General features: G+C 43.6%; 4 protein-coding genes across 4 annotated transcripts in view; 1 reads left to right on the top strand and 3 right to left on the bottom strand.

Moving 5' to 3' along the window:
• LOC311110309 (uncharacterized protein) overlaps window positions 1-9220 on the top strand; it is a 10632-nt gene extending 1412 nt beyond the window's left edge. The window contains exons 4-6 of the mRNA XM_084188845.1: window positions 1726-1890; window positions 4296-4407; window positions 6290-9220. Of these exons, the coding sequence (XP_084044971.1) occupies window positions 1726-1890; window positions 4296-4407; window positions 6290-7233 (1221 nt within the window). The 3' untranslated portion in view covers window positions 7234-9220. The remainder of the gene's footprint in view (window positions 1-1725; window positions 1891-4295; window positions 4408-6289) is intronic.
• A 4807-nt stretch (window positions 9221-14027) lies between these two features.
• Window positions 14028-44131, bottom strand: LOC311110308 (uncharacterized protein). Its single transcript, XM_084188844.1, has 7 exons — window positions 43626-44131; window positions 38820-38950; window positions 31766-31960; window positions 23007-23171; window positions 22463-22595; window positions 18769-18896; window positions 14028-16092 (listed from the first exon to the last, which is right to left on the bottom strand). Exons 1-7 carry the CDS (start codon window positions 43906-43908, stop codon window positions 15157-15159), a joined length of 1971 nt encoding a protein of 656 aa, XP_084044970.1. The 5' UTR covers window positions 43909-44131; the 3' UTR covers window positions 14028-15156.
• Window positions 44132-52567: 8436 nt separating this feature from the next.
• On the bottom strand, window positions 52568-57258 carry LOC311110272 (uncharacterized protein). The gene is made up of 3 exons (XM_084188810.1): window positions 56851-57258; window positions 55600-55730; window positions 52568-54371 (listed from the first exon to the last, which is right to left on the bottom strand). Exons 1-3 carry the CDS (start codon window positions 57113-57115, stop codon window positions 53061-53063), a joined length of 1707 nt encoding a protein of 568 aa, XP_084044936.1. The 5' UTR covers window positions 57116-57258; the 3' UTR covers window positions 52568-53060.
• A 2894-nt stretch (window positions 57259-60152) lies between these two features.
• LOC311110271 (uncharacterized protein) lies at window positions 60153-68840 on the bottom strand. The gene is made up of 6 exons (XM_084188809.1): window positions 68339-68840; window positions 67800-67930; window positions 67422-67601; window positions 63891-64043; window positions 63417-63528; window positions 60153-61573 (listed from the first exon to the last, which is right to left on the bottom strand). Exons 1-6 carry the CDS (start codon window positions 68619-68621, stop codon window positions 60615-60617), a joined length of 1818 nt encoding a protein of 605 aa, XP_084044935.1. The 5' UTR covers window positions 68622-68840; the 3' UTR covers window positions 60153-60614.
• Window positions 68841-72089: the final 3249 nt, after the last annotated feature.

The raw sequence follows: 72089 nt of genomic DNA, 5'->3' as shown, positions 1-72089 counted from the left end.
GGCTGTCTTCCTGCTCCTGGCTCAGAGTATTTACCCGTATTTCACCAGAGTCAAAGGACTGTTCAATCCCATGTAGATGGTGATGCGTTTTATACACTGGCGTTGATGATCTGTCTTGTTCTTAAGCTACAGAGATGGACCCAGGCAACATGCCCTTGGGTTTAGAGACACAGACTGATCTGTCTAGAGGGGACTGGAACCGGTACAGTAGTAGTGTATACTCTGAAGGGTGCGTAGATAAGAAAGGGGAGGGTCTGGTCGTAGATGTAGTAACTGTGAAAGTGGAGGGCGACATTCCTTCCACATGGAATACAGATAGTTACCTAGGAGACGGACTCTCACAGGACAGAGATTTCATGGAAAGCTTAGAGACAAATCCCAATGTCGAGACCCACTCCCCTTTACATGCGTTCAGGGATCGCGACCCAGTGTCCACTTCGATGGGGCCTTCCGATTCACACGGCCAGTGTCCACTTCGATGGGGCCTTCCGATTCACACGGCCTTTTCGATCAGGTATTGAACTCAAATGACAGGGCTAGAGCCCAGGTTCAGGGAGGGGGAGCCACAGCGGGCAATAGTAATAAAAAAAAAAAAGGTTCCTCTGCATATTTTGTAACAAAGGCTTCAGCTGCCTCCAGAAGGTGCTTCCACCAGTGGTTCCACACAGCGGTGAAACTATTCAGCTGTACACAGTGTCACATGCACTTTGCCCAGTCTGGCAACCTGAAGAGGCACCAGAGGGTCCACACAAGGGAGAAATCCTACAGTGGCCCCCAGTGTGAGAAGAGGTTCTCCAACCAGCACCATCTGAAGATGCACCTGAAGGTCCACAAGGGAGAGAGGCCGTTCGCCTGTACACACTGCGTCAAGAGGTTCCCAGAATGGAGCTACCTCAGGATACACCAGCAGAAAAAACCATTCCACTCGGTAGTTTCTGATGTTTAGATCAAACCATTAAAGACAAATAAACATTTTCATTGTTGTCAGCAGAAAAAATCCACAGATGCATTTGGAATAACGAGAGTAACAGATTTCAGTGTTGAATATTCCTGGGTAGAATATTGCATCCAGACATTGTGTGATATATAAGGCATATATAAGCCTAAAAAGTCTGTTACATATTGTGTTTGTACTGTGTAGGCTATATGATGTTCTCAAATGCATATTTCATTACTTCCATTCAACTACTTAATTTTATCCCCAAGACACTTTTTTAATGACAAAATGAATGCAGTTTATCAAGTTCATACAGATTTCTAGTTGAGACGTGTTTTCATATAGAGTATTTAAACTTGTTTATGTTTTAATAAACACAAAATGTTACTTTTCATTCCAAGACTTTCATTGAGATTCTCTTTAGTATACATCACATCTGATCTCACCCTATTCTGCATACACCCAACACCGCTTACTAAATATACCTACACATACCCACACACTAACAAACACCTATTGTACACGTCAAAATAGTTTAGTCAGGTTTGTCTGATGATTACTTTTGACTTATCATAGGTGACTCATATTTACCCACAACATCATATTTATGTCCACCATGATGAGTTTAACAACAATTACATAATTCTGTAACTACAGTATAGGACTCAAATGTAGTGGGGATGGGTAAACACTCCATGTTGAAAGTGTGTTTAGTGTCTGTGCGTGTGTGTGTGTATGTACCTGAGGGAGTGTATGTCTGTGTAATCTGTATCACCTGTCTCTTCCAGGAAAAGGAGGGTCCAGATGTGCTGCTGGTGAAGGTGGAGGGGTGTGAGGAGGGTCTGGAGAACCCTGAGGGGACCATGGTCATAGATGACAACCAGACTACACCTCCTCCTGAACACACAGAGGAACCAGCTGAGCAGCATAGGACCCCACACAGTCTCACTGAGGTGAGCCCACTGTGAACTACTGTCTGAATGGTATTAGGTCAGGGCCCGTATCCACAAAGCCTCTCAGAGTAGGAGTGCTGATCTAGGATCAGTTTTGCCTTTTAGATCATAATGGATAAGACTATACAGACACGTGGGGTTCCTAGATCAGTACTCTTACTCTGAGATGTCTTGTGAGTAGAAAATTGGTCGTAAGTGCTTAGACTACAGACATTTTACTCCTACTCTAATGGGTCAAAATAAAAGCTATGCATGAAGCCTCTTTAGTCATAAGAGTCCCACCTAGTCAACAGATACACTACATGACCAAAAGTATGTGGACATCTCATTCCAAAATCATGGGCATTAATATGGAGTTGGTCCCCCCTTTGCTGCTACAGTGCATTTGGAAAGTATTTTCCACATTTTGTTACATTACAGCCTTATTGTAAAATGGTTTAAATAAATACATTCCTCATCAATCTACACACAATACTCCATAATGACAAAGCGAAAACAGGTTTTTAGACATTTTAGCTAATTTATTAAAAATAAAAACCAGAAATTCAGACACTTTGCTATGAGACTCGAAATTGAGCTCAGGTGCATCCTGTTTCCATTGATCATCCTTGAGATGTTTCTACAACTTGCGGTCGCGGCCGGCTACGACAGAGCCTGGATTCGAACCAGAATCTCTAGTGGCACAGCTAGCACTGTGATGCAGTGCCTTAGACCACTGCGCCACTCGGGAGATGTTGTACTGAATCATACAGTATGGTTGTTAAGTCGAATTTTGATTACCGTCATATCAACACACTTGACACCTGTTCAACAACTAACTAAATCACTTTTGGCACAGTAGGCTAGGCATTAACTCACTTGCTGATTATGTTGCATAAAACATTTGAAAGGTCTATCATTAATCACCAAACGCGTAGGCCCTAGATGCTGTCAATTGCTTATAGATCAATTTCCCAACTCATAACATGATGTAGTTTAATGGAATAATCGAAAGAAAAATGTGATTATTTATTAGCCTAGAGGTTATAAGTATTTAGGCATATCATGTGACTTAGGCCTCATGTAAAGTCATTGTCAAAAGCGCAAAATATAGCCTACTGTTGCATGTAGATCTATAATGAACAATATAAAAGCAACATGTAAATTGTTTGTCCCATGTTTCATGAGCTGACTTAAAAGATCCCAGAAATGTTCTATACGCACAAAAAGCTTATTTCTCTCAAATGTTGTGCACAAATTAGTTTACATCCCTGTTAGTGAGCATTTCTCATTTGCCAAGATAATCCATCCACCTGACAGGTGTGGCATATCAAGAAGCTGATTAAACAGCATGATCATTACACAGGTGCACCTTGTGCTGGGGACAATAAAAGGCCACTCTAGAATGTGCAGCATTGTCAAACAACACAATGCCACAGATGTCTAAAGTTTTGAGGGAGTGTGTAGTTGGCATGCTGACTGCAGGAATGTCCACCAGAGCTGTTGCCAGAGAATGTAATGTTAATTTCTCCACCATAAGCCGCCTCCAACGTCATTTTAGAGAATTTGGCAGTATGTCCAACCGGCGTCACAACTGCAGACCATGTGTATGGCGTCATGTGGGCGAGCTGTTTGCTGATGTCATCATTGTGAACAGCGTGCCCCATGGTGGCGGTGGGGTTATAGTATGGGCAGGCCTAAGCTACGGACAACGAAGACAATTGCATTTTATCGATGGCAATTTGAATGCACAGAGATCCCGTGATGAGATCCTGAGGCCCATTGTGGTGCCATTCATCCGCCGCCATCACCTTATGTTTCAACATGATAATGCACAGCCACATGTCACAAGGATCTGTACACAATTCCTGGAAGCTGAAAATGTCCCAGTTCTTCCATGGACTGCATACTCACCAGACATGTCACCCATAGAGCATGTTTGGGATGCTCTCGATCGACGTATAAAACAGCGTGTTCCAGTTCCCGCCAATATCCAGCAACTTCGCACAGCCTTTAAAGAGGAGTGGGACAACATTCCACAGGCCACACTCAACAGCCTGATCAACTCTATGCAAAGGAGATGTGTCACGCTGCATGAGGCAAATGGTCACACCAGATACTGACTGGCTTTCTGATCTACGCCCCTACCATTTTTAAAAGGTATCTGTGACCAACAGATGCATATCTGTATTCCCAGTCATGTGAAATCCATAGATTAGGGCCTAATGAATTTATTTCAATTGACTGATTTCCTTTGAATTATCAAACCAATAAAGAGTGTCAAGTAATCAAATCAACTAGCACGTTTGCATAGTATCAAATCAACTCATAGCAATCAATCATTGTCCAATAAGAAGATGCCCCATAGCAGGATGCTCATATCAGATTTCTTGATCTAACATCCTCTCACTCTGTATCTCTTACAGTCAGTAGACATGGAGGATGAGAAGCCTGATCTGCTGCTGGTCAAAGAGGAGACAATAGAAGACGGACCAGAGAGCATTGATCTGCTGAGTGGACTAAAGACGGGGGAGCAAGGTAAGGGAGAAATACATACAGTGAGGGAAAAAAGTATTTGATCCCCTGCTGATTTTGTACGTTTGCCCACTGACAAAGAAATGATCAGTCTATAATTTTAAATGGTAGGTTTATTTGAACAGTGAGAGACAGAATAACAACAACAAAATCCAGAAAAACGCATGTCAAAAATGTTATAAATTGATTTGCATTTTAATGAGGGAAATAAGTATTTGACCCCTCTGCAAAACATGACTTAGTACTTGGTGGCAAAACCCTTGTTGGCAATCGCAGAGGTCAGAAGTTTCTTGTAGTTGGCCACCAGGTTTGCACACATCTCAGGAGGGATTTTGTCCCACTCCTCTTTGCAGATCTTCTCCAAGTCATTAAGGTTTCGATGCTGACGTTTGGGAACTCGAACCTTCAGCTCCCTACACAGATTTTCTATGGGATTAAGGTCTGGAGACTGGCTAGGCCATTCCAGGACCTTAATGTGGTCCTTCTTGAGCCACTCATTTGTTGTCTTGGCCGTGTGTTTTGGGTCATTGTCATGCTGGAATACCCATCCACGACCCATTTTCAATGCCCTGGCTGAGGAAGGAGGTTCTCACCCAAGATTTGACGGTACATGGCCCCGTCCATCGTCCCTTTGATGCGGTGAAGTTGTCCTGTCCCCTTAGCAGAAAAACATCCCCAAAGCACAGGGGGCCAGTATGAAAAATGTATGCACTCACTAACTGTAAGTCGCTCTGGATAAGAGCGTCTGCTAAATGACAAAAATGTAAATGTAAATGTGTTCTTGGGGTCATAGGCAGCATTCCTCCTCCTCCAAACACGGCGAGTTGAGTTGATGCCAAAGAGCTCCATTTTGGTCTCATCTGACCACAACACTTTCACCCAGTTCTCCTCTGAATCATTCAGATGTTCATTGGCAAACTTCAGACGGGCCTGTATATGTGCTTTCTTGAGCAGGGGGACCTTGCGGGCGCTGCAGGATTTCAGTCCTTCACGGCGTAGTGTGTTACTAATTGTTTTCTTGGTGACTATGGTCCCAGCTGCCTTGAGATCATTGACAAGATCCTCCCGTGTAGTTCTGGGCTGATTCCTCACCGTTCTCATGATCATTGCAACTCCACGAGGTGAGATCTTGCATGGAGCCCCAGGCCAAGGGAAATTGACAGTTCTTTTGTGTTTCTTCCATTTGCGAATAATCGCACCAACTGTTGTCACCTTCTCACCAAGCTGCTTGGCGATGGTCTTGTATCCCATTCCAGCCTTGTGTAGGTCTACAATCTTGTCCCTGACATCCTTGGAGAGCTCTTTGGTCTTGGCCATGGTGGAGAGTTTGGAATCTGATTGATTGCTTCTGTGGACAGGTGTCTTTTATACAGGTAACAAGTTGAGATTAGGAGCACTCCCTTTAAGAGTAATCTCAACTCGTTACCTGTAGAAAATACACCTGGGAGCCAGAAATCTTTCTGATTGAGAGGGGGTCAAATACTTATTTCCCTCATTAAAATGCAAATCAATTTATAACATTTTTGACATGCGTTTTTCTGGATTTCTTTGTTGTTATTCTGTCTCTCACTGCTCAAATAAACCTACCATTAATTAAATTAAAGACTGATCATTTCTTTGTCAGTGGGAAAACGTACAAAATCAGCAGGGGATCAAATACTTTTTTCCCTCACTGTAAAGCCTACATAGAGTAATAGGTCTTCAATGGGAATAGTGATGCGCCTGGCTATTATATTTTCTCCATTCATGAAATTAAATCAGTACAACTTATGTTTACAACCAAAACACACATTATAATGTATGAACTTGACTCAGTAATTGACTCAAACTTCATATGTAGAGTTTTCTCTGCCATGTTTTTAAGATCTATTTTTTCTTCTTGCAGGTGGTTGGCTGGAGGATGACAGAGGAGACTGGGCGGCCATCTTGGATTCACAGACCCAGACGGGTGCAGCCAATGACCCGGGGGATGACATCACTGAGCAGGCCAAGGACAGAGGTGACATAGTGGAGGTCAGTGGATGGGACAGCATCTTCAACTCTGGGCTGGAGAACAACACTGTTAACCACAACCAGAAACAGACTGTCGAACACAAAACAACAACCGAACTTAGTCTCCGTGACAACAGACTGGCTGAGACCAGGGCGAGGCGTAGATTTTGTCTGCGAGGACGGGTAGGTGTCGGTATGCGGCTGGAGAAAACAGACACCGACTCGGCTAGAGATGCTCCGTCCTGCTCCTATAGTTGTGATTCAGAGAGACTGATGGCGCCTCAGGTTAACCCCCTAACAGGTGCTGCCTTCAGCCTGCCTTCTATAGGATCTGTCAACTGGAACATGGACCCTGCGACAACACAGACACTCCCTGGCCTTCATCCTCCTCAGACTCTCCTAAGGTTAAACCAGACCTCAGACAATGTCAGTGCCTCAACATTAAATGGCTACACAAGCCCATTGACAAATGACAGTAGTAGAGACGGAATCAGTAAAGGTGGCGGCGCCAAAGAGAAACGCTTTCCGTGTTCATTCTGTGGGAAAACCTTCCGTTTGCCCAAACAGGTGGTGATCCATCAGAGGATGCACACAGGGGAGAAACCATTCGACTGCCACCTGTGCCAGGCCAGTTTTTCAGACTTGTCCAACCTGAAGAGGCACAAGATGGTCCACACAGGGGAGAAACCCTACAGCTGCCCCCAGTGTGAGAAGAGGTTCTCCCGCCAGCACCATATGAAGATGCACCTGAAAGTCCACACGGGAGAGAGGTTCAAACTGCGGGAAGAGGTTCTCAGAGAGGAGTTACCTCAGGATACACCAACAGAAAATGTGTAGTGACATGTAATATAGTACTAGTTAGTACTAATTCTGTTGGTTTTGGATGTAGTAGGGAACTGGATGAGGTGAACTGAAGAAAGAATGAGTATGATGAGACAGAGAAGATCAGGGGTCAGCAACAGGATTTGGGGGATTTTTGTTTTTGGTCAAAAAAAAGACTAAAATCACCAGGAATTCAGCTGAAAGTATTCCCACAAATGAATAAAAAGTGTCTCAATGTAATCAAGGTATGACATTCTCTTTCTTTTCAAATACAGTCTCTTTGCACTTAGTTTTGGTCAATTTGCAGTGTAGAAATTATAATTATTTTCCATCCCCTGACAAAAATCAGCCAACGGCTGATTCTAGTTGCCTACCCCTGTAGTAGATTATATGATGATGGTTGGTGTATGCAAATATGCTTCACTGATGAAAGGGACAACCGTGTCCTGTTTTTCTTTAGTACTTTTACCTCATTTTCTCCCCAATTGGTAGTTACAGTCTTGTCCCTTCGCTGCAACTCCCCTACGGACTCGGGAGAGGTGAAGGTCGAGAGCCATGCGTCCACCGAAACACGACCCTGCCAAGCCGTACTGCTTCTTGACACACTGCTCACTTAACACGGAAGCCAGCCGCACCAATGTGTCTGAGGAAACACTATCCAGCTGGTGAATGAGTCAGCTTGCAGGTGCCCGGCCTGCCACAAGGAGTCGCTAGAGCGCGATGGGACAAGGAAATCCAGGCCGGCCAAACCCTCCCCTAACCCGGACGACGCTGGGAAATTGTGCGCCGCCTCATGTCTCCCGGTCACGGCCGGCTGTGACACAGCCTGGGATCGAACCCGGGTCTGTAGTGGCGCCTCAAGCACTGCAGTGCCTTAGACTACTGCGCCACTCAGGAGAGTTCTTGTCCTGTTGTTTGATGCTGGCGTTTATAATGAGGAAATGATAATGCCTTAATTCATGTTTACTTATACTGATCATGACAATGGGGTGAAACTCCTGGACAACAGTTGTGATAGTCCATTACATAATGTCAATTTTACTTTGACCTGTCCTGTTTTTAGGATATGTTGCTTAGTTAACATGTTAGCTATTTTTTTTATTTTAATTGAGTGCCATTTAGGTTAGGCTAGTTGATCGGAGAAACCTGCATGATGTAAAAAGTGTCCGTCTCATTACATTGTCATACATTTTATCTCCAGCCTGTAGGCTTCAGAAAAGGCCACATACTTTTTCTACCATGTCCTATATCTGCTACATGATTTATGTTAGATCATTTATTTGACTGAACGTTGGTGGAGCGCTGCAGAGATACGTTTCTCCAACAGCAACTTGGAGAGGCGCACTGGGAATGGACAAGCAAAATATTTTGCACCCCTGCTGTTGACAAAAGCGGGCACTGCTTATCAAAGGGCGGAATCATTGCTCACCTAAAAAGCCCATATGCCACTGTTTGAGAGAAATTGTCATTGTTATGTGAGGTATGTGTTGTTTTCAGTGCAGTACATGTTGAGTGACCTTCTCGATAGTCATGCTGAAAGTCTGTTGTTAATGTGTTCATAGAGAAATAACATTGTACCTGGTCAAAAAAAAATGTATTCAAAATTTTGCTAAGAGCCAGCAGTAGACTGATTGGTCAGCTGTTAGAACCAGTAAAGAGTGCTTTACCATTCTTGGGTAGCTCAGATTGAAGATATGACAAATAGGAGCGGCAACATATTCCTCTACCATCCTCAGTAGCTTTCCATCTAAGTTGTCAATCCCAGTGGTTCCTCATTATTCATTGCCAGCAATAATTTGTACACGCTAACTTTACAACATTTACATTTACATTGCTTTTCTTTCATAATTAGGTTTCTTATGCATGTGATGGCTCACAGATGGTTGTTGGCATTTCATTTGTCCACTTTGCCAATTAAGTAGTCATTTAAGTAAATGGTCACATCAAAGAGTTTTGTGACGAATGAGCCATCTGATTCAATAAAGGACTGAGTTGAATTAGTATTTTGTCCATCATATTTTATATAATTTCTTAGTTTCATAAGTTTCTTCTTCTTTTTGTTCAGTTTAGTCACATCATTTCTCAATTTACAGTAAGTTTGCCAATCAGATGTGCAACCAGACTTATTAGCTACTCTTTTTGCTTCATCTCTAACAACCATACAGTTTTTCAGTTCCTTGTCAATCCATGACACTTTAGCAGTTCTAAAGGTCAGTTTCTTAATAGGTGCATGCTTATCAATAACTGGAAGAAGCAATTTCATAAATGCATGAAGTGCAGCATCTGGATGCTCCTCATTACACACATTACACAACAGACCAGCCAATCTTTAGATCTTCAACATAGGAATCACTACAAAATGTTTATACACTATTTTAGGCCCAGCTTTTGGAACTTTGGCTTTTCTGGATACAGCCACTGTATGTGGTCAGTACATCCAATGGGTGTGGATACACCTTTAGAACACAGTTCTGCAGTGTTAGTAAAAATATGATTAATACACGTGGATGATATAGTTCCTGTACTGTTTGTAAACACCCTGGTAGGTTGATTAATAACCTGAACCAGATTACAGGCACTGTTTACAGTGAGCAGTTTCTTCTTGAGCGGACTCGATGACCCAGGTCACCCAGAAAATAGACCTCTCTGTTAACATTACATACACTATCAAGCATTTCAAACACATTATCCAGATACAGACTGCTAGCACTTGGTGGTCGATAGCAGCACCCCAAAAGAATAGGCTTTAGATGTGGCAAGTGAACGTGCAACCACAACACCTCAACAACCTTTGACATGAGATCTGCTCTGAGCTTCACAGGAATTTGGCTCTGAACATATACATCGACACCTCCCCCATACACTGAGTGTACAAAACATTAAGAACACCTGCTCTTTCCATGACAGACTGACCAGGTGAATCCAGGTAAAAGCTATGATCCCTTATTGATGTCACTTGTTAAATCCACTTCAAGCATAGATGAAGGGAATGAAACAGGTTAAAGAAGGATTTTTAAGCCTTGAGACATGGATTGTGTATGTGTGCCATTCAGAGGGTGAACGGGCAAGACAAAATATTTAAGTGCATTTGAACGGGGTATGGTAGTAGGGGCCAGGCTCACTGGTTTGTGTCAAGAACTGCAAAGCTGCTGGGTTTTTCACGTTCAACAGTTTCCCGTGTGTATCAAGAATGGGGGGGGGTGCAACTCAGTATTAGGAAGAGCCCCACCTGTTTAGCAAAAACATTTGGGCATTAATACGTGTCACATATCAGTTTGCAAACAATGTAAAAATATATATATATTTAATAAAGCTGCATACTCTCTTTTTTGCTCTCTGTGGTGGTGGGGCAGCCAGCGGATAATATGAAGTGTAGGGGTTGGTAATGTTCTCTAGTTGTGCCATGATTGGCTCAGTGTTCTGTCACTCATGGGGACACTACGTAACCGCAAAATCTAAGGGTAGAGCGTGAAAATTCAAGCCCCTTGGGTGCCGTCATAGAGTTACATTAGAAGTGCCCATCCAAGAAGGCTCAAGGTCATTGGTCACAGATAAAATGACGTCAAATTACATTATATCTACAGTAGAGTGATTGGACTCATCATGTCAACATCATACTTTCAACATCATACTAGCAAGCTAGCAGTCATCATCATGAATCAAGTCGACAATCTGCTGGCAAATCCTTTTCAATCCTTGTCATATGAAGCAAAATAATTAAGATAAATTATAGGTAAAACGTATCAGTGCTCATCGGCCTCTGGACATAAACATTACACAACAAGTTGGAAATCGTAAATTCAACAATGAGTGGTTTGGAAGGAATCAGTGGCTAACTGCAAGCATTGCAAAGCAATCACTAGCCTGCTATTCAGTGGAGTGGGTGTGTGGTCCAAGTCTGGGTTTAAGGGTCTCTTTTCCAAGCTTAAAAGGATAAACATTCAACATTGGCCATGCCATCAATCCAGCATGACTTCTGCCACACTCAAAACAACTGGAAACTCTGAACTGGGAAATCTCAGACCTCAGTGAGTTCAAGATAACTGGGAATTCTGAAAAAAAAACGAGCTCCAACTGGGAAAATACATTTTGAACGGTCATCCAACTCAGAATTGCAAGTCGGGAACTCTGGGATCTTTCTAGAGCTACGACCTGAAGATCAGTGACGTCATCATGATTCAACCTTGTTTTTTTCAGAGTTCCCAGTTGTCTTGAAAGCACCATAAATCCAGAGAATGCCAGACTTTGATGAGAAAGTTTGATGACAAAATTTGCACCGCTACGCCACCTTCCTTTTCAAGTGAGCACAACAAGGTGAGTCCAAAAATGTCTTGTATGCTGCTGCATAAATTATGTAATATGCCAGGGAGATATGTATACTGTAGGTAAGAAAGTAATACTAAGTGTATGTTGTGTAGTAAGCTGTTAGTAGCCCATGTGCCTCACCCTAATAATTTGTCCCTTTTCCCATCATAATTTTAGAGAAATGTAATAATCGAATATTGTAAGAGCTTTCATTGTCTGCTTATATTCCCCCTTTATTTATCCTACAGTTCTGACTTGGTGTACAGGGAGAATATAGTAAGAACGGCCCATGTTCTGAATTCTATCGATGTACATTTCAAACGTGCTGAACAAATAGTTAAATTGACTACGTCCGTCCTAGCTCGCTCATTAATGTCTTAATCGAAATTACGGATTGCCTCTTATCCGCTTGTCGTCCCCTTATGCCATAGTTTGTACATCTCAATTGTCAATAGAAACCACATTTGTTTAAGCATGTTAGCCATATCAGCTATGTTTTTTTAAAGTCAGTAAATGAGGCTGAATGAACTGTTTCGCTGCCAGACAAGGCTCCGCTGATAGCCAGGTGTAGCAGTGGTAAGGTGTTGGGACTCTGCTGTTGGGACAGCTTTATGTAGGCCCTAAAAGTTTGTGTGCATCGTTTGTCACCGTTATAGTGCAATTAATTTATTGTTTAGTGTTGTGGTTTTGCAGGCATGCATGTAAAAATGGTAAATTTTTCCCCCCACCATTTTTGCTCAAAGCGCTGGTAGTGCGTTCAGATTTCTAGCACCTGAAGCATGCGCAAAACCATGTAAACACGTGCACGACCTCAGCAAGTATGCATGCCTCTCAACATGTATTTTCATCTTGTGTGCATGCTTCAGGTGATAGAAATCTGAACGCACGACCAGCACTTAATTTAGTAGGCCACCTACTGTGTGGGATAGAAACAGGATTCCAAAAAAACTGAACTGATGTGGGGGGGATATTCATACAAACAACCAAAAATATATAAAATAAATGAAATCAAACAAATGTATTTTTTAAACATACTTGTATTTTTTAATTCAATTATGTTTAAAAAAACAAACAAATTCAAATCCAAAACAGAATGTAAGTATCCAGTTTCAGTTGAGCAAAATCATATATATTGAACAAAAATATAAACGCAACATATAAAGTGTTTCATGAGCTGAAATAAAAGATCCCATAAATGTTCAATACGCATAAAAAGCTTATTTCTCTCAAATGTTGTGCCAAAATTTGTTTACATCCCTGTTAGTGATAATTTCTCATTTGCCAAGATAATCCACCCACCTACCAAGTGTGGCATATCAAGAAGCTGATTAAACAGCATGATTATTACACAGGTGCACCTTGTGCTTGGGACAATAAAAGGCCACTCTAAAATGTGCAGTTTTGTCAAACAACACAATAACGCAGATGTCTCAAGTTTTGAAGGAGCGTGTAATTGGCATGCTGACTGCAGGAATGTCCACCAGAGCTGTTGCCAGAGAATGTAATGTTCATTTCACTACCATAAGCCACCTCCAACGTTTTTGAGAATTTGGCAGTACATCTAACCGGCCTTACAAACGCAGACCACGTGTAACCACGCCAGCCCAGCACCTCCCCATCTGGCTTCTTCACATGCGGGATCGTCTGAGACCAGCCACCCAGACAGCTGATGAAACTGTGGGTTTGCACAACCAAATAATTTCTGCAAAAACTGACAGAAGCCGTCTCAGGGAAGCTCATCTGCGTGCTCGTCGTCCTCGCCAGGGTCTTGACCCGACTGCAGTTCGGCGTCGTAACCGACTTCAGTGGGCAAATCCTCACCTTTGATGGCCACTGGCACGCTGGAGAAGTGTGCTCTTCACAGATTAATCCCGGTTTCAACTGTACCATGCAGATGGCAGACAGCGTGTATGGCGTCATGTGGGCGAGCGGTTTGCTGATGTCAACGTTGTGAACTGAGTGCCCAGTGGTGGCGGTGGGGTTATGGTATGGCCAGGCATATGCTACGGGCAACAAACACAATTGCATTTTATCGAGATACCGTGATGAGATCCTGAGGCCCATTGTGGTGCCATTCATCCGCCGCCATCACCTTATGTTTCAGCATGATAATGCACAGCCCCATGTTGCAAGGATCTGTACACAATTCCAATTGTGCTATTTGGTGGTTTTTTCGCATTGTTTGTAACTTATTTTGTACATAATGTTGATGCTACCGACTCTTTATAGAAAAAATCTTCGTCCAGTTCGAGGAGAGAAATCGCTGTTCTGATATCCAGAAGCTCTTTTCTGTCACTGGGCACTCAGTTTTGTGCGTATGACCGAAAAGAGCTTCTGGATATCAGAACAGCGATTACTCTCCTCGAACTGGACGAAGATTTTTTCTATAAAGAGTCGGACGCGAAGGATATAATGTTGCTCCCAGTTTGCAAAGCTAATTTACACACAGCACTGACACACACTTACCCCACCAGACATACCAGCATTTTTTTTTTTTTCACAGTCCCCAGATCCAGAATAAATTCAAGGAAACGGCAGGTAGTTTAGTGGTTAAGAGCGTTGTGCCAGTAATCGAAAGGTCGCTGGTTCTAATCCCCGACCCGACTAGGTGAAAAATCTGTCGATGTGCCCTTGAGCAAGGCACTTAACCCTAATTGCTCCTGTAAGTCGCTCTGGATAAGAGCGTCTGCTAAATGACTAAAATGTAATGTAAAATGAAACGTACAGTATTATACAGAGTCATGATTGCATGGAACTCCCTTCAATCTCATATAGCACAAGTGAACAGCATACATGGTTTTCAAAAAACAAATAAAGCAACACCTCATGGCACAACGCCTCTCCCCCATGTGACCTACTTGTTGTGTGGATGTACTGCTGTGTGTGTAACTGATAGATGCGCACACACACTACATGTTAATGTTTTTAAATGTATGTAAATAGTCTCGTCTGTAATGTCAGACCCCAGTAAGACTAGCATTCGCCATTGGTGTCGGCTAATGGGGATCCTAATAAAAAATATTATAACTACAGTATCTTTCAAGCGCAGAGCAGATTTGTTTAGAAAGAACAGTGTGTTAGCAAGAATAGAGTAGAAAATAATAGAATGGCTTTATTCCATCACCTCAGTAAGGTAAATATTAAAACAGTCATTGTTCTAGCCTAGGTTTACTGTCTCTCTAAAAACAGGTATTTACACAAGCCTGTTTCAAATGACAAGTTAACAAAGGGTTAATGAGAGGTATGTGGTTAATTACCCTCCTAAACAGAAGTTAAAAGGATGTACACTCCCCAGTTTGTAGAGACCAGTCAGTCAGGAATATGAAGTACAGGTGCACATTCGTTTGATCATTAATATTTCACCCCAGTCACAAGACCAGGGCAATATTTGTTATGAATAGACCATAGGCAAAACCTAATTCAGAGGGGAAATATAGTGACAGTGTTTTGGCTATGCCAGCACACCAAACAACAAGTCTGTATCATGTGAGAATGTGAGCGTGCACAGATGCTCAACTGAGGGACTTAGTAATCCTCCCCCCCAAAACTCCAGGTTATTTCACATGATAACTATAATATTATAGCTAAATAATTGTTTCTAGATATCCCCTGTGTACATCTCAAGACACACTGCTATGATTTATCCTTGTTGTGGACACTCCTATGTCTGATAAGGTAACTCAGGAATGAGAAGCTCTTGTAACACAGTTTACACTTGAAGGGCCTCTCCTTGATGTGAATGGTCTGGTGCTTCTTCATATAGGTCGCCTTAGCAAAGCGCTTCCCACACGTGGGGCAGGCGTATGGCTTGTCTGCGTCCGTGCTAACGCTCGGTCTCCCATGTTGTGACCCAATGACACCAGAGTAGGAAGAAGCAGGAGCCACCACCCTCAGGTGGTTAGTATTTGAGCTCCCTCCTTGACCTCTAGCTATTGTTTGGGTGTTGTTGGGATTGTGTGCTGTGTTATAGGCTAGGTACCTCTGGTGGTGAACGCCCATCCTGACCCTGTCTGTATTGGTGGGGTAACTATGAGGTAGCTGAGGAAGGCTAGACCCAGCTCCAGGCTTTCTATGAACCCAATCACCAGGCATTAGACAAGACCCTGAAGGAGAAGACATACTTGCTGCTAGACTACCACCGGGGGGGTCTCCCACCACTCTCTGTGAAAGCTGAAGCCCAGGATGACCTGCTCCGTTCTTTATGGATACTGTGGTGTTTGTATCATAGGAACAGGAGGGTCTATCTCTATCAGCCCCAGGCCCTGCTTCATCCCTGCACTGTGAAGAGAAGGGTCTGGGCTGCTGACTGGATCCCTGACTGGAACCTCTGTCTTTCTGATGACCACCAGGACTGAGGTTGTTCAGTCTACCTGTCCACTGGTTGTGTTCTGTGTGTTGGTGGAGACTCGGTCCCTCGCGGTTCGGTCCCGGTTCCGACTCGGGAAGGAAGAGCGTCGGCTCCTGATTCAGGGTCCTGATCAGGAGCCAGGGTTTGTGACCAGCCCCCTCAGAGGTCCAGTCTCTCCCACCAGCAACACCAGATATCAGCAGGTCCTCATGGACTGCAGACTGTAAACACAAATTGTACAGAAGAGCATATAAAGGTTTATAAAATAAACTATTTGCTGTACACACAGAAACATGACATGATAATTATCAAACGTTAACCACAGTCAAGTCCGTCTCTAACACTGATTCAAGTACCTAACAATATGGAGCCATTGGAGTTCATTATAAAGTCTATATGCGTTGATTCAAGAATTAAGTATAATGTTTTGGTTCGTCCCTGCAATGATACAAAAATAACCAAGTCAGTCAGCACAGAGTCAATTTTGTATTTAATTTCAACAAAATGTTCATAAACGCACATAAAGTGAAGTAGAGTTTTTATTGCACAAAACAATACATTTGACAAGTAGAATAACTTTTCTCACTATGGTAACACCTTACCTTTTCTGTAAACTTGGTACCCACATTTTGATAAAATGAATTTTAGAATACTTTGGAAAAGGTTCAACATTACATTACACACATCTTCACTACTTTATGTCAAGTAAACATGAATTGAGGCACTATCCTTATCTCACTATAAAACACCAGTATCAAACAGGACAAAGTTGTCACTTTTCATCAGTGAAGCATTTTTACAGACACCATCACACCAACCATCACCATATCATCTACTCTGCCTCATCATACTCATTCTTTCCTCAGTTCACCTCATCCAGTTCCCTACTACATCCGAAACCAACAGAATTAACTACAAACTAACTAACTAGTACTACATTACATGTCACTATACATGGGCCGTGTGCATTTTCTGCTGGTGTATCCTGAGGTACACTACATTACAAAAAGTACGTGGACACCTGCTCATCGAACATCTCATTCCAAAATCATGGGCATTAATATGGAGTTTGTCCCCCCTTTGTTGCTAAAACAGCCTCCACTCTTCTGGGAAGGCTTTCCACTAGATGTTGGAACATTGCTGCAGGGACTTGCTTCCATTCATACATTTACATTTACATTTTAGTCATTTAGCAGACGCTCTTATCCAGAGCGACTTACAGTTAGTGAGTGCATACATTTTTTCATACTGGTCCCCCGTGGGAAACGAACCCACAACCCTGGCGTTGCAAGCGCCATGCTCTACCAACTGAGCTACACGGGACTATTCAGCCACAAGAGCATTAGTGAGGTCGGGCACTAATGTTGGGCGAGTAGGCCTGGCTCACAGTCGGCGTTCCAATTCATCCCAAAGATGTTAGATGGGGTTGAGGTCAGGGCTCTGTGCAGGCCAGTCAAATTCTTCCACACTGATCTCGACAAACCATTTCTGTATGGACCTCGCTTTGTGCACGGGGGTAATGTCATGCTGAAACAGGAAAGGGCCCCAAACTGTTGCCACAATGTCTAGAATGTAATTGTATGCTGTAGCGTTAAGATTTTCCTTCACTGGAACTAAGGGGCCTAGCCCGAACCATGAAAAACAGCCCCAGACCATTTTTCTTCCCTCACCAAACTTTACAGTTGGCACTATGCATTGGGGAAAGTAGCGTTCTCCTGGCATCTGCCAAACCCAGATTTGTCAGTTTGACTGCCAGATGGTAAAGTGTGATTCATCACTCCAGAGAACGCGTTTCCACTGCTCCATAGTCCAATGGCGGCGAGCTTTACACGACTCCAGCCGACACTTGGCATTGCGCATGGTTAACTTAGGCTTGTGTGCGGCTGCTCGGCCATGGAAACCCATTTCATGAAGCTCTCGATGGAACAGTTATTTTGCTGACGTTGCTTCCAGAGGCAGTTTTGGAACTCGGTAGTGAGTGTTGCAACTGAGGACAGACGATTTTTACACGCTACGCGCTTCAGCACTCGGCGGCCCCGTTCTGTGAGCTTGTGTGGCCTACCACTTCGCGGCTGAGCAGTTGTTGCTCCTAGATGTTTCCACATCACAATAACAGCAGTTACAGTTGACCGGGGCAGCTCTAGCAGGGCAGAAATTTGACGAACTGACTTGTTGGAAAGGTGGCATCCTATGACGGCGCCACGTTGAAAGTCACTGAGCTCTTCAGTAAGGCCATTCTACTGCCAATGTTTGTCTATGGAGATTGCATGGCTGTGTGCTCGATTTTATACACCTGTCAGCAACGGGTGTGGCTGAAATAGAAACCACTCATTTGATGGGATGTCCACATACTTTTGTATATATTGTGTAGCTCCTTTGAGAACCTCTTCCCGCCCACAAGCGAACAGCCTCTCTTCAGGTACATCTTCAGCTGATGGGAAAACCTTTCCTCACACTGGGGCAGCCTAAGGGTTTCTCCTGTGTGGACTCCCAGGTGCCTCTTCAGGTTGGGCGAGTGTGAAAAACTGGCCTGGCACAGTTGGCAGCCTAACCAGGGAGCGTCTGTGTTGTCGCAGGGTTCATGTTCCAGGTGATATATCCTATAGAAGGCAGGCTGAAGGCAGCACCTGTTCGGGGGTTAACCTGAGGCGCCATAAATCACAACTATAGGAGAAGGACGGAGAATCGCTAGCCGAGTCTGTGTCTGTTCTCTCCCGCCACATACCGACACCGCCCTGTCCCCGCAGACCAAATCTATGCCTCGCTTTGGTCTCAGCCAGTCTGTTGTCATGGAGACTAAATTCGGTTGGTGTTTTGTGTTCGACTGTCTGTTTCTGGTTGTGGTTAACAGTGTTGTTCCCCAGCCCAGAGTTGACGATGCTGTCCCATCCACTGACCTCCACTATGTCGCCTCTGGTCCTGGCCTGCTCAGTGATGATTTCCCCTGGGCCCTTGGCTGCACCAGTCTGGGTCTGGGAATCCAAGATGGCTGCCCAGTCTCCTCTGTTAGCCTCCAGCCAACCACCTAGAGGAAGAGGTTAGAAAATAGACTAAAAACATGGCAGATAACTCTACATAAATTGAGTTTTTTTTTGTCAATTACCTGGTCAAGTTCATACATTATAATGTGTGTTTTAGTATGTAAACATAAGTTGTATTGATTTCATTTTATGAATGAAGAAAAAACAATAGCCAGGTGCATCACTATTCCCATTGAAGATCTATTACTGTATGTAGGCTATATGTGTTTCTCCCTTACCTTGCTCCCCCATCTTTAGTCCACTCAGCCCTTGCTCCCCCATCTTTAGTCCGTTTTACAGCCCTCTAACCAATTGTACTATTATGTGTGTTTTTCCGCGTTATTTGTAATTTATTTTGTACATAATGTTTATGCCATCGTCTCTTATAACCAAAGAGAGCTTCTGGATATCAGGACAGCGATTACTCACCTCGCGTTGGACGAACACTTTTTTTTCAACGAGGCGTTCGCGAAGGATATTCTACAGACTCCAGACAAGGCCCAGATCCCCGTCATTCGCGTGAGGAAGAGACGGAGATACCGTGGACGTAGGTCGGGGTGCCTTGTAAAGATCCGACGGCGAACGAGTAAACTGCCTCTCCCATCAATCCTATTAGCCAACGTTCAAGCTTTGGATAATAAAATGGACGATTTAAGATTACGGTTATCCTACCAACGGGACATTAAAAACTGTAATATCTTATGTTTCACGGAGTCGTGGCTGAATGACAACAATGACAACATTCAGCTAGCAGGCTATACGCTACATCGGCAGGACAGAACGGCAGACTCGGGTAAGACGAGGGGTGGCGGTCTCTGTATTTTTGTAAACAACAGCTGGTGCACAAAATCAAATACTAAGGAAGTCTCAAGGTTTTGCTCGCCTGAGGTAGAGTATCTTATGATAAGCTGTAGACCACACTATTTACCAAGAGAGTTTTCATCTATACTTTTCATAGCTGTCTATTTACCACCACAAACCAATGCTGGCATTAAGATTGCACTGAATGAGTTGTACAAGGCCATTAATCAACAGGAAAACGCTCATCCAGATGCAGCGCTCCTAGTAGCAGGGGACTTTAATGCAGGGAAACTTAAATCCGTTCTACCTCATTTCTACCAGCATGTTAAATGTGCAACCAGAGGGGAAAAAACTCTAGACCACCTTTACTCCACACACAGAGACGCATACAAAGCTCTCCCTCGCCCTCCATTTGGCAAATCTGACCATAACTCTATCCTCCTGATTCCTGCTTATAAGCAAAAACTGAAGCAGGAAGCACCAGTGACTCGGCTAATAAAAAAGTGGTCAGATGACGCAGATGCTAAGCTACAGGACTGTTTTGCTAGCACAGACTGGAACATGTTCAGGGATTCTTCAGACAGCATTGAGGAGTACACCACATCAGTCACTGGCTTCATCAATAAGTGCATCGATGATGTCGTCCCCACAGTGACCGTACGTACATACCCCAACCAGAAGCCATGGATTACAGGAAACATCCGCACTGAGCTAAAGGGTAGAGCTGCCGCTTTCAAGGAACGGGACTCTAACCCGGACGCTTATAAGAAATCCCGCTATGACCTCCGACGAACCATCAAACAGGCAAAGAGTCAATACAGGTCTAAGATTGAATCATACTACACTGGCTCTGACGCTCGTCGGATGTGGCAGGGCTTGAAAACTATTACAGACTACAAAGGGAAGCACAGCCGCGAGCTGCCCAGTGACACAAGCCTACCAGACGAGCTAAACCACTTCTATGCTCGCTTCGAGGCAAGCAACACTGAAGCATGCATGAGAGCACCAGCTGTTCCGGACGACTATGTGATCACGCTCTCCGTAGCCGATGTGAGTAAGACTTTTAAGCAGGTCAACATTCACAAGGCCGCAGGGCCAGACGGATTACCAGGACGTGTACTCCGAGCATGTGCTGACCAACTGGCAAGTGTCTTCACTGACATTTTCAACATGTCCCTGACTGAGTCTGTAATACCAACATGTTTCAAGCAGACCACCATAGTCCCCGTGCCCAAGAACTCTAAGATAACCTGCCTAAATGACTACCGACCCGTGGCACTGACGTCTGTAGCCATGAAGTGCTTTGAAAGACTGGTCATGGCTCACATCAACAGCATAATCCCAGAAACCCTAGACCCACTCCAATTTGCATACCGCCCCAACAGATCCACAGATGATGCAATCTCTATCGCACTCCACACTGCCCTTTCCCACCTGGACAAGAGGAACACCTACGTGAGAATGCTATTCATTGACTACAGCTCAGCATTCAACACCATAGTGCCCTCAAAGCTCATCACTAAGCTAAGGATCCTGGGACTAAACACCTCCCTCTGCAACTGGATCCTGGACTTCCTGACGGGCCGCCCCCAGGTGGTAAGGGTAGGTAACAACACATCTGCCACACTGATCCTCAACACGGGGGCCCCTCAGGGGTGCGTGCTCAGTCCCCTCCTGTACTCTCTGTTCACCCATGACTGCATGGCCAGGCACGACTCCAACACCATCATTAAGTTTGCCGACGACACAACAGTGGTAGGCCTGATCACCGACAACGATGAGACAGCCTATAGGGAGGAGGTCAGAGATCTGGCCGTGTGGTGCCAGGACAACAACCTCTCCCTCAACGTGACCAAGACAAAGGAGATGATTGTGGACTACAGGAAAAAAAAGAGGACTGAGCACGCCCCCATTCTCATCGACGGGGCTGTAGTGGAACAGGTTGAGAGCTTCAAGTTCCTTGGTGTCCACATCACCAACGAACTATCATGGTCCAAACACACCAAGACAGTCGTGAAGAGGGCACGACAAAGCCTATTCCCCCTCAGGAGACTAAAAAGATTTGGCATGGGTCCTCAGATCCTCAAAAAATTCTACAGCTGCACCATCGAGAGCATCCTGACTGGTTGCATCACCGCCTGGTATGGCAACTGCTTGGCCTCTGACCGCAAGGCACTACAGAGGGTAGTGCGTACGGCCCAGTACATCACTGGGGCAAAGCTCCCTGCCATCCAGGACCTCTATACCAGGCGGTGTCAGAGGAAGGCCCTCAAAATTGTCAAAGACTCCAGTCACCCTAGTCATAGACTGTTCTCTCTGCTACCGCACGGCAAGCGGTACCGGAGTGCCAAGTCTAGGTCCAAAAGACTTCTCAACAGCTTCTACCCCCAAGCCATAAGACTCCTGAACAGCTAATCATGGCTACCCGGACTATTTGCACTGCCCCCCCACCCCATCCTTTTTACGCTGCTGCTACTCTGTTAAGTATTTATGCATAGTCACTTTAACTCTACCCACATGTACATATTACCTCAACTAGCCGGTGCCCCCGCACATTGACTATGCAACGGTACCCCCCTGTATATATAGCCTCCCTACTGTCACTTTATTCTATTGTATATATAGCCTCCCTACTGTCACTTTATTTTTTACTTCTGCTCTTTTTTTTCTCAACACTTTTTTGTTGTTGTTTTATTCTTACTTTTTTGTTTAAAATAAATGCACTGTTGGTTAAGGGCTGTAAGTAAGCATTTCACTGTAATGTCTGCACCTGTTGTATTCGGCGCATGTGACCAATAAAATTTGATTTGATTTGATTTGAGATCAATGCTCTCTGGTCCGTTTTCTATTGTCTCCACTTTGACCAGCAGCAGATCAGGCTTCCCATCCTCCATGTCTGCTGACTGTAAGAGGTACAGAGTTAGAGGATGTTCTGATATGAGCACCCTGCTATGGAGCATCTTCTGATTGGGCAATGAGGGATTGCTATGAGTACTATGCAAACTTGTTAGTTGATTTGATACTATGCAAACGTGCTAATTAATTTGATTACTTGACATTTTTTAATGGTTTGAGCATTCAAAGGCATGGTCCCACATTTAAGACAAAATGAATCAAGACCTGGGGCCGTATCCACAAAGCGCCTCATAGTAAGAGTGCTGGTCAAGGATCAGATCTCCACCTGTCTATATAGTTTTATTCATTATGATCTAAAAGGCAAAACTGATCCTAGATCAGCACTCCTACTCTGACAGGCTTTGTGGATACGGACCCTGACCTAATACCATTCAGACAGTAGTTCACAGTGGGCTCACCTCAGTGAGACTGTGTGTGGTCCTGTGCTGCTCAGCTGGTTCCTCTGTGGGTTCAGGAGGAGGTGTAGTCTGGTTGTCCTCCACGACTATGGTCCCCTCAGGGTTCCCCAGACCCTCCTCACACCCCTCCTCCTTCACCAGCAGCACCTCTGGACCCTCCTCCTCCTGGAAGAGAGAGGTGATATAGATTACACAGACATACACCCCCTCAGGTACGTACACACAGATAATAAACACACTTTCAACATGGAGTGTTTACCCTTCCCCACTATGTTTGAGTCCTATGCTGTAGTTACAGAATGACGTCATTGTTGTTAAACCCATCATGGTGGACATAAATATGATGTTGTGGGTAAAAATAAGTCAGCTATGATACGTCAAAAGTCATCATCAGACAAACCTGACTAAACTATTTTGGCCAGGAGTAGTAGGTGTTTGTTAGTGTGTGTGTATATTGGTTATAAAGTGCTGTCTGGTGTATGCAGAATAGGGTGAGATCAGATGTGGTGTATACAAAATAGTCAATGAAAGTCTTAGAATGAAAAGTCCCATTTTGTGTTTATTACACATAAACAAGTGTTAAATACACCATATGAAAACCACACATACAGTGAGGGAAAAAAGTATTTGATCCCCTGCTGATTTTGTACGTTTTCCCACTGACAAAGACATGATCAGTCTATAATTTTAATGGTAGGTTTATTTGAACAGTGAGAGACAGAATAACAACAAAAAAATCCAGAAAAACGCATGTCAAAAATGTTATAAATTGATTTGCTTTTTAAAGAGGGAAATAAGTATTTGACCCCTCTGCAAAACATATCTTAGTACTTGGTGGCAAAACCCTTGTTGGCAATCGCAGAGGTCAGACGTTTCTTGTAGTTGGCCACCAGGTTTGCACACATCTCAGGAGGGATTCTGTTCCACTCCTCTTTGCAGATCTTCTCCAAGTCATTAAGGTTTCGAGGCTGACGTATGGCAACTCGAATCTTCAGCTCCCTCCACAGATTTTCTATGGGATTAAGGTCTGGAGACTGGCTAGGCCACTCCAGGACCTTAATGTGCTTCTTCTTGAGCCACTCCTTTGTTGCCTTGGCCGTGTGTTTTGGGTCACTGTCATGCTGGAATACCCATCCACGACTCATTTTCAATGCCCTGGCTGAGGGAAGGAGGTTCTCACCCATGATTTGACGGTACATGGCCCCGTCCATCGTCCCTTTGATGCGGTGAAGTTGTCCTGTCCCCTTAGCAGAAAAACACCCCCAAAGCATAATGTTTCCACCTCCATGTTTGACAGTGGGGATGGTGTTCTTGGGGTCATAGGCAGCATTCCTCCTCCTCCAAATACGGCGAGTTGAGTTGATGCCAAAGAGCTCGATTTTGGTCTCATCTGACCACAGCACTTTCACCCAGTTCTCCTCTGAATCATTCAGATGTTCATTGGCAAACTTCAGACGGGCCTGTATATGTGCTTTCTTGAGCAGGGGGACCTTGCGGGCGCTGCAGGATTTCAGTCCTTCACGGCGTAGTGTGTTACCAATTGTTTTCTTGGTGACTATGGTCCCAGCTGCCTTGAGATCATTGACAAGATCCTCCCGTGTAGTTCTGGGCTGATTCCTCACCGTTCTCATGATCGTTGCAACTCCACGAGGTGAGATCTTGCATGGAGCCCCAGGCCGAGGGAGATTGACAGTTCTTTTGTGTTTCTTCCATTTGCGAATAATCGCACCAACTGTTGTCACCTTCTCACCAAGCTGCTTGGCGATGGTCTTGTAGCCCATTCCAGCCTTGTGTAGGTCTACAATCTTGTCCCTGACATCCTTGGAGAGCTCTTTGGTCTTGGCCATGGTGGAGAGTTTGGAATCTGATTGATTGATTGCTTCTGTGGACAGGTGTCTTTTATACAGGTAACAAACTGAGATTAGGAGCACTCCCTTTAAGAGTGTGCTCCTAATCTCAGCTCGTTACCTGTATAAAAGACACCTGGGAGCCAGAAATCTTTCTGATTGAGAGGGGGTCAAATACTTATTTCCCTCATTAAAATGCAAATCAATTTATAACATTTTTAACATGCGTTTTTCTGGATTTTTTTGTTGTTATTCTGTCTCTCACTGTTCAAATAAACCTACCATTAAAATTATAGACTGATAATTTCTTTGTCAGTGGGCAAACGTACAAAATCAGCAGGGGATCAAATACTTTTTTCCCTCACTGTACATATGTATCTCTGCGTGCCTGGCAGACATCTCAGCTTGGATGTTGGCCCACCACCTCAAGCTCAACCTCGACAAGACGAGCTGCTAATCCTCCCGGGGAAGGCCTGACCGCTCCAAGACCTCTCCATCACGGTTGACAACTCCACGGTGTCCCCCTCTCAGAGTGCAAAGAATATCAAAGCAATAACTCGCTCCTGCAGGTTCATGCTCTACAACATCTGTAGAGTATGACCCGTCCTTACACAGGAAACTGCGCAGGTCCTAATCCAGGCTGTTGTAATCTCACGTTTACACGACTGCAACTCTCTGTTGGCTGGGCTCCCTGCTTGTGCCATCAAAACCCTGCAACTAATCTAGAACGCCGCAGCCTGCCTGGTGTTCAAACTTCCCAAGTTCTCCCATGTCACCCCGCTCCTGGCTTCCAGTCGAAGCTCGCATCCACTACAAGACCATGGTACTTGCCTACAGAGCAGCAAGGGGAACTGCCCCTCCCTACCTTCAGGCTATGCTCAAACCCTACACCCCAAATCGAGTACTCCGCCACCTCTGGTCTCTTGGCCGTCCCACCCCTACGGGGGGTCAGCTCCCACTCAGCCCAGTCAAAACTCTTCTCTGTCCTGGCACCCCATTGGTGGAACCAGCTTCCCCCTGAAGCTAGGACAGCAGAGTCCATGCTCATCTTTCAAAAACGTCTAAAACCCTGCCTCTTCAAAGAATATCTTAAATGAATCCCACGGCCCAGATCCACATTGTTTTAGTCCTCCACCGTTAAAATAGAAATAAAAAAGAAAGTGAAAGAAAAAGGACTGAGCCCTCCACACGACCTCGTCAATCAGTCTTGCGAGAGAGATCAATCAGGCTTGCGAGAGAGAGAGCTTGGTGACTTCTTGGTATGTTCTGTCTCGTATGACTGCTGGGTGTATCACTAACCATGTCAAACAGATCAAGAGATACAGTGCCTTCAGAAAGTATTCATACCCCTTGACTTATTCCACATTTTGTTGTGTTACAGCCTGAATTCAAAATGGATTCAATAGATTTAGTCTCACACATCTACACACCATATGCCATTATGACAAAGTGAAAACATGTTCTTAGACATTTTTGCAAAATGTATTGAAAATGAAATACAGAAATATCTCATTTACAGAAGTATTCACACCCGAGTCAATACATGTTAGAATCACCTTTGGCAGCGACTATAGCTGAGTCTTTCTGGGTAAGTCTCTAAGAGCTTTCCACACCGGAATATTGCAACACTTGCCCATTATTCTTTTCAAAGTTCTTTAAGCTCTGTCAAATCGGTTGTTAATCTTTGCTAGACAACCATTTTCAGGTCTTGCCGTAGATTTTCAAATAGAGTTAAGTCAAAACTACAGTAACATTCACTGTCTTCTTGGTAAGCAACTCCAGTGTAGATTTGGCCTTGTGTTTTAGGTTATTGTCCTGCTGAAAGGTGAATTCATCTCCCAGTGGCTGGTGGAAAGCAGACTGAACCAGGTTTTCCTCTAGGATTTTGTCTGTGCTTAGCTCCATACCGTTTATTTTTTATCCTGAAAAACTCCCTAATCCTTAATGATTACAAGCATTCACATAACATGATGCAGCCACCACTATGCTTGAAAATATGGAGAGTGGTACTCAGTAATGTGTTGTATTGGATTTGCCTCAAACATAACACTGTATTCAGGACAAAAAAGTTAATTGCTTTGCCTTGTTGCAAACAGGCTTCCTTCTTTTCACTCTGTCAATTAGGTTAGTATTGTGGAGTAACTACAATGTTGTTAATCCATCCTCAGTTTTCTCCTATCACAGCCATTAAACTCTGTAACTGTTTTAAAGTCACCAGTGGCCTCTTGGTGAAATCCCTGAGCGGTTTCCTTCCACTCCGGCAACTGAGTTAGGAAGGACGCCTGTATCTTTGTAGTGACTGGGTGTATTGATACACCATCGAAAGTGTAATTAATAACTTCACCATGCTCAAAGGGATCTTCAATGTCTGCTTTATTTTTTATTTTTTTACCCATCTACCAATAGGAGCCCTTCTTTGCGAGGCATTGGAAAACCTCCCTGGTCTTTGTGGTTGAATCAGTGTTTGAAATTCACTGCTCAACTGAGGGACCTTACTAATGATTGTATGTGTGGGGTACAGAGATGAGGTATCATTTCAAAATCATGTTGAACTCTATTATTGCACATGCAACTTATGTGACTTTAGCAACATTTTTACTCCTATTTAGGCTTGGAGTTAAATACTTATTGGCTCAAGACATTCAGCTCTGATCCAATTCTGATCGGAGTAGTTGTTTGATATTGTGATGTGTGTGATTTTTTAAACTTTTTTATTTTTTATTTATTTAACCTTTATTTAACCAGGTAAGCCAGTTGAGAACAAGTTCTCATTTACAACTGCGACCTGGCCAAGATAAAGCAAAGCAGTGCGATAAAAACAACAACACAGAGTTACATATGGGGTAAACAAAACATAAAGTCAAAAATACAACAGAAAATATATATACAGTGTGTGCAAATGTAGCAAGTTATGGAGGTAAGGCAATAAATAGGCTATAGTGCAAAATAATTACAATTAGTATTAACACTGGAATGATAGATGTGCAAGAGATGATTTGCAAATAGAGATACTGGGGTGCAAATGAGCAAAATAAATAACAATATAGGGATGAGGTAGTTGGGTGGGCTAATTTCAGATGGGCTGTGTACAGGTGCAGTGATCGGTAAGGTGCTCTGACAACTGATGCTTAAAGTTAGTGAGGGAGATAAGAGTCTCCAGCTTCAGAGATTTTTGCAGTTCGTTCCAGTCCGTACAGTCAGTACTTGTCCATTTGGAGAACTTAAATCTATATTCTTCTTGTCCGACTATTTATTTTACTTGTCCCAGACGAAGACAAGCGTTAAAGAGCAACTGCCCCTAAAAAGCAACTAATCCCATTGAAAACGGCCTATGTGGTATCGATATGAGTCGGAAACATTAAATTGTAGAAATAGGCGGGGTTTCTGACTTTGTGGCTGTGGTAACTAGTGACGATTAGCTTGACCCGAGTTACTACCCTGGTGACACAGACGGCTTCATCAACAATGGTAATGAGTGTTATGTGAAAAGTTGTCCAAAAAAAATACCCAGTTTGATAAACTAGTAGGTTAATTACCCAGTCAAGCAGATACAAGTAGTAGATAATTTTGGTTGTGAAGTGCATTATCAAAAGCTTTCTCCTTTCTTTATAACAAAATGCAATTCTGTCTATTGTATCACCCTGTCACAGGCCCTCCCATTCAACACCACCTCATAAGATGAGGAAGTCCATTGTTTATAAGGATTGCCTGCTGCAGTTCGAGAAATGTCCAGTTTGCAGCCGAACATGCAACATAGAGAAGACCAGCAAGGGGACCCTCAGCATCACACAGACATGCCCTCGCTGTGAGAATTCCTATACATGGAACAGGGAGGACGCTTGAATCAGATTGGTCAAATTTGACCTGGTCAAAGGTCAAAACAGTTTAGAGATTTTTTTCCCCAATTCACCATCATAACCTGGCCTGGTGGAACCAGCCTGATCGCTGCGTTTACCATTCTATTTCACATATGTTATCTGAAGTTAAATAGAAAGGTGAAATCAGCGATCAGGTTGCTTCCACCATGCTAATCATAACCACCATTGATAATGTAATCAGTGCTCTGTGTGTGTTTGTATGTGACCGACCAATATCTTTGATGAGGGGCCAGGAGCTGATCTACGCTGGCAAAGACCTTACCTCCAGTCTCAACTCTTGCTTGCTCACCAACGATTGTCGATGGGTAGACCAGAATTAGGTAGGTTTAGTCTGACCTGTTCAAACTTCAACATAGTATATGTTTGTGTGTCAGATATCACCTATCCTAACTGCCATTGGTAATAGAACAGTGACTGTGTATGTGTTCACAGATGCAGCTATGGAGCCAGCACTTGGAGACTTGCAAGATGATGTGATGGAGTCCTGACCAACAGACAGGCTTGATACTGAATGGAGAGAGACCTGGCACTCGGCATAAAGATGTTACTAGACAACTTTTACTTGTATTGTCTTTTTTTATTGAATTAAATGGTATCAGTCAATATGGGGAGGGAGGAACCCTGTGTATTCTGCACCAGGATCAGGGAACTCCTGTTGTATGCAGGACACCACACAGGAAGGTATGACCACTGACATGTTTGCCAAGGTAGCCCCAATACCACCAGACAGAGTATCTGTATTGGCTGGGAATGACAATAAAATATGAAAGGTTCACATTGTTATATTAACAGAACACTGATTCTATGGTATTATGTAAAGGGTTGTTTATTCTACATGGACCTGTTACTACATTTGAAAGTTATACAAAATATTTAGTTTAGAATACTTACATAAATTTAGCAATCGCATTCTTGTCGTTTTTACACTGTAGGCTACTGACCTATTCAAAGCTTCCTCCGGCATCTCACCATACATCTGCCTGTAGTTATTGAACTCAACAAGCAGGAGGTTTGTTTGTTGTGATTGAGAGGAGGAAATAGCTGCAGGCAAGGTTCTGACAGATGGGTGTGTCTTGGTGGTGGCAAGGACACACCAAAGAAACAACCACATCAAACCACACCCCCAAGCCAACTCGCGTTTGGTTTCTGTCATGGCCGACAGCATTTCTTGAGGAGCGAGCCAAAAAAACGAGGCCAAATCAACGGCTGCAATTCCCCCTTAATGTCAAGCCCTGAATTGCTACAACTTTGATATGTGGTTCTCACCCAGCCATCTTAAGATGAATGCACTAATTTTAAGTCGTTCTGGATAAGAGCATCTGCTAAATGAATAAAATGTAAATGTAATGTCTCAACTAAAACTCTATAGGAACTTGATCAACTCCATTCATTTTCTCATTAAAAGTATCTTGGGGTAAAAACTTAAGTAGTTGAATGGTAGTAATGAAACAGGCATTTGTGAACATCATATAGCAGTGTACAAACACAATATGTAACAGTCTTTTTAGGCTTATACACTGAGTAAAAAACATTAGGAATACCCACTCTTTCCTTGACAGACTGACCAGGTGACTACAGGTGAAAGCTATGATCCTTTATTGATGTCACTTGTTAAATCCACTTCAATCAGTGTAGATGAAGGAGAGGAGACAGGTTAAAGAAGGATTTTTAAGCCTTGAGACAATTGAGACATGGATTGTTTATGTGTGCCATTCAGAGGGTCAATGGGCAAGACGAATTGAGGCTGTTCTGAGGGCAAAAGGGGGTGCAACTCAATATTAGGAAGTTGTTCCTAATGTTTTGTACACTCAGTGTATATGCCTTATATATCACACAATGAATGGATGCAATATTCTACACAGGAATATTCAACACTGAAATCTGTGACTCTCGTTATTCCAAATGCATCTGTGGATCTTTTTTGCTGACAATAAAAAATTATATTTTTCTTTATGCAGGGTTTGATCTAAACGTCAGAAGCTATCGAGTGGAATGGTTGTTTTCTATGTTATAGAGTAGAATGTTTTTTCTGCTGGTGTATTCTGAGGTAGCTCCTCTCTGAGAACCTTTTCCCACAGTGTGTACAAGCGAACGGTCTCTCTCCCTTGTGGACCTTCAGGTGCATCTTCAGGTTGCCAGCCAGGGAGAACCTCTTCTCACACTGGGGGCAGCTGAAGGGTTTCTCCCCTGTGTGGACCCTCTGGTGCCTCTTCAGGTCACCAGACTGGGAGAACCTCTTCTCACACTGGGGGCAGCCGAAGGGTTTCACCCCTGTGTGGACCCTCTGGTGGATCTCCACCTTCTGGGGGCAGCTGAAGCCTTTGTTGCAGAACATGCAGACGAACCGCTTCTCTTTACTATTGCCTGATGTTGGTCCCCCTCCCCATGCCTTGGCCCTTTGGTCCTTTGAGTTCAATACCTGATCGAAAAGGACACAGCCATGTGAATCGGAAGGTGCCATTGATGTGGGCACTGGGTCGCGATCCCTGAAAGCATGTAAAGGGGAATGGGTGGCGACAATATGATTTGTCTCTAAGATTCCCCTGTAATCTAAGAAATCTCTGCTTTGTGAGTGTCCTTCTCCTAAGTGAGTCTCGTCTACATTCCATGTCAGAGGAGCATCGCCCTCCACTTTCACCTCATCTACCACTATAACCTCCCCTTTCTTATCTAGGCACCCTTCAGAGTATACACTACTACTGTACTGGTTCCAGTCCGCCCTAGACAGATCAGTCTGTGCCTCTAAACCCAAGGGAATGTTGCCAGGGTCCATCTCTGTAGTGTAAGAACAAGACAGATCATTGCCAGTCTCTAACGTGCCACCTGAGTCCCGATGGGAATGAACCGTCCTCGGGTTACCGTAAAGTAAATACTCTGAGCCGGGAGCAGGAGGAGAGCCGAGTCGCCCCAGCCCCATCCCCAGTCTCTCTGGGTCTGATCTGTGGTCAGATGCTGTGGGTAATAGCCTGTGCGTTACAGTTAAAGTCTCGGTGTCGCTCTCTGACTTGACGACGGCATTCGGCGCTCCACTGACCTCCGTGATGCTGTGTCGGGTCCTGGGATGGGGCACGGCGGCGGTGGTGAGGTCCTCCGTAACTACAGGAGGTGCCACTGCAGCCGCTGCTCCAGTCTGGATGTCTCTGCTGTGCAGTGGGTCCTCCTCTCCTTCAGTCCTCTCCTGCTTGACCAGAGACGATCCTGCAGGACCTGCAGCCTCTGCATCTGCAGACTGACACAAGAAGAAAGGAGGTTATTATCAGTACATGAGTTGAATAGTATAACAATGTCATCATTTATCATCCAATATGATTACGTAGTGGCTACCTGTCTTGACTGCATCAAAACGGGAGAAGCTAGTTAAGCTAGCTAGCTAGGCTGCATGTGCTTTCTCATCCTACAGTTACAAACAAAAACAACTCCATTCAGAATATAAATTAGCAGTCTACCTGTTGGCTCTTGATCCTTGTAGCCTATCCTATTGATTAGATAACTCCTAACTTTTGCCCCACACAGAGAGACTATGACTGTAGCCTATTGGCGCTTTGATTACTTGTGTTTGGCCAACAACAAGTTACACGCGCCACTTTTGTGAAAAGCAAAGAGCAGATGCATACATTTCTCTCTCTCTCTCCCTCTACCGCAGCAGTCACGTTTGGATCGTTCCGGACAAGTCAGTTAAAATTACACATACCCGAGACCCATGACAATCATTTCAGATCCGACCCAGACCAGTGACATTATTTAGAATTCTGGATCCGGACCCGCTTGGGTATTCAGGTACAGGTGGATCCGTGAAGACCTCTACCTGGAACTGAACACCTTGCTCTGCAACTGGATCCTGGACTTCCTGACGGGCCAGCTAGGACAACAAACTCTCCCTCTGCGTCAGTAAAACCAAGGAGCTGATAGTGGACTACAGGAGAAAGAGGGTAGAGCACGCCCCCCACTCACATCAATGGGCTATAGTGGAGCGGGTTGAGAGATTCAAATTCCTTGGCGTCCACATCACTAAGGTTTAACATGGCCCATACACACCCACACAGATGTGAAGAGGGCACGACAGAGCATCTTCCCCCTCAGGAGGCAAAAAGGATTTGGCATGGGCCCTTGGATCCTCAAAAAGATACAGCTGCACCATCGAGAGCATCTTGACTGGCTGCATCACCGCTTGGTATGGCAAATGCACTGCCCTTGACCGCAAAGAGCTACAGAGGGTGGTGTGGACAGCCCAGTACATCACTGGGGCCGTGCTCCCTGCCATCCAGGACTTCTATATCAGGCGGTGTCAGAAGAAGGCCCAAAAAACGGTCTGTAAACTGTACCAGAGCATCGGCTCTCGGACCAACAGGCTCCGAGATACTGTAGCTTCTACCCCCAAGCCACAAGACTGCTAAATAGCCATAAGAGTGCTAAATAGTTAATTAACTTAATCAGACTATCTTGCACTGACTCTATGCACACTCAAAAGTATACAGTGGGGTCAGAAATTATTGGGCAATAATGACAGTTTAAAATAAATAATTCAAATACTGAGCTATATTGTATGCTAAAAAAAATTGGGAAATTATATTATTTTATACTAATACAATTGCTCAGAAAAAGACATTGTTTAACAAGTAATATTTTTTTTCTCTCAAAAAGGTAGGAGTCAAAATTGACACCCCTACAGATTCTTATCAATGAAGTAGTCAAAAGTTTAGTATTTAGTCCCATATTCCTAGCACACAATGACTACATCAAGCTTGTGACTCTACATACTTGTTGGAGGCATTTGCAGTTCGATTTGGTGGCATTCATTATAGCTCAGTATTATTTTATTTTTTTATACAGTCATTATTGCTCATCTTTATCAAGGGTGTCAATAATTTCAGACCCCACAGTATATACACACACTCAAACTAAACTGACACTCTCACACAAAACCCACACACATTCACTACATACGTGCGCACACACACAGTTACCGAGACACAACACAAACACACTTTTACACACACGCACGCAAATACAGAGTTACCGACACAACACAAACACACAACATTTTACACTTATCATATGCTGCTGCTACTCTGTTCTTTATTTTACTCCTATTATTATCATCTATCCTGATGCCTGGTCACTTTACCCTACCTTCATGTACAGTCCCAGTCAAAAGTTTGGACACACCTACTCATTCCAAGGTTTTTCATTATTTGTACTATTTTCTACATTATAGAATAATAGTGAAGACATCAAAACTGTGAAATAACACAAATGGAATCATGTAGTAACCAAAAAAGTGTTAAACAAATCAAAATATATTTTATATTTGAGATTCTTCAAATAGCCACCCTATGCCTTGATGACAGCTTTGAACACTCTTGGCATTCTCTCAACCAGCTTCACCTGGAATGCTTTTCCAACAGTCTTGAGGGAGTTCCCACATATGCTGATGTCGTGACGTGACTTTCATTATTGTGATTACTATTATTTATCGAATAATTAACTACTATGTTTAATTGTTACTAGATTAAATGAATCATGTAACAATTAACTCATTAGGAATTTGGGGCACCACGGGAAAAGTTGTTTAACAAGTTACCGTTTCCCAAATTAACAACAAAGATATCTAGATATCTCATCATTTAACAGTCATTTATTAATCATTTACCTCATATCAGTCTCATTCTGAAAGTCGTAGGCTCTTTAAGTCTGCACGAACCCGGGTCTTACTGATCATTCCTACTACACACATTTATTTAATTATTGATTTACTAACTAATTAAAAATGATAACACAAGATACAAACACGTACACGGTATAGGTAGGGATTAGAAACTTAATACAATGAAAACGGGTCCCTAGCGGACTCACACAATATGACACTTGTTACAAAAGATGGCGAGTTAAAAAGAGAGAGAGAGAGAAAACACTTGGATACACATGGACCTAAACTCACAGTAATCCTAATACTTTGCCCCGAACTGCCACCCGTTTGGGAAGAAAAGCAATACATGTATTCACGTGTTGGAGGTCTTCGTCGTGTATCTCTGTTGGACCCAGGCCTTCGTGGGAAGGGGTCGATTGGACTCAGATTGTCCACAAGAGGTCACAATGTCCTTCTTAGTTGTCTGTTTACTTTCACTCGTTCTGGAAGTGGTCTTCCGAGGACGGCTAATCAGCCGTGTCGATGATCCCCTGTGGGGTGATGAGAGCAGTGTAGTAGACAATGGTTTGAAGAGAGTAACAGGATGGTCCCACTAAAATTCAACTTCTTAGATACAGTACCTAGAACAGCTACTCAGTCGTAACATTGATTGTTAGTGGAGGGAACTTTGTCTTCACCTCGTGTTGATTTTCAGGGTCGGGACCAATATAGACAAAAGCTACAGCTTGAGTACTTCTGGTCTGATCTGATCATTCTTAACTCTATCTTTTATGCACTCTGGTAAAGAGGGGCGTTTCCGTCATACTGACACGTTCGCTGAGCTCCCTCGGGTGTGGCTAGTTACGAGACAAAAGTATTATCATCACTATGATCTTGTTAGAAAGCTAAAATCATATTCCTATCTTCACGAAAACATTGTCTTCCTCCTTGATATTTTCTACACAACGTAAAGGACGTCAACCTGATATACAGTGTAAAAGCTCTTCAAGTCACAATGTTTTTGTTATAACGCCTTTATACCATCACAAAATAGACATTAATTTTCCATATTCCATTTCTCATCATTCCCAACATTTGGATGTTGAAATATATTGTCCCAATGTTCATTGTTGGATGTTGACGTTTTTGGGCGGCAAAAAGTCTCTGAAACGAAGGCATTCCTTTCACCATACTAGAATGCCAGAGATAGATTCTCCTATCTCTAATTTATGGCAGTATTAAGGTGTCAAGACCGGCACAGCCCCCCTGTGGGTAGGAGGGTCTGGTTGTTGTCGGCCATTTGCCAAGCTGATGTGAGGCCTTTGATCCTCACCCAGGGAGAGTCATGACACTGAGCACTTGTTGGCTGCTTTTCCTTCACTCCGCCGTCCGACTCATCCCTAACCATCTCAATTGGGTTGAGGTCGGGGGATTGTGGAGGCCAGGTCATCTGATGCAGCACTCCATCACTCTCCTTCTTGGTTAAATAGCCCTTACAGTGAGGGAAAAAAGTATTTGATCACCTGCTGATTTTGTACGTTTGCCCACTGACAAAGACATGATCAGTCTATAACTTTAATGGTAGGTTTATTTGAACAGTGAGAGACAGAATAACAACAACAAAATCCAGAAAAACGCATGTCAAAAATGTTATAAATGTTTTGCATTTTAAATGAGGGAAATAAGTATTTGACCCCTCTGCAAAACATGACTTAGTACTTGGCGGCAAAACCCTTGTTGGCAATCACAGACGTCAGACGTTTCTTGTAGTTGGCCACCAGGTTTGCACACATCTCAGGAGGGATTTTGTCCCACTCCTCTTTGCAGATCTTCTACAAGTCATTAAGGTTTCGAGCCTGACGTTTGGCAACTCGAACCTTCAGCTCCCTCCACAGATTTTCTATGGGATTAAGGTCTGGAGACTGGCTAGGCCACTCCAGGACCTTAATGTGCTCCTTCTTGAGCCACTCCTTTGTTGCCTTGGCCGTGTGTTTTGGGTCATTGTCATGCTGGAATACCCATCCACGACCCATTTTCAATGCCCTGGCTGAGGGAAGGAGGTTCTCCCTGTCCCCTTAGCAGAAGTTGTCCTGCCCCCTTAGCAGAAAAACACCCCCAAAGCATAATGTTTCCACCTCCATGTTTGACGGTGGGGATGGTGTTCTTGGGGTCATAGGCAGCATTCCTCCTCCTCCAAACACAGCGAGTTGAGTTGATGCAAAAGAGCTCGATTTTTGTCTCATCTGACCACAACACTTTCACCCAGTTCTCCTCTGAATCATTCAGATGTTCATTGGCAAACTTCAGACGGGCCTGTATATGTGCTTTCTTGAACAGGGGGACCTTGCGGGCGCTGCAGGATTTCAGTCCTTCACGGCGAACTGTTACACCAATTGTTTTCTTGGTGACTATGGTCCCAGCTGCCTTGAGATCATTGACAAGATCCTCCTGTGTAGTTCTGGGCTGATTCCTCACCGTTCTCATGATCATTGCAACTCCCCGTGGTGAGATCTTGCATGGAGCCCTAGGCCGAGGGAGATTGACAGTTCTTTTGTGTTTCTTCCATTTGCGAATAATCGCACCAACTGTTGTCACCTTCTCACCAAGCTGCTTGGCGATGGTCTTGTAGCCCATTCCAGCCTTGTGTAGGTCTACAATATTGTCCCTGACATCCTTGGAGAGCTCTTTGGTCTTGGCCATGGTGGAGAGTTTGGAATCTGATTGATTGATTGCTTCTGTGGACAGGTGTCTTTTATACAGGTAACAAGCTGAGATTAGGAGCACTCCCTTTAAGAGTAATCTCAGCTCGTTACCTGTAGAAAATACACCTGGGAGCCAGAAATCGTTCTGATTGAGAGGGGGTCAAATACTTATTTCCCTCATTAAAATGCAAATCAATTTATAACATTTTTGACATGCGTTTTTCTGGATTTTTTTATTTATTCTGTCCCTCACTGTTCAAATAAATCTACCATTAAAATTATAGACTGATCATTTCTTTGTCAGTGGGCAAATGTACAAAATCAGCAGGGGATCAAATACTTTTTTCCCTCACTGTACACAGCCTGGAGGTGTGTTGGGTCATTGTCCTGTTGAAAAACAAATGATAGTCCCACTAATGCCAAACCAGATGGGATGGCGTATCGCTGCAGAATGCTGTGGTAGCCATGCTGGTTAAGTGTGCCTTGAATTCTAAATAAATCACAGACAGTGTCACCAGCAAAGCACCCCCACACCATAACACCTCCTCCTCCATGCTTTACGGTGGGAACTACACATGCAGAGATCATCCGTTCACCCACACCGCGTCTCACAAAGACACGGCGGTTGGAACCAAAAATCTCCAATTTGGACTCCAGACCAAAGGACACATTTCCACTGGTCTAATGTCCATTGCTCGTGTTTATTGGCCCAAGCAGGTCTCTTATTATTATTGGTGTCCTTTAGTAGTGGTTTCTTTGCAGCAATTCGACCATGAAGGCCTGATTCACACAGTCCCCTCTGAACAGTTGATGTTGAGATGTGTCTGTGACTTGAACTCTGTGAAGCATTTATTTGGGCTGCAATTTATGAGGCTGGTAACTCTAATGAACTTATCCTCTGCAGCAGAGGTAACTCTGGGTCTTCCATTCCTGTGGCGGTCCTCATAAGAGCCAGTTTCATCATAGCGCTTGATGGTTTTTGCGACTGCACTTGAAGAAACATTCAAAGTTCTTGAAATGTTCCGTATTGACTTACCTTCATGTCTTAAAGTAATGATGGACTGTCGTTTCGCTTTGCTTATTTGAGCTGTTCTTGCCATAATCTGGACTTGGTCTTTTACCAAATAGGGCTATCTTCTGTATACCCCACCTACCTTGTCACAACACAACTGATTGGCTCAAACGCATTAAGAAGGAAAGAAATTCCACAAATTAACTTTTAACAAGGCACACCTGTTATATGAAATGCATTCCATTTGACTACCTCATGAAGCTGGTTGAGAGAATACCAAGAGTGTGCAAAGCTGTCATCAAGGCAAAGGGTGGCTATTTGAAGAATCTCAAATATAACATATATTTTGATTTGTTGAACACTTTTTTTGGTTACTACATGATTCCATATGTGTTATTTCACAGTTTGATGTCTTCACTATTATTCTACAAATTAAAGAATAGTACAAATAAAGAAAAACCCTTGAATAAGCAGGTGTGTCCAAACTTTTGACTGATAGTGTACATACTGTACCTCAAATATCTCGTACCTGCACACTGATCTGGTACTCCCTGTATATAGCTCCATTCTAGTATATTGTATTCCTCGTGTTACTACTTTCATGGTAAAGTCTACACCCGTTGTATTAGGCGCATGTGACAAATAAAATGTTATTTGATTAGATTTTAATAGCTGAGTGGACCCTTTCTGAAATAAACGGGCCATATATTATGTACTGTAATTTCTAATGTTACACTATGACACTAACCTCTATCACAATAACATGCTGGGTTGAGGTTTCAATACCCTCATCTATCGCTATGGGTTGGTCATCTCTCCACGCATTGGGTTCCACTGGCTTCTCAAAGCTCCTGTGGCCTCCAGTGAGATGTCCTTCACCTGAGAGAGTGATTGGGGGAAAAGACATGGTTAGGTTAGGTACTGTAAATGCTTAACGCTATGTTGTACACTATTGTCACTGTCTAGAATTGGCAAGGATGCAAGGTAACACTTCTTATAACTTCTTGATATACCATTTATTGATTGATAGATTATGTTCCATGCATCACATTCTTTTAATTGAGTATGACAATAGGAATTCAGTAAATCAAGAATATGGTTAGAATATGGTACTGGCCGTGTACGAAATCTGGCTTGCCTACTTCTTACTTAAACTGCATTCTGTGTACTAATCATACTATATACTATTTAGAACGTACTGTTTAGTAAAAATTAATGCCTTAAGCAACAAATACCAATACACTAGGCTCATCCATACTGAGAATGCGTCATCTAATACGCAATTGCGCTGTTCTCCGCCATTCGTTCATTTTGGTAGCACATCCCATATTTGATTATCAGCTATTTTTGCCTACCTAAAATGCCTACTATTTATAGGATGTTAGGTTATGCGAAAATGGACGCTATGCGAGAATTCTATACTGAACAAAAATATAAACGCAACATGTCCCCAGCACAAGGTGTACCTATGTAATGCTCATGCTGTTTAATCAGCTTATTGATATGCCACACCTGTCAGGTGGATGGATTATATTGGCCATGGAGAAACGTTCACTAATAGGGATGTAAACAAATTTGTGCACAACATTTGAGAGAAAGAAGCTTTTTGTCTGTGTGGAAAATTTCGGGGATCTTTTATTTCAGCTCATGAAACATGGGACCGACACTTTACTACGTACAGTGGGGAAAAAAAGTATTTAGTCAGCCACCAATTGTGCAAGTTCTCCCACTTAAAAAGATGAGAGAGGCCTGTAATTTTCATCATAGGTACACGTCAACTATGACAGACAAAATGAGGAAAAAAAATCCAGAAAATCACATTGTAGGATTATTAATGAATTTATTTGCAAATTATAGTGGAAAATAAGTATTTGGTCAATAACAAAAGTTTCTCAATACTTTGTTATATACCCTTTGTTGGCAATGACACAGGTCAAACGTTTTCTCTAAGTCTTCACAAGGTTTTCACACACTGTTGCTGGTATTTTGGCCCATTCCTCCATGCAGATCTCCTCTAGAGCAGTGATGTTTTGGGGCTGTCGCTGGGCAACACGGACTTTCAACTCCCTCCAAAGATTTTCTATGGGGTTGAGATCTAGAGACTGGCTAGGCCACTCCAGGACCTTGAAATGCTTCTTACGAAGCCACTCCTTCGTTGCCCGGGCGGTGTGTTTGGGATCATTGTCATGCTGAAAGACCCAGCCACATTTCATCTTCAATGCCCTTGCTGATGGAAGGAGGTTTTCACTCAAAATCTCACGATACATGGCCCCATTCATTCTTTCCTTTACACGGATCAGTCGTCCTGGTCCCTTTGCAGAAAAACAGCCCCAAAGTATGATGTTTCCACCCCCATGCGTCACAGTAGGTATGGTGTTCTTTGGATGCAACTCAGCATTCTTTGTCCTCCAAACACGACGAGTTGAGTTTTTACCAAAAAGTAATATTTTGGTTTCATCTGACCATATGACATTCTCCCAATCCTCTTCTGGATCATCCAAATGCACTCTAGCAAACTTCAGATGGGCCTGGACATGTACTGGCTTAAGCAGGGGGACACGTCTGGCACTGCAGGATTTGAGTCCCTGGCGGCGTAGTGTGTTACTGATGGTAGGCTTTGTTACTTTGGTCCCTGCTCTCTGCAGGTCATTCACTAGGTCCCCCCGTGTGGTTCTGGGATTTTTGCTCACCGTTCTTGTGATCATTTTGACCCCACGGGTGAGATCTTGCGTGGAGCCCCAGATCGAGGGAGATTATCAGTGGTCTTGTATGTCTTCCATTTCCTAATAATTGCTCCCACAGTTGATTTCTTCAAACCAAGCTGCTTACCTATTGCAGATTCAGTCTTCCCAGCCTGGTGCAGGTCTACAATTTTGTTTCTGGTGTCCTTTGACAGCTCTCTGGTCTTGGCCATAGTGGAGTTTGGAGTGTGACTGTTTGAGGTTGTGGACAGGTGTCTTTTATACTGATAACAAGTTCAAACAGGTGCCATTAATACAGGTAACGAGTGGAGGACAGAGGAGCCTCTTAAAGAAGAAGTTACAGGTCTGTGAGAGCCAGAAATCTTGCTTTTTTGTAGGTGACCAAATACTTATTTTCCACCATAATTTGCAAATAAATTCATAAAAAATCCTACAATGTGATTTTCTGGATTTTTTCTCTCTCAATTTGTCTGTCATAGTTGACGTGTACCTATGATGAAAATTACAGGCCTCTCTCATCTTTTTAAGTGGGAGAACTTGCACAATTGGTGGCTGACTAAATACTTTTTTTCCCCACTGTAAATGTAAATAATCTGGTCTTCAAAATACATAATAAATCATTTGAAAACATGAATGTGGAAGTTGTTAACCATGTCTAAAAATGACACAAACCGGTGCGCCTTGCACCTACTACCATACCCTGTTCAAAGGCACCTAAATATTTCATCTTGCCCATTCACCCTCTGAATGGCACACATACACAATCCACGTACTGTTAATAATATGTCATGGAAAGAGCAGGTGTTCATAATGTTTTGTACACTCAGTGTATGTTAACAATATGACCACTTTACTTTAAATAAACGGGCTTAACATGCTGTACTTACTTAATTTGCATAAAGTAGTATATAAAGCTGCATTGGAATTTCATAAATTGTTTCAAATTCTTACAAACTCTCAGTTTTGCATAAAGCATGAAGATTTGTTTCATAACCACCCTAACTTATTGGTCTTATGTTACTGTAAATGATGTATCCCGTACTGGCTAATTTGCATATTAAGTGAAACATTTGCATAATATTGCTGTTTAATTTCATACTTTTTACTAAAAAAAAATTTTAAACTCTGTTCTACATCAGTCCTGAAAATGTCATCACAATATGACAACCCGATCTTAAGATATTGGACAAAACGTGTTGAAATTAAGAATCCAGACAGGTGATTTGGTGCCATTATTGACTAGGGCACAGGTGTCAAACTCATTCCACGGAGTGCCAAGTGTCTGTGGGTTTTCGTTCCTCCCTTGTAATTCATTGACTAATTAAGGTTCCTAACTAGTAAGGAATTCCCCACACCTGGTTGTCTAGGGCTTAACTGAAAGGAACCCCCCACAAAAAAAAAAAAAATACTAATAAAAAAAGCAGGCCTTCCATGGAAAGAGTTTGACACCCCTGGACTAGGGATTAACCTTGACCAGTCCGCAACCTTTTGGACCTTTTCCGATCACTTGGAAAATAAGATATTTTAGCAATGATAAGTCCTATCCCCCGAGAAGCTTATCTATAACATCGAATACAAAGTAAAACACCAGAACCAGAGTTTCATTTTGACCCCTAACACCCTACTATTTTGAACGCAAGTATGGGTATTTGGAAAAATGGCCATCGTGTCTTTGTGTAATAATATTTTCATCTTAATTGACCTGCCTGTTAAAATAATGACGAGACCGCCTACAGGGAGGAGGTGAGGGCTCTGGGAGTGTGGTGCCAGGAAAATAACCTCTCACTCAACCTCAACAAAACAAAGGAGATGATCGTGGACTTCAGGAAACAGCAGAGGGTGCACCCCCCTATCCACATTGACGGGACCACAGTGGAGAAGGTGGAAAGCTTCAAGTTCCTTGGCGTACACATCACCGACAAACTGAAATGGTCCACCCATGCAGACAGTGTGGTGAAGAAGGCGCAACAGAGCCTCTTCAACCTCAGGAGGCTGAAGAAATTCGGCTCGGCACCTAAAACCCTCACAAACTTTTACAGATGCACAATTGAGAGCATCCTGTCGGGCTGTATCACCGCCTGGTACAGCAACTGCACCGCCCGTAACTGCAGGGCTCTCCAGAGGGTGGTGCGGTCTGCCGAACGCATTACCGGGGGCAAACTACCCACCCTCCAAAACACCTACAGCACCCGATGTCACAGGAAGGCCAAAAAGATCATCAAGGACATCAACCACCCGAGCCACTGCCTGTTCACCCCGCTATCATCCAGAAGGCGAGGTCAGTACAGGTGCATCAAAGCTGAGACCGAGAGAATGAAAAACAGCTTCTATCTCAAGGCCATCAAACTGTTAAATAGCCATTACTATCACATTAGAGGCTGCTGGTGCCTATTGAAATCACTGGCCACTTTAAGAAATGGAACACTAGTCACTTTAATAATGTTTACATATCTTGCACTATTCATCATATGTGTATACAGTATTCTATAATATTCTACTGTATCTTAGTCCATGCCGCTCTGTCATTACTTGTCCATATATGTATATATTCTTAAATTCCATTCCTTACTAGTTTTGTGTAAATTGGGTATATGTTGTGAAATTGTTAGATATTACTGCACTGTCGGAGCTAGAAGCACAAGCATTTCGCTACACCAGCTATAACATCTGCTAAACACGTGTATGTGACAAATAAAATTTGATTTGATTAAATATTTTGCAAAATAACTAAGTAATCACGGGAAGTATTGTATACTATCCAAAAACGGACCAAGACCAAATTCTGGGTAACACATCTGATTCTGAACACATGCGCATAAGGTAACGCTGCCTAGGCCTTCTGCAAAATGTACCTCTTGCCATTCCTCTGTATCTGTCGAAGATCTTGACACTACTGGGACGACTTGCGAGGGCGCGCTCTCGTATTGTCCTCTCTGCGCGCTCCCGTGACACCTTCATTTCCAGTAGCTGTAGTTTCCTCCGCAATGCCCTGTTTTCTTTTAGGCTTTGAGACATTTCCAAACGAAACACTGCATAGTCGTCGTCTACGAGTTTACTGATCTCTGCCACGGCTGCATTCGCTAGCACCTCCATGATGGAGGCTATTTGAGTGTGAAAAACCATACCGTTAGCCATTGTTAGCTAACGTTAGCAACTAGTTAGCGTTACCTAGATAACATCTATCAACGAAGTCCTGTCTCCAACGCGAATTAAAGACTACCCGAGTTAAGTATGTGATGTTTTACAGTTAAAATGAATCACATTTTGAGTTCCAGAGTGTTAATAAATGTCAAAATAACAAAACAAAAACGCTAACATGGAAATTGCTCTTGGTCACTATTCACTTCTGTTTACTACTTCTTTACATTTGTATTGACGGATCGCAACCGAAAGGTGCTTACAGCGCCACCTACTGTACTGGAGTGTGAAACCTCCATACTATTATTCTCTTCACCAAACCCCACTGCTCCCAAACCCCACACTCAAAAGTACCACCCAATCCCCGTCCAACCTCTCTGACCCTAATCAACTAAACTCTCCCTTTCTTACATTTCACAAAATAATATGTTCAACCGTTTCCTCAACCATACACACATTCCAGTACCATGTTTACCTATCAATTTCAAAGAGGAATTAAATCCTGTATGGCCGAATCTCATCATATACAACATAACCTCCCTCCCCTCTGTTCCCATTACATGACACTATCTCCCGTACAGATTTCTTTTTAAAAATGTCACCTTACTACTTTTCATCCCATTGCCTCTGCCAGCAATATAACCCATTTTCCCTAATCAATATTTACATTTCTCCTCTACCCAACTGCAGCTTTATATCCACAATATAATTTCACTGCTTTCTTTGCTATTATATTTACTATATCATTTTAATTAACTCCTGTATGAGTAGAAATCCAACAAATCTGAATTTCAATACAATTTTTTTGTATCCCCAACAACAGCGTCATTACTTCTACCCATAAATCCTCTCGTTCTGATTTTCCAGATCTTAAACTACATAAAACTGATGCAGAGTCCCACCATATTACTACTCTTCTTGGTTGCACCTCCTCTATCCATTGCAATCCAACAATTATCACAACCATTTCTGTTGAATATACAGATAAATTACTGTTTATTTTCTTCGATCTGGCTAAGATCAACATATGGTCTTGTAGAAAACCACAGTGGCACATTTCCTACTGCCACAGATGGCCCTTTTACAAGGTCCCAGAGTCCATATTCAGCAACCCGTTTCCCAATCTCTGGGGCTCCCTCTTTTGATATTGTTCATATTCCCAGCAGTCTTCCAATACTGCCAGCGTAGGATGACATACAGTACTACCCTTCAGTCTTGCCCAGTATGCAAGGGCTATCTTAACTCGTCTAAGGGATAGTGGCATTTCTCAAGAAACCGGTGTAGTTTAAAAAGGCACCATCGCACATCCTGAGTGCCCTCGCTTGCATCAAAGTGCAACAACAATGTAATAGCCGCTGAACCATATACAAAGCACCCATAGTCAATGGACGATCTGATCAAAGTCAGATAAATATTTACTAAAGATTAGCTTTAGCGCAATGACTGGAATTGTGCTAATGCTAGTTAGCATTGGCTCGCGAAACTTCCTCTAACTTCCTTCATACTGGACAGAGACATACAAATGGTATTCACGAGTTCGTCTGATGCTGGGTAAGTAGATAAAGCGCCTCATTGCTAAAATCCCTAAGTATCCCTTTAACCTTAAAGGAAAACTCCACCCAAAAACGAGCTTTTGGTATTTGTTTCATTAGTCCATTGTTGATATAGTCCCAAAATGTTTTGCTTGTCAGCAATCAAGTTATCAAGATATGTAACTTTCAAAATACAGAAATCAACCCTGTATGATGCATTTTTGCAAAGGTAAGAATCTCTGGATTAACTATCTAATGTTAGCTAATTGTGGTAATGAATAAATTGTCTACATTTCTTAAAAAATTGACACAATACCTGTTAGCAAAGGTCTCAGCTAGAGATGACGTGCAGGAGCTTGTTGGGATTTGTAGTTTTGCATGATGTCTACATTGATGCTAATTAGCATTTTCGAATCAGAGTTATCAAAATGTCACGCCAGGATAAGCCTACACGAAACACAGCCCTTATTTTAAGTGTTTCTAAAATCCCCTATGGGAATAATGGTGGGGAAACGGTTGGAACCATTTCCCTGTTTGACCGCTAGGTTTTATGGGTATTATGACACCTCCACTGTGGGGCTCTATAGACCCAAGGCTTAAAAATCCTTATTTAACCTGGTGGATTTAAGAAGTGACATCAATAAGGGATCATAGCTTTCAGCTGGTCAGTCTGTCATGAAAAGAGCAGGTGTTTCTAATGTTTTGTACACAGTGTGCATGGACCGTGTGCTTTTTCTGCCGGTGTATCCTAAGGTATCTCCTCTCTGAGAACCTCTTCCCGCAGTGCGTACAGGCGAATGGCCTTTCTCCCATGTGGACCTTCAGGTGCATCTTCAGATGGTGGTGGCAGGAGAACCTCTTCTCACACTGGGGGCAGCTGTAGGATTTCTCCCCTGTGTGGACCCTCTGGTGCCTCTTCAGGGTGCCAGCCTCAAATCAAATCAAATTGTATTTGTCACATGCGCCGAATAAAACAGGTGTAGACCTCACCGTGAAATGCTTACTTACAAGCCCTTAACCAACAATGCAGTTTTAAGAAAAATATGAGTTAAGAAAATATTTACTAAATAACAATAACCAGGCTATATACAGGGGGTACCAGTACTGAGTCAATGTGCGGGGGTACAGGTTAGTCGAAGTAATTGAGGTAATGTATACATGTAGGTAGGGGTAAAGTGACTATGCATAGATAATAAAGAGCGAGTAGCAGCAGTGTAAAAAATAAAGTGGGGGGGGGGGGGGGGGTCGAAGCTGTTAAGAAGCCTTTTGGACCTAAACTTGGCGCTCTGGTACCGCTTGCCGTGCGGTAGCAGAGAGAACAGTCTATGACTAGGGTGGCTGGAGTCTTTGGCAATTTTTTGAGCCGTCCTCTGACACCGCCTGGTATAGAGGTCCTGGATGGCAGGAAGCTTGGTCCCAGTGATATACTGGGCCGTATGCACCACTCTCTGTAGCGCCTTGCGGTCGGAGGCCGAGCAGTTGCTATACCAGGCGGTGATGCAACCAGTCAGGATGCTCTCGATGGTGCAGCTGTATAACTTTTTGAGGATTTGAGGACCCATGCCAAATCTTTTCAGTCTCCTGAGGGGGAATAGGCGTTGTCATGCCCTCTTCACGACTGTCTTGGTGTGTTTGGACCATGATAGTTCGTTGGTGATGTGGACACCAAGGAACTTGAAGCTCTCAATCTGCTCCATTACAGCCCCGTCGATGAGAATGGGGGTGTGCTCGGCCCTCCTTTTCCTGTTGTCCACGATCATCTCCTTTGTCTTGATCACATTGAGGGAGAGGTTGTTGTCCTGGCACCACACTGCCAGGTCTCTGACCTCCTCCCTATAGGCTGTCTCATTGTTGTCGGTAATCAGGCCTACCACCGTTGTGTCATCTCCAAACTAAATGATGGTGTTGGGGTTGTGTTTGGCCACGCAGTCATGGGTGAACAGGGAGTACAGGAGGGGACTAATCACGCACCCCTGAGGGGCCCCCGTGTTGAGGATCATCATGGCAGATGTGTTGTTGCCTACCCTTACCACCAGGGGGCGACCCGTCAGGAAGTCCAGGATCCAGTTGCATAGGGAGGTGTTTAGTTCAAGGGTCTTTAGCTTAGTGATGAGCTTTGAGGGCAATATGGTGTTGAACGCTGAGCTGTAGTCAATGAACAGCATTCTTACGTAGGTGTTCCTTTTGTCCAGGTGGGAAAGGGTAGTGTTGAGTGCAGCAGAGATTGCGTAATCTGTGGATCTGTTGGGGCGGTATGCAAATTGGAGTGGGTCTAGGGTTTCTGGGATGATGGTGTTGATGTGAGCCATGACCAGTCTTTCAAAGCACTTCATGGCTACAGACGTGAATGCTACGGTTCGGTAGTCCTTTAGGCAGGTTACCTTGGCGTTCTTGGGCACAGGGACTATGGTGGTCTGCTTGAAACATGTAGGTATTACAGACTCGGTCAGGGACAGATTGAAAATGTCAGTGAAGACACTTGTCAGTTGGTCAGCGAATGGTCTGAGTGCACTTCCTGTTAACCCTAACCCTTGTGAATGCTGACCTGTTTAAGGGTCTTACATCGGCTATGGAGAGCGTGATCACACAGTCATCAGGAACAGCTGGTGCTCTCATGCATGCTTCAGTGTTGCTTGCCTCGAAGCGCGCATATAAGTCATTTAGCTCGTCTGGTAGGTTCGTGTCACTGGGCAGCTCGCGGCTGGGCTTCCCTTTGTAGTCTGTAATAGTTTGCAAGCTCTGATTCGCTAAATAACAGTCATACATTAAAGTAAGTCACGTCACGACACCTGCTACATCTGACGAGCGTCGGAGCCGGTGTAGTAGGATTCAATCTTAGTCCTGTATTGACGCTTTGCCTGTTTGATGGTTCTTCAGATGGCATAGCGTCCGGGTTAGAGTCCCGCTCCTTGAAAGCGGCAGCTGTACCCTTTAGCTCAGTGCGGATGTTGCCTGTAATCTATGGCTTCTGGTTGGGGTATGTACATACGGTCACTGTGGGGACGACGTCATCGATGAAGCTGGTGACTGATGTGGTATACTCCTCAATGCCATCGGATGAATCCCAGAACATATTCCAGTCTGTGCTAACAAAACAGTCCTGTAGCTTAGCATCTGCGTCATCTGACCATTTCCGTATTGAGCGAGTCACTGGGACTTCCTGCTTTAGTTTTTGCTTGTAAGCAGGAAATCAGTAGGATAGAATTATAGTCAGATTTGCCAAATAGAGGGTGAGGGAGAGCTTTGTACGAGTTTCTGTTTGTGGAGTAAAGGTGGTCTAGAGTTTTTTTCCCTCTGGTTGCACATGTGACATGCTGGTAGAAATGAGGTAAAACTGATTTAAGTTTCCCTGAAGTCCCTGGCCACTAGGAGTGCCGCCTCTGGATGAGCATTTTCTTGTTTGCTTATGGCCTTACACAGCTCGTTGAGTGAGGTCTTAGTGCCATTATCGGGTTGTGGTGATAAATAGACAGCTAAAATACAGACGAAAACTCTCTTGGTAAATAGTGTGGTCTACAGCTTATTATGAGGTACTTTACCTCAGGCAAGCAAAACCTTGAGTCTTCTTTAATATTAGATTTTGCGCACCAGCTGTTATTGACAAATAGACCAGCACCCCTCGTCTTACCGGAGGTAGCTGTTCTGTCTTGCCGATGCACGGAAAACCCAGCCAACTGTATATTATCCATGTCATCGTTCCGCCACGACTCGGTGAAACATAATATATTACAGTTAATGTCCCGTTGGTAGGATAGTCTCGAACGGAGCTCATCCAGTTTATTCTCCAATGATTGCACGTTGGCCAATAGGACGGATGGTAGAGGCGGGTTACCCACTCGCCAACGAATTCTCATAATGCACCCAGATCTGCGTGCCCTGTATCGACGTCTCCTCTTCATGCGAATGGCAGGGATTTGGACCTGGTCCGGGAGCAGCAGTAAATCCTTCGTCCAGTTCGAGGTAAGTAATCGCTGTTCTGATTTCCAGAAGCTCTTTTTAGTCATAAGAGATGGTGGCAGAAACATTATGTACAAAATAAGTTACAAACACAAAATAGCACAATTGGTTAGGAGCTCGTAAAACGGCAGCCATCCCCCTCCTGCTCCATTCTCATAATTCTCAGCTTAGTGCATGTGACACTGGGTACAGCTTAAGGATTTCTCCCATGTGGACCCTCTGGTGCCTTTTCATGGTGGCAGCCTCAGCGAAGTGTATGTGACACTGGGTACAGCTTAAGGATTTCTCCCATGTGGACCCTCTGGTGCCTTTTCATGGTGCCAGTCGCAGCGAAGTGCATGTGACATTGGGTACAGCTGAAGGATTTCTCCCCTGTGTGAACCCTCTGTTGGCTCCACCTTCTGGGGGCAGCTGAAGCCTTTGTTACAGAAAATGCAGAGGAACTGCGTCTCTTTACAGTTTTTTTGCCTGATGTTGCTCCCCCTCCCTGAGCCTGGGCTCTAGCCCTGTTGTTTGAGTTCAATACTTGATCGAAAATGAGATTGGTTGTGTGAATCGGAAGCCCCCATCGACGTGGACAATGGGTCACGATCACTGAATATGTTTAATGGGGAGTGGGTGTCGACATTTGTATTTGTCTCTAAGCTTTCCCTTTAATCCATCTCTGCTTGTGAGTATCCGTCTCCTAGATGATTATCTGCAGTCCATGGGGAGGAACGTCACAGTCACTTCACCTACGACTAGACCGTTTGACATTTTTTTGCCAGCCAAATTGTCCGGGAGAAAAAAAGACCCTTTGGAAAATAATGCTTTTTATTCAATGATGGAAATACCAGTCAATGTGCCCAACTTCAAAGCCAACTATACTTAATGGGCTAATAAATCCTTTAAGCTGCTTGGAAATTAGTGTCGCGTGTGTGAGTTTCTATTTTTACTCACCCAAAAGACGCAAGGTCCTCATAAGGGACAGAGTATGAAAAACAGAGTAAAGACGGCCTCAAGATCACGCCTTCTTGAGGACAAAGTAACGAGGCTGATGCACATCGCAAGCTGCTCCAAGGAGTTGGACAGTTTTGACTTCCTAACAGCAGCAGCTCACTTTGAGCAGGCCAAGATCCGCCGCAAACGCAAGTAAATTAGGCTAGAAGCAAATGATTGTGTTCCTCAGGCTCGGACCTAGCAGTTCTGCTGCCGGCCTAAGCAAAATCAACATATGCCGCCCCTGTGTCATGTATAGTGTAAAGATTCGTAATGGATTGATAGATTACAGTAGAGTAATGTGTATCATGCGCTATTCTGTAGCACTTGGAAACTAAACATCGTTGCAAACTATTCACATCGGAGAGTTACAACGTTGCAATCACTAGGCACCCAACTGCCTATAGTAGAAAACAGAGTTGTTATCAATAAGCCACATTCAGTACCAGTCAAAAGTTTGGACACACCTACTCATTCCAGGGTTTTTCTTTATTTTTACTATTTTCTACATTGTAGAATAATAGTGAAGACATCAAAACTATGAAATAACACATATGGAATCATGTAGTAACCAAAAAGTGTTAAACAAATCAAAATATATTTTATATTTGAGATTCTTCAAAGTAGCCACCCTTTGTCTTGATGACAGCTATGCACGCTCTTGGCATTCTCTCAACCATCTGGTATTCAGACCCCTTGACTTTTTCCACATATTGTTACATTGCAGCCTTAATCTAAAATTGATTTTAAAAATATATATCCTCAGCAATCTACACACAATACCCCATAATGATAAAAAGAAAAAGGTATTTAAAAAAACAAAAAATAGAAATACCTGATTTACATAAGTATTCAGACCCACTACTATGAGCCTCGAAATTGAGCTCAGATGCATCCTGTTTCCATTTATCATCCTTGAGATGTTTCTACAACTTGATTGGAGTCCACCTGTTGTACATTCAATTGATTGGACATTATTTGGAAAGGCACACACCGGTCTATATAAGGTCCCACAGTTGACAGTGCATGTCAGAGCAAAAAACAAGTCATGAGGTCGAAGGAATTGCTCGTAGAGCTCCGAGACAGGATTGTGTCTTACTACTTATGTAAATGTGATATTATTTTTTATTAGCAAACAATTCTAAAAACCTGTTTTTGCTTCGTCATTATGGGGTATTGTGTGTAGATTGATGAGGGAAAACATCAATTTAATCAATTTTAGAATAAGGCTGTAACGTAACAAAAATGTGGAAAAGGTCAAGGGGTCGGAATACTTTTCCCGAAGGCACTGTATATATGCGTTTTATACAGTGGCTTCAGAAAGTATTCATACCCCTTGACTTATTCCACATTTGGTTGGTGTTACAGCCTGTGTCTTTCTGGGTAAGTCTCTAAGAGCTTTCCACACCTGGATTGTGCAACATTTGTCCATTATTCTTTATTTTAATTTTTTATTCAAGCTCTGTCAAATTAGTTGTTGATCATTGCTAGACAACCATTTTCAAGTCTTGCCTTAGCTTTTCAAGTAAATTTAAGTCAAAACTGTAACTCGACCACTGAGGAACATGCAATGTCGTCTTAGTAAGCAACTCCAGTGTATATTTGGCCTTTTGTTTTAGGTTATTGTCCTGCTGAAAGGTGAATGTCTCCGTGTCTGTTGGAAAGCAGACTGAACCAGGTTTTCCTCTAGGATTTTGCCTGTGCCTAGCTCTAATCTGTTTCTTTTTATCCTAAAAAAACTCCCTAATCCGTGCCGATGACGAGCATACACCTACCATGATGCAGCCACCACCATGTTTGAAAATATAAAAGAGTTGTACTCAGTGATGCGTTTGCCCCAAACATAACACTTTGTATTCAAGACAAAGTTAATTTCTTTGCCACATTTTTTGCAGTTTTACTTTAGTGCCTTATTTCAAACAGGATGCATGTTTTGGAATATTGGTATTCTGTCCAGGCTTCTTTCTTTTCACTCTGTCAATTAGGTTAGTATTGGGGAGTAACTACAATGTTGTTGATCCATCCTCAGTTCTCCTATCACAGCCATTAAACTCTGTAACGGTTTTAAAAAGTTGGCCTCATGGTGAAATCCCTGAACGGTTTCCTTCCTCTCCGGCAACTGAGTTAGGAAGGACACCTGTATCTTTGTAGTGACTGGGTGTATTGACACACCAGCCAAAGTGTAATTAATAACTTCACCATGCTCAAAGGGATATTCAATGTCTGCTTTTTTTATTGTTACCCATCTACCATTGGAAAACCTCCTTGGTCTTTGTGGTTGAATCTGTGTTTGAAATTCACTGCTCGACCTTACAGATAGATAATTGTATGTGTGCGGTACAGAGATGAGGTAGTCATTCAAAAATCATGTTAAACACTATTATTGCACACAGAGTGAGTCCATGCAACTTAAGTACATTTTCACTCCTGAACTTATTTAGGCTTGCCATAACAAAAGGAGTTGAATACTTATTGACTCAAGACATTTCAGCTCATCATTATTTATTAATTTGTAAAAAGACAATCTCAATTTAATCAATTTTAAATTCAGGCTGTTTCACAACAAAATGTGGAGAAAGTCAAGGGATGTGAATACCTTCTGAAGGCACTTTATATCACACAATGTCTGGATGCAATATTCTACCCAGGAATATTCAACACTGAAATCTGTTACTTTATATGTTATAAAGCGGAATGTTTTTTCTGCTGGTGTGTCCTGAGGTAGCTCCTCTCTGAGAACCTCTTCCCACAGTGCATACAGGTGAACGGCCTCTCTCCCTTGTGGACCTTCAGGTGCATCTTCAGGTTGCCAGCCAGGGCAAAGCGCATGTGACACTGGGTACAGCTGAAGGGTTTCTCCCCTGTGTGGACCCTCTGGTGCCTCTTGAGGTCACCAGCCTGGGAGAAGCTCTTCTCACACTGGGGGCAGCTGAAGGGTTTCTCCCCTGTGTGGACCCTCTGGTGCCTCTTCAGGTGGTCCTGACGGGAGAACCTCTTCTCACACTGGGTACAACTGAAGGGATTCTCCCCTGTGTGGACCCTCTGGTGGATCTCCACCTTCTGGAGGCAGCTGAAGCCTTTGTTACAGAACATGCAGAGGAACCGCTTCTCTTTACTATTGCCTGATGTTTCTCCCCCTCCCCGAGCCTTGTCTATAGCCCTGTCGTTGGAGTTAAATACCTGATCGAAAAAGACACGGCCATGTGAATCAGAAGGTGCCATCGACGTGGACACTGGGTCGCGATCCCTGAATGCGTGTAAAGGGGAGTGGGTCGCGACATTTAGATTTGTCTCTAACCTATCCCTACAGTCTAAGAAGTCACTGGTGTTGCCCTGCGAGTGTCCTTCCCATAAATGAGTCTCGTCTGCATTCCATGTCAGAGGAGCGTCGCCCTCCACTTTCACAGTCACCTCATCTATCACTATAACCTCCCCTTTCTTATCTAGGCACCCTTCAGAGTATACACTACTACTGTACCGGTTCCAGTCCCCTCTAGACAGATCAGTCTGTGTCTCTAAACCCAAGGGCATGTTGCCAGGGTCCATCTCTGTATTGTAAGAACAAGACAGATCATTGCCAGTCTCTAACGTGTCCCTTGAGTCCTGATGGGAATGAACCATCCTCGGGCTCGGGTTACCGTAAAGTAAATACTCTGAGCCGGGTGCAGGAGGAGAGCCCAGTTGCCCCAGCACCAGTCTCTCTTGGTCTGATCCGTGGTCAGATCCTGTGTGTAAGAGCCTGTGTGTTACAGTTAAATTCTCGGTGTCTGTCTCTGACGTGAGGACGGCGTTCAGCGTTCCACTGACCTCCGGGATGCTGGGTCGGGTCCTGGGCTGGGGCGTGGTTGCAAGGTCCTCCGTGGCTACAGGGGGCGCCACTCCAGCCACTGCTCCAGTCTGGATGTCTCTGGTGTGTCGTGGGTCCTCTCCTTCAGACCTCTCCTGCTTGACCAGAGACAATCCTCCAGGACCTGCAGCCTCTGCATCTGCAGGCTGACACAAGAAGAGAGGAGGTTATTGTTGGTCAAGTTGGTTGGATGTCCTTTGCGTGGTGGACCATTCTTGAGACACATGAGAAACTGTTGAGCGTGAAAAACCCAGCAGCGTTGCAGTTCTTGACACAAACCAGTGCTCCTGGCACCTACTATCATACCCCGTTCAAAGGCACTACATTTTTTTCTCTTGCCCATTCACCCTCTGAATGGGACACATACACATTCCATGTCTCAATTGTCTCAAGGCTTAAAAATCCTTCTTTAACCTGTGTCCTCCCCTACATCTACACTGACTAAAGTGGATTTAACAAGTGACATCAATAAGTGATCATGGCTTTCACCTGGTCAGTCTATGCAATGGAAAGAGCAGGTGTTCTTAATGTTTTGTACACTCAATGTATATACACACACAAAGCCTACATACAGACGCACACTCATCATTTTACCCTTTTAGAAAATGGTAAAATTGCGTGATATGATTGCATTTTAGAACCCCGCTACCCCCCATCACCCCAAGATGAATGGTTTTGACCACTGAAGTTTTAGGCAAATTTGTTTTGCATGGCCCGGTGCCGCGGGTGTGCAGGTTTGCTCATTTTCGACCATTCCATTGATCCTAAATCGAAATCTCTACCCACCCGGGGTACCGGGCCATAGAAAACAAATACACACTCCAAACCGTTCAATAGGCTATCCATATTACCAGATCTTAGATTCTTTCTATTTATATGGCGGATTCACAGCTGCAATTTAGATACTGCATTGATATATAGCTAGCTAGCTTGCTGAACTGATAAGAGAGAACAAATAATATAGCTATCTGATCATGTCTGTGTGCATGTCCAAATATTAATGATGTCTGGATTCCGATATGGCCTCACTGGAATTATCAACAGGCAAGAGTCAGACAAACGTCAACCCTCAACATGTCAACAGCTCGTATAGGCACGGTTTAGCTGAGACTCATCTGTTGACAGGTATTTCTGAAAAAATAATTTTCACCTAATAGTATGCCTGTCTTAACTGAAATGGTGCTCACATAACCTTCCTGCGTCAGTCTTCGAGGTAGAACCTAAACGACAATTTCCACTCTAGGACAGGAATTACTCTAAATAGTTGCGACAACTTCCTCTGAGGTGGGCCTTAATAGCTGAGTGAAGCCTTTCTGAAATAAACGGGCCACATTTGATAAAGTGTAACATAAAAAATTACAGTACGACACTAACCTCTATCACAATAACATGCTGGGTTGAGGTTCCACTCCCCTCATCTATAGCTATGGGTTGGTCATCTCTCCACACGTTGTGTCCTGCTGGCTTCACAAAACTCCTGTGGCCTCCAGTGAGATGTCCTTCACCTAAGAGAGTGATTGGGGGAAAGGGGTGGTTAAATTAGGTACTGTCAATGCTATATTGTACACGATTGACACTTTCTACAATTAGCAAGGATGCAAGGTAACACTTCTCATAATTTCTTGATATACTCATTTATTTCTAGATTATGTTCCATGCATCACATTCTTTTAATTGAGTATGAAAATAGGAAATTAAGTAAATCAAGAATCTTGTTAGAATATGATACTGGTCGTGTCTGAAATCTGGCTTGTCTACTACTTACTTAAACTGCATACTAATCATATGACATACTATTTAGAACTTACTGCTTAGTAAAAAAGAATACAGTAAGCAACAAATACCAACATACTAGGCCAATCCATTGTCTTACATTAGATAGTGTGTCGATTCTGCCTGGTCTTGGTTGAGGGAGGGGCATCGCAGAGGAGTGATGCCATCTTAAGTGACAGTGAGGCTCATTGTGCTTTCAAGCCAACTGGGGACTCGGAAATAACCGAGGTCAAATAATCACTTCAGTGATCTTCAGGTCAGAGCTCTAGAAAGATACCCGAATTTCCGACTTGTAATTTCCAGTCAGAGTTTATTTCCTAGTTCCCAGTTGTCTTGAATGCAGAAAAGTCGGAGATGTACTTGTTCTGAGTTGTTATGAAAGCGGCATAATACAGAGAACGCATCATCTAATTGCGATGTTTCCCGCCATTCGTTCATTTGGTAACTCATCCCTATCAGCTGTTGTCAAACACGTGAGTCTTACTCGAAAGTGAACATTGACTTCTACTCGATGAAAAGCCGAAATTGGTATAACATACTGGCATTTAAAGCACTCAATTAAAAAAAAAAAATCACATACTATAGAACGTTATATTTTCGCATACCTAAAATGCCTACTATTTAGGACGCACATATAGGTATTCGGACAAGGCAATTCTGTCTTTGTGCAATAATACTTTTCTTTATTGACCTGCCTGGTAAAATAAATAAAAATGAGCAAGATTGCTATCAGTGAAGTATTGCATACTATCCAAAAAATGACCAAGTCCCAATGCTGGTTAGCACATCTGAACACCAGCAGAGGGGAACCAGGCGACAGGCCCCGCAGCCTCGGCCTTCAGCAAAATGTACCTCTTGCCTTTCCTCTGTATCGGTCGAGGATCTTGACACTATTGGGACGACTCGGCAGGACGCGCTCCCGTGCCACTTTCAGTTCCTGTAGCTGTAGTTTCCTCCGCAATGCTCTGTTTTCTTTCTGGCTTTGAGTTATTTCCAAACGAAACACTGCATAGTCGTCGTCTACGAGTTTACAAATCTCTGCCACGGCTGCATTCGCTAGCACCTCCATAATGGAGGCTATTTGAGTGTGAAAACCCATTCCGTCACAGTTAGCCATTGTTAGCTAACGCGAATTAAACACAACCTGTGGTAAGTATGTGATTGCTGTGCAGTTAAATTAACAATGTTCCAGTGTGTTAATAAACGTCTAAATAACAAAAACCTTAACGTTGAAATTGTTCTTGGTCACAGTTCACTTCCGTTTGGCGTCATAGCTCAAAGGGTGTGGTTAAATTAAAAAGGAATGCGCGCTGTTCTATGAATTACGGTACTGCTTATTACGTTACACATAAAATCTCCTATGATAAGTATCTTTCAAGCCGAGAGCAGAAAATTATAATGAATACATTTATTCCATCTACATTACCTCAGTAAGTTAAATATTTAATTGTCCTTGTTCTAGCCTAGGTTTACACAAGCCTGTTTCAATGGATTAATGAGGGGTATATGGTTCATTACCCTCTTAGCCCAAGACACTTCACATAACTACAGTGAATTCGGAAAGTATTCAGACCCCTTGACTTTTTCCACATGTTGTTATGTTAGTCTTATTCTGAAATTGATTAAATTGTCCCCCCAATCCCCAATCAATCTACACAAAATATCCCATAATGACAAAGCAAAAACAGGTTTAGAAATTTTTGCACATTTATAAAAACTAAACAAATATCACATTTACATAAGTTTCAGAAGCTTTACTAAAGTACTTTGTTGAAGCAGCGATTACAGCGATTACAGCCTTGAGTCTACTTTGGTATGACGCTACAAGCTAGGCACACCTGTATTTGGGGAGTTCCCCCATTCTTTTCTGCAGATCCTCTTAAGCTCTGTCAGGTTGGATGGGGTGCGTCGCTGCACAGCTATTTTCAGGTCTCTCCAGAGATTATCGATCGGGTTCAAGTCCGGGCTTCCAAAGCCACTCTGGCGTTGTCTTGGCTGTGTGCTTAGGGGTTGTTATCCTGTTGGAAGGTGAACCTTCGCCCCAGTCTGAGGTCCTGAGCACTCTGGAGCAGGTTTTCATCAAAGATCCCTCTGTACGTTGCTCCGTTCATCTTTGCCTCGATCCTGACTAGTCTCCCAGTCCCTGCCGCTGAAAAACATCCCGACAGCATGAGGCTGCCACCACCATGCTTCACCGTAGGGATGCTGCCAGGTTTCCTCCAGACGTGACGCTTGGAATTCTGGCCAAAGAGTTCAATCTTGGTTTCATCAGACCAGAGAATCTTGTTTCTCATGGTCTGAGAGTCCTTTAGGTGCCTTTTACTGAGGAGTGGCTTCGGTCTGGCCACTCTACCATAAAGGCCTGATTGGTGGAGTGCTGCAGAGAGTTGTCTTTCTGGAAGGTTCTCCCATCTCCACAGACGAACTCTGGAGCTCTGTCAGAGTGACCATCGGGTTCTTGGTCACCTCCCTGACCAAGGCCCTTCTCCCACGATTGCTCAGTTTGGCCGGGCAGCCAGTTCTAGGAAGAGCCTTGGTGGTTCCAAACTTCTCCAATTTAAGAATGATGGAGGCCACTGTGTTCTTGGGGACCTTCAATGCTGCAGAATTTTTTTGGTACCCTTCCCCAGATCTGTGCCTCGACACAATCCTGTCTCGGAGCTGTACGGACAATTCCTTCGACCTCATGGCTTGGTTTTTAATCTGACATGCACTGTCAACTGTGGGACCTTATATATATATAGACAGGTGTGTGCCTCTTCAAATCATGTCCAATCAATTGAAGTTACCACAGGTGGAATCCAATCAAGTTGTAGAAACATCTCAAGGATGATCAATGGAAACAGGATGCACCTGAGCTAAATTTAGAGTCTCATAGCAAAGGGTCTAAATAAGGTATTTTTAAAAACCTATTTTCGCTTTGCCATTATGGGATATTGTGTGTAGATTGATGAGAATTTGTTTTAATTTAATACATTTTAGAATAAGGTAACGTAACAAAATGTGGAAAAAGTCAAGAGGTCTGAATACTTTCCGAATGCACTGTATGTCAGCTACAAAATGGTCCTCTGTGTAAATCTCAAGCCACACTGCTATGACTTCTCCCCATTGTGGACACTCCTATGTCTGATAAGGCTACTCAGGAAGGAGAAGCTCTTGTAACATACTTTGCACTTGAAGGGCCTCTCCTTGGTGTGAACGGTCTGGTGCTTCTTCACATAGTTCGCCTCAGTAAAGCGCTTCCCACATGTTGGGCAGGCATACGGCTTGTCTGCGTCCGTCTTAATGCTTGGCCTCCCACATTGTGACCCAATGACACCAGAGGAGGTAGAAGCAGGAGCCACCACCTTCAGGTGGTTAGTCTTTGAGCTCCCTCCTTGACCTCTAGCCATTGTTTGGGTGTTGTTGGGATTGTGTGCTGTGTTATAGGCTAGGTACGTCTTGTGGTGAACGCCCATCCTGACCCTGTCTGTATTGATGGGGTAACCCTGAGGTAGCTGAGGAAGGCTAGACTCAGGTCCAGGCATTCCATGAACCCAGTCACAAGGCATTCGACGAGACCCTGAAGAAGACAGACTTGATGATAGACTACAACTAGGGGGTTCACCCACCACTCTCTCTGAAGGCTGAAGCCCAGGGTGACCTGCTCTGTTCATCATGGATACTGTGGTGTTTGTATCATAGGAACAGGAGGGTCTATCTATATCAGCTTCATCCCTGCACTGAGACTGTGAAAAGAAGGGTCTGGGCCCCTGACTGGAGTCTCTGTCTCTCTGATGACCACCAGGACTGAGGTTGTTCAGTCCACCTGTCCACTGGTTGTGTTCTGTGTGGTGGTGGTGGAGTCTCTGTACCTCACGGTTCGGTCCCGGTTGTGACTCGGGAAGGAAGAGCGACGGCTCCTGATCCAGGATTCTGATCCGGGGCCAGGGTTTGTGACCAGCCACTTCAGAGCTCCAGTCTCTTCCGCCATCAACACCAGATATCAGCAGGTCCTTATAAACTGCAGACTGTAAACACAAATTGAACAGAAAAGCATAAAGGTTTACATTAGAAACTCTGCTGTACACACATTAAGTATCATGTTTTGGTTAGACTGAGATAAGGGTAATTCAGTCCCTATAATGATACAAAAATAACCAAGTCAGTCAGCACAGAGTCAATTTTGTATTTAATTTAACCAAAATGGTCATACTCACAACGTGAAGCATAGTACTGTTATTGCACAAAATGATACGTGACAAGTATAATAACTTTTCTCTTTACTTCTTCTGTAAATCTGGTACCCTCATTTTGTAAAAATACATTTTTGAATACTTTGTAAAGGTTCAACATTACATTACACACAGCTTCACTACTTTATGTCAAGTAAACATGAATTAAGGCACCATCATTTCCTCATTATAAAACACCAGTATTAACCTATAGGAACAAAGTTTATCACTCTACATCAATGAAGCATTTGTACAGATGCCATAACACCGACCATCACCATATCATCTACTCTGCCTCATCATACTCATTCTTTCCTCAGTTCACCTTATTCAGTTCCCTACTACATCCAAAACCAACAGAATTAACTACAAACAAACTAACTAGTACTACATTACATGTCACTATACATGGGTTGTGTGCATTTTCTGCTGGTGTATCCTGAGGTAGCTCCTCTCTGAGAACCTCTTCCCACAGTGCGTACAGGCGAATGGCCTCTCGCCCGTGTGGACCTTCAGGTGCCTCTTCAGCTGGTGCTGGTGGGAGAACCTCTTCTCACACTGGGGGCAGCTGTAGGGTTTCACCCCTGTGTGGACCCTCTGGTGTCTCTTCAGGTGACCTGCCTGGCCAAAGCGCATATGACACTGGGTACAGCTGAATGGTTTCTCCCCTGTGTGCATCCTCTGGTGAATCTCCACCTGTTTGGGGAAACTGAAGGCTTTCCCACAGAACAAACACTGGAAGCGCTTCTCTTTGCCACCGGATCTGCTGATAGCGTTACTACTACTGTCATTTGTCAACAGGCTTGTGTTGCCATTTAGTGTTGAGGCACTGGCATTGTCTGAGGTCTGGTTTAACATTAGGAGAGTGGGTGGAGGACGAAGGCCAGGTAGTGTCTGTGTTGTCGCAGGGTCTGTGTTCCAGTTGATAGATCCTATAGAAGGCAGGCTGAAGGCAGCAGCTGTTAGTGGGTTAACCTGAGGCACCATCAGTCTCTCTGAATCACAATTATAGGAGCAGGACGGAGCATCTTTAGCCAAGTCTCTGTCTGTTCTCTCCTGCCGCATTCGGAAATCTGTCCGTCCCCGCAGACCAAATCTACGCCTCGCCCTCGTCTCAGCCAGTCTGTTGTCATGAAGACTAAGTTCGGTTGTCGTTTTGTGTTCGACTGTCTGTTTCTGTCTGTGGTTAACAGTGTTGTTCCCCAGCCCAGAGTTGAGGAAGCTGTCCCATCCACTGACCTCCACTAAGTCGCCTCTGGTCCTGGCCTGCTCAATGACGTTGTCCCCTGGGCCCTTTGCTGCACCCGTCTGGGAATCCAAGATGGCTCCCCAGTCTCCTCTGTTAGCCTCCAGCCAACCACCTGCAGGAAGCAGTTACAAAATAGACTTTACAAACATGGCAGAGAACTCTACATATGGAGTTATTTGGAGTCAATTATCTGGTCAAGTTCATACATTATAATTTGTGTGTTTTGAATGTGAACATACAGTGGGGGAAAAAAGTATTTAGTCAGCCACCAATTGTGCAAGTTCTCCCACTTAAAAAGATGAGAGAGGCCTGTAATTTTCATCATAGGTACACGTCAACTATGACAGACAAAATGAGAAAAAAAATCCAGAAAATCACATTGTAGGATTTTTAATGAATTTATTTGTAAATTATGGTGGAAAATAAGTATTTGGTCAATAACAAAAGTTTCTCAATACTTTGTTATATACCCCTTGTTGGCAATGACACAGGTCAAACGTTTTCTGTAAGTCTTCACAAGGTTTTCACACACTGTTGCTGGTATTTTGGCCCATTCCTCCATGCAGATCTCCTCTAGAGCAGTGATGTTTTGGGGCTGTCGCTGGGCAACACAGACTTTCAACTCCCTCCAAAGATTTTCTATGGGGTTGAGATCTGTAGACTGGCTAGGCCACTCCAGGACCTTGAAATGCTTCTTACGAAGCCACTCCTTCGTTGCCCGGGCGGTGTGTTTGGGATCATTGTCATGCTGAAAGACCCAGCCACGTTTCATCTTCAATGCCCTTGCTGATGGAAGGAGGTTTTCACTCAAAATCTCACGATACATGGCCCCATTCATTCTTTCCTTTACACGGATCAGTCGTCCTGGTCCCTTTGCAGAAAAACAGCCCCAAAGCATGATGTTTCCACCCCCATGCTTCACAGTAGGTATGGTGTTCTTTGGATGCAACTCAGCATTCTTTGTCCTCCAAACACGAAGAGTTGAGTTTTTACCAAAAAGTTATATTTTGGTTTCATCTGACCATATGACATTCTCCCAATCCTCTTCTGGATCATCCAAATGCACTCTAGCAAACTTCAGACGGGCCTGGACATGTACTGGCTTAAGCAGGGGGACACGTCTGGCACTGCAGGATTTGAGTCCCTGGCGGCGTAGTGTGTTACTGATGGTAGGCTTTGTTACTTTGGTCCCAGCTCTCTGCAGGTCATTCACTAGGTCCCCCCGTGTGGTTCTGGGATTTTTGCTCACCGTTCTTGTGATCATTTTGACCCCACGGGGTGAGATCTTGCGTGGAGCCCCAGATCGAGGGAGATTATCAGTGGTCTTGTATGTCTTCCATTTCCTAATAATTGCTCCCACAGTTGATTTCTTCAAACCAAGCTGCTTACCTATTGCAGATTCAGTCTTCCCAGCCTGGTGCAGGTCTACAATTTTGTTTCTGGTGTCCTTTGACAGCTCTTTGGTCTTGGCCATAGTGGAGTTTGGAGTGTGACTGTTTGAGGTTGTGGACAGGTGTCTTTTATACTGATAACAAGTTCAAACAGGTGCCATTAATACAGGTAACGAGTGGAGGACAGAGGAGCCTCTTAAAGAAGTTACAGGTCTGTGAGAGCCAGAAATCTTGCTTGTTTGTAGGTGACCAAATACTTATTTTCCACCATAATTTGCAAATAAATTCATTAAAAATCCTACAATGTGATTTTCTGGATTTGTTTTCCTCAATTTGTCTGACATTGTTGACGTGTACCTATGATGAAAATTACAGGCCTCTCATCTTTTTAAGTGGGAGAACTTGCACAATTGGTGACTGACTAAATACTTTTTTCCCCCACTGTAAGTTGTATTGATTTCATTTTATGAATGGAGAAAAATAAGAAAGAATAATAGCCAGGCACATCACTATTTCCATTGAAGATATATTACTGTATGTAGGCTATATGTATTTCTCCCTTACCTTGCTCCCCCATCTTTAGTCCACTCAGCAGGTCAATGCTCTCTGGTCCGTCTTCTATTGTCTCCTCTTTGACCAGCAGCAGATCAGGCTTCCCATCCTCCATGTCTACTGACTGTAAGAGATACAGAGTGAGAGGATGTTGGATCAAGAAATCTGATATGAGCATCTTCTGATTGGGCAATAAGGGATTGCGATGAGTACTATGCAAACGTGTTAGTTGATTTCATTACTTGACACTCTTTAATGGTTTGATAATTCAAAGGCATGGTCCCACACTTAAGATAAAATGTATTAAGACCTGGGCATGTATTTACAAAGAGTCTCAGAGTAAAAGTGCTGATCGAGGATCAGGTCCCCCACCTGTCTACATAGTCTTACAATACTGATCCTAGATCAGCACTCCTAGTCTGAGAGGCTTTGTGGATACGGGCCCTGACCTAATACCATTCAGACAGTAGTTCACAGTGGGCTCACCTCAGTGAGACTGTGTGTGGTCCTGTGCTGTTCAGCTGGTTCCTCTGTGGGTTCAGGAGGAGGTGTAGTCTGGTTGTCCTCCATGACCATGGTCCCTTCAGGGTTCCCCAGACCCTCCTCCTTCACCAGCAGCACCTCTGGACCCTCCTCCTCCTGGAAGAGACAGGTGATACAGATTACACAGACATACACTCCCACAGGTACGTACACACACAGATAATAAACACTTTCAACATGGAGTGTTTACCCATCCCCACTATGTTTGAGTCCTATACTGTAGTTAAATAATGACTATTGTTGTTAAACCCATCATGGTGGACATAAATATGATGTTGGTAAAAATAAGTCAGCTATGATAAGTCAAAAGTAATTATCAGACAATCCTGACTAAACTATTTTGATGTGTACAGTAGGTGTTTGTTAGTGTGTGGGTATGTGTAGGTATATTTAATAAGTCTATTTTGGTTATAAAATGCTGTCAGGTGTATGCAGAATAGGGTGAGATCAGATGTGATGTATACTGAAGAGAATCTCAATGAAATTCTTCAAATGTAAAGTCCCATTTTGTGTTTATGAAACACAAACAAGTGTTAAATACACCATATGAAAACCACACATACACATCTCAACTAAAAATCTCCATGAACTTGATAAACTCCATACATTTTCTCATTAAAGGTGTCTTGGGAAAAAAGTTAAGTAGTTGAATGGAAGTAATGAAACAGGCATTTGTGAACATTATATAGCCTACACAGTACAAACACAATATGTAACAGACTTTTTAGGCTTTATATACAGTATCACACAATGTCTGGATGCAATATTCTATCCAGGAATATTCAACACTGAAATCTGTTACTCTGTGGATATTTTCTGCTGACAATGAAAATGTATCTTTGTCTTTAATGCAGGGTTTGATCTAAACCTCAGAAGCAATCGAGTGGAATGGTACGAATGTTTTTTTCTGCTGGTGTATCCCGAGGTAGCTCTTCTCTGAGAAACTCTTCCCAGCCTGGGCAAAGTGCAAGTGACACTGGGTACAGCTGAAGGATTTCTCCCCTGTGTGGACCCTCTGGTGGATCTCCACATTATGGGGGCAGCTGAAGCCTTTGTTACAGAACATGCAGAGGAACCGTTTCTCTTTACTATTGCCTGATGTGGCTCCCCCTCCCTGAGCCTGGCCTCTAGCCCTGTCGTTTGAGTTCAATACCTGATCGAAAAGGACGCGGCCGTGTGAATCGGAAGATGCCATCGACGTGGACACTGGGTTGCAAATAAGGGAACGCATGTAAAGGGGAGTGGGTGGCGACATATAGATCTGGCTCTAAACTTCCCCTGTAATCTAATATATCTCTGCCCTGTGGGTGTCCATCTCCTAGGTGACTATCTGCATTCCATGTGGGAGCAGCGTCGCCCTCCACTTTCACAGTCACCTCATCTACCACTGTAACCTCCCCTTTCTTATCTAGGCACCCTTCAGAGTATACACTACTACTGTACTGGTTCCAGTCCCCTCTAGACAGATCAGTCTGTGTGTCTAAACCTAAGGGCATGTTGCCAGGGTCCATCTCTGTAGCGTAAGAACAAGACAGATCATCACCGCCAGCAGGGAATAACATGTACTTTTTGGTTCACCAGCCACTATGGCAGGTAGATAAAAATATCTACCAGCCACTCAGATTTTTTATCAGCCCCAAAAATGTTTGCAGCTACAGTTACACCAACAAAACACAAAAAAAAACAGCTTTGTAATGTTTCAACAACAACAACAAATGTATTACTAGTAAGAAGTAACTAATGTGGTACACTGAATAATAACATTTTATGTGACCTGAGTCTTTTAACCAAAATATCACAGATGAGACAATTTTCCCCTGCCCCTTTACGGCCTGGAGGTTACCGTGGTTGTGCGACTGGAGTCATGTTTGTGCCTGTGAGATTGAGTCTGACTAGTAGAAGCGTTGTCTTCTCTTCCCTAGCAGTTGAAACTCAAACATAGAAAAACAACCTAGCTTGTGAACAAAACAATGTAAATAGCTAAGAAACACAAGGACAAAGTCTCACTTCAGTAGACTTTCGTTTCAAGTAAATTAGACCAACTGTTATGCCTGTGTGCAGTGCTTCTAAAAATGAATATTTCACTCAGCTCTTCACGTGCACACAGACCCCAGCCAGGGGTTGCAGCGCAAGGTGGAATAGGCTATATAGGATTTGTAGTTCTTTGACTTTGTGCGATTGATTAATTTACCAGCTATGAAACAAAATGGCGGCAATACTTTGAAAACAGCTACTGCAGCATTTATTTTACTATAAATGTGATCATACTTGACTGTTTTTATTTACAAATGCGAGTGAAATGCTCGCACTGTGGAGCCCTGACCACCCGCCAACGTGGCTGGTGAAATAGACATCTTACCCGCCAATGCCAAGATCTACCCGCATTTGGCAGGTGTTAATTTTAGGCCCTGACTGCCAGTGTCTAATGCGTCACCATCTCCATGGGAATGAACCGTCCTCTGGCTCTGGTAAAATACCGGTAAGTACTCTGAGCCAGGAGCAGTAGGTAGAGGTCTTCACGGATCCACCTTTACCCGAATACCCAAGACCCGATCCAGAATTCTAAATGTCACGGGTCTGGGTGAGATCTCATATGATTGTCAAGCGTATGTAATTCTAACTGCCTTGTCCGGAAGGGCCCGTACAGATCCCAAAGTGACTGCTGCAGTAGAGAGTGAGAGAAATGTTATAATTGATGCTGCTGCTCTTGTCACGAGAGAGGAGCGTGTAGCTTGTTGTTGTTGGCTAATCACAAGTCATCAAAGCGGCAATAGGCTACAGTTAAGAGATACTGATGGAAGATGGAATTAAAGCTAAAGGAGAAGGATAGGCTACAACGACCAAGAGCCAACAGGTAGGCTGCTAATTTATATTCTGAATGGAGTGGTTGCAGACTCAATTAGCCTAACTAGCTAACATTAGCTAGCTTCTCCCAGTTTGACAGGTGAAGACAGGTACTATGTAATCATATTTGATGATAAATAACCTAACTATGGCAGCTATTAGTCTACTATAGCGCAAGTTGGCTTGGTTGGTTGCTGTCTCTCCCTCCCTCCTCCCTGCTCCCCTGCCCTCCCCCTCCCCCGCAGCACCTCTCTCTCCCTCTTTATCAGCTCCGCTTATTAACGTAGCTTAAAAAATGACTTTTCTGCTGCTTCCCTCACTTGGACCTGGTCTGGATCCGACCAGGTCTATACGGAATGGGTCTAGATGCCCTTGGATCCGTTCAGAATGGGTCTCCATATTTTTTTATGCACATCGGGTCCCGGGTGGGAAAGCCCCAGGCCCATTTCGGAACAGGTCCAACTTTTCAGACCCGTGAAAACATCTAGCAGTAGGACAGCCCAGTGGCCCCAGACCCAGCCTCTCTGGGTCTGATCTGTGCTCAGATCCTGTGTGTAAGAGCGTGTGTGTTACAGTTAAAGTCTTGGTGTCTGTCTCTGACTTGAGGACGGCATTCAGCGTTCCACTGACCTCCGTGATGCTGCGTCGGGGCCTGGCCTGGGGCGCGATGGCGGTGAGGAGGTCCTCTGTGGCTACAGGGGGCGCCACTCCAGCCGCTGCTCCAGTCTGGATGTCTCTGCTGTGTCTTGGGTCCTTTTCTTCAGTCCTCTCCTGCTTGATCCCAGGACCTGCACCCTCTGTATCTGCAGACTGACACAAGAGGGGAGGTTATTACCGGTACATGAGATGAATTGGATAACAATGTCGTAGGGAAGTCTCTCAAGCTCCCTTATGGCAGATAAATGAGGATGTACATGTAAGCAAATTAATAGCTGTGGGGAGCCTTTCTGAAATAAACGGTCCAGATTTGATCTACTGTAAATTTTACTGTTACATTATGACACTAACCTCTATCACGATAACATGCTGGGTTGAGGTTCTACTCCCCTCATCAACAGTGATTGGTTGGTCATCTCTCCACGCGTTGTGACCCGCTGGCTTCACAAAGCTCCTGTAGCCTCCAGTGAGATGTCCTTCACCTAAGAAAGTGATTGGGGGTTAAAGTGGTGGTTAAGTTAGGTACTCTCAATGCGCAACGCTATATTGTACACTATTAACACTGTCCACAATTGGCAAGGATGTAAGGAAAAACTTCTCATAACTTCTTGATATACTATTTATTGATTGATTATGTTCCATGTATCACATTCTTTAATTGAGTATGACAATAGGAAATTCAGTTAATCAAGAATCTCGTTAGAAAATTGTAGTGTCTTTGGGAAAGAAGAACGTGTTCTTAATTGACCTGCCTTGTAAAATAAAGATTACAAAAAAATGTTTTGCAAGATAGCTAACTAATCAGGGGAAGTATTGCATACTATCCCAAAACTGACCAAGATCCAATTATGGGTAACACAGGCGCAGCCTCTGCCCTCTGCTAAATGTACCTCTTGCCATTCCTCTGTATCCGTCAAGTATCTTGACACTACTGGGACGACTGGCGATGGCGCGCTCTCTAATTGTCCTCTCTGCGCGCTCCCGTGCCACCTTCAGTTCCAGTAGCTGTAGTTTCCTCCGCAATCCCCTGTTTTCTTTCTGGCTTTGCGAAATGTCCAAACGAAACACTGCATAGTCGTCATCTACGAGTTTACAGATCTCTGTCACTGCTGCATTCGCTAGCACTTCCATGATGGAGGCTATTTGAGTGTGAAAAACCATACAGTTAGCCATTATTAGCTAACAGCTAGATAGCGTTACCTATTAGATAACTATCAACCAAGTCCTGTCTCCAACGTGAATTAAAGAATAACGGAGGTAAGTATGTGATGTTATGCAGCTAAAGTATTCATATTGAGTTCCAGTTTGTTAATAAACGTTAAATAACAACAATAAAAACGCTAACGTGGAAATTGTTCTTGGTCACTGTTCACTTCCGTTCACGATTCGTTCTTCTTCTATGGTATTATGGCTGTCCGTAAACAATCGTTAGAGGTGCATGCCGCTTCTTACTGTACGGGTGGTAAACTATAGAAGTAGAAAATAAATCCATTGTAGGAAAGGGTGGAAAAAAACAGACAATATAAAATAAAATAAAAAAACATCCCACTCATTCAGTCAGATTCCAATTCAAGTCACATCTCTACACAGATATACACAGGCTCAGGGGCCTGTGAGGATGGACCATCCTTTCACAGCAGTGCTTGACTTGCAGGAGCTCACCTGAGCCAAAGATGAAGAGAGAGGCCCAACTCGGTGGAAGGTTGCGTTTTTTCGTTGTTTCGCTCACCAAGCAAGGAGTTTTTGTATGGAGGTCAATGAGAGCGTGTCGAATTTGGTCAACAAAAAATGTTAATTGCTACATGAGGTTTATTTGATCGAATAGAATTTTCGTAATGCTTACGTTGTTTTGAGTGTACTGATATAAGTAGGACACGTGACATACCGGCAACTCTGAGAAAAAACACTTTATATCAGAGTTGTCTCGAGATTGCTATGCATATTCATGAAATGAGGCTAATAGCATAGCATCTCTCTCAATTGAATACAGGCGGTTGACAACAACAACCCTCATCGAATATTCAAAAAAGTATTACAATAATGATGTATCCACCAATCCAAAGAAAGGATAGACGGGAGCTAGACAGCCCACCGTGCCGCTTTGTTAACAACGACTCCCATTGTTAGGGCGGAGAAACATTTATCTTGTCAGTATATCCATAATCTTTCCATAGCTGAGTACTGGCGGCTCAATTTCTCTACTGCTAAAGCTCATGCACGTCTTATATAATATTAGCTTATAAGCACTGTTTGACAGGATTTGTGCTGTACAGTTTAAGACCATTGCAATAAATGCTACAAAGGCCACCTTTTTAACATGCAATATATCAGGATACCTCGGTTGCCGAGAAATATTCACTTGGTTATGCTCTATTGCTATTGCTTCTTCAGCTCTACTCGCTCCTTCCACTCTTCTCACCGCCTCCAGGTAGACACGCTGGACAGCCCTTACTTTTGCCACCTCTGTCTCCTTCACCCTAACAGGGCAATCCTGGAATTCGGGTGCATGTTTGCCACCACAATTGCAGCAGCTAACCTCCACTGGCATTCGATACTCTTCCCTTCTGCATACACTTGACACGTCCAAATCTTTTGCATTCATGGCACTGAAGGGGTTTGTGCATGAAGGCTCTTACAGGGTATCTCCTATAGTCCAACTTTACATGAGAAGGGAGAGACTCTTCATCAAAGAACAAAAGTATGGATGAAGTGAATTTCTTCACTTGATCTACCATACGGGTCAGTCAAAGTGCACCAACCACTCCACCTACTTCCTCAGGTATTTCATCTGCACGTACTTTATGCGCCACCCCAGAGATAACCCCCTTGACAGGCGCTCTGCTTTGAAGATCCATACACAAAACATTCTACTCATACATCTTCTTGAGGTCCTAAGTGTGCTGCTTCTGCTCCATGGACACACAAAACATCTAAATAAGCCCACTTCTTGTGACCCTCACTGACCCTACTTCACCCAACTCATCCATGACATTTATCGAGACTTCAAAAGGATCTCCCAGGTTAAACTGGTCCAAAACCCTCACTCCAACTAAAAAACGAGTCTAGGGGTTTCCTATTTTCCACCACAACTTTACTTCTCTCGTTTCCTTTATTTTTTCCCACTGTAACCCACTCATTATCACTCTGTGCATCTTCACCAGCAGTTTCAAACAATACATCAATTTCCGCCATCTTTCTTCCACCACCTCTTCTGCGGAGAACAGTTAGTTCTTCTTGAACGACTCTTTTTACTGACTCGCGAGTCATGATTCATTTTTGATGACTAACCAGGTTTCCATCTAACATTTTTATGCGAGTAAAGTACATGTCAGATAATTGTTTTAAATGACAGGCCTGATAGAAACAAAATACGCTAGACAGCATTCACGCGCTGGTGGTGGCTGAAGAGAAAGGGATCTTCTTCTTCTTTGGTATTATGGTGGTCCGCAAACAAATGTTGTACGTACATGCCGCCACCTACTGTATTAGCTGTGTATCAGCCTACTATTCTGTAGTATGAATTCATTACACTTTGTGAAAAAATTGCCCTACCAACTAACCATACACCCATTAAAACCTCATCACTATTCCACTACTTTGGCCCTATCTGATCCTACACCAGGCCTGTAGCCTGGGAGGATGGGACACTATCATTCAAAACACCTTGTAACTCTTCTAAAGTAAAATCTTGTACACCAAAGTACTTCGCTGCAGCTGCCACCACAACATCTATCCTCTGTGATTTACGTTCCATTCCTGCGTTACAGTTGACAAACATGGGCATGAATGCCAAAAAACCAACCTTACTGAAGCACGTTATTCCTATCACTCTCTATTAACTTCGGCCTACTCACAGGGATCCTCTTAGGATCCTTCACCCTGGACCCATCTTCCTTTATTACACTCTTCACTGCCTCAGCACCTTCTGCACTACTCTGATCCTGGCAACGTCAACCTGCCTTTCTCTCACTGGACACCTCTGATCTCCAGCACCATGGGTACCCCTACAGTTTACACACACAACTTTTTCCACCGAAACTACCCATTCCTTTGTCTCATGCACACTTCTCACATCCAGGACTCTGGACTGCATCAAAACTCAGTAGTACAGACAGTGTCTTCTCTGTTTCACCACGCTCTCCACCGGGTCTGCATCGCACCAAACGTGGGTGTCACAGACCCCGGGAATCTTCAACTTCAGTTGACGCTCCTCAACACTTAACGCCATTCCAGTTATCACTCCTTTCAACGGCACCCTACTCCGGAGAGGAAAGCAAGTCACAGTTCTTGTCCCCAGTCGCACGCTCCCTCTGGACGTAAGAAAAGCAAAATATCTACACGATTCCACTTCGAGTCACTTTCACCAACCCAACATTCCCCAACCTCTTCTCCACCCAACCTGTCACCACATATGGATCAGCCAGAAGGCAAGGATCCATTCTCTCCAAAAATCTCACTTCCACCGGGCCAAAAACATCTTTAGACAAGCCTGTTTCAAATGACAAGTTAATAAAGGGTTAATGTGGGGTATTTGGTTAATTACCCTCTTATCCCAAGACACTTCACATAACTATAATATGTCTGCTAAAGAATGGTTCCCTAAATTGTGTACATCGCAAGCCACACTGCTACGATTTCTCC

The sequence above is a fragment of the Coregonus lavaretus genome, assembly GCF_964263955.1.
Source record: "Coregonus lavaretus genome assembly, contig: SUPER_35_unloc_3, whole genome shotgun sequence".
NCBI classification, from domain to species: domain Eukaryota; kingdom Metazoa; phylum Chordata; class Actinopteri; order Salmoniformes; family Salmonidae; genus Coregonus; species Coregonus lavaretus.
This window is presented reverse-complemented; position numbering and strand designations above follow the sequence as displayed.

Excerpts from the sequence above, each read along its gene's own strand:
- LOC311110308 (XM_084188844.1), bottom strand. The coding sequence starts at position 43,908 with ATGGCTAACGGTATGGTTTTTCACACTCAAATAGCCTCCATCATGGAG. Across the intron at positions 22,596-23,006 it reads CCACACACAGTCTCACTGAG|TCAGCAGACATGGAGGATGG; the intron begins GTGAGCCCACTG and ends TACCTCTTACAG. Across the intron at positions 16,093-18,768 it reads CCAGAGGCGACATAGTGGAG|TCTGCAGTCCATGAGGACCT; the intron begins GTCAGTGGATGG and ends TTGTGTTTACAG.
- LOC311110272 (XM_084188810.1), bottom strand. The coding sequence starts at position 57,115 with ATGGCTAACTGTGACGGAATGGGTTTTCACACTCAAATAGCCTCCATT. Across the intron at positions 55,731-56,850 it reads ATACAGAGGAAAGGCAAGAG|GTGAAGGACATCTCACTGGA; the intron begins GTACATTTTGCT and ends TCACTCTCTTAG. Across the intron at positions 54,372-55,599 it reads AGCATGTTATTGTGATAGAG|CCTGCAGATGCAGAGGCTGC; the intron begins GTTAGTGTCGTA and ends TTCTTGTGTCAG.
- LOC311110271 (XM_084188809.1), bottom strand. The coding sequence starts at position 68,621 with ATGGCTAACTGTATGGTTTTTCACACTCAAATAGCCTCCATCATGGAA. Across the intron at positions 67,602-67,799 it reads AGCATGTTATCGTGATAGAG|TCTGCAGATACAGAGGGTGC; the intron begins GTTAGTGTCATA and ends CTCTTGTGTCAG. Across the intron at positions 64,044-67,421 it reads CCCGACGCAGCATCACGGAG|GAGGAGGAGGGTCCAGAGGT; the intron begins GTCAGTGGAACG and ends TGTCTCTTCCAG.